Source organism: Chrysemys picta, chromosome 4 (genome assembly GCF_011386835.1).
Source record: "Chrysemys picta bellii isolate R12L10 chromosome 4, ASM1138683v2, whole genome shotgun sequence".
NCBI lineage: Eukaryota > Metazoa > Chordata > Testudines > Emydidae > Chrysemys > Chrysemys picta.
In genome coordinates, this window is record NC_088794.1 from 121,752,017 (window position 1) to 121,824,105 (window position 72,089).

A 72,089-nucleotide genomic window follows, 5' to 3' on the forward strand; every position below is an offset into this window, starting at 1 on the left:
CTGCTTCAGAACATATTAGAATTTAATTTAAGGCTGTTTACTTTGTATATGTTGACGTGCTGCTGACAATTTGTGTTTTAATAGGTATACAGCATTAACTTTTTTGAATCTCAACATCTACAATCATTAAATACTGCCCCCTGATAACTTCCCATAGCTGTGAAAATTTAAATAGATAAAAATAAAAATGCTTAAAAATAAACATTGATATCAGTTGAAAATACAAAAAATAAAAATCAAATCCTGCCAACCTTAAGTATATTCTTTAGTCTTTTGTTTAGTCCAGGTTCAAATATCTCAAGCAAGGCATCTTCCGCATTTCCATGGCAGACTCTACTCTGCAATCTAACAGACTTCACAGTTAGGACATCTTTCCCGAACATTTAGGGCCAGATTCTATTACCTTTGCTTTATGATTAGCCCCTTTGACTCTAATAGGACTATTCTGGGATAAAAGAAATCAGTGTGAATAATGGCATCAGACTCAAGACTTCCATCAAGAGATGGATATAGATGGACTAGGAAACAATATTGGTCACAATACACCAAGAGTCTGATCACTGTCCAATTTTTGTAAGCTTCTTAGACTCCAAGAACAAAGGGGATCATTGTGAAAATCTAGAAATGATATTGATGATATCATCATCATCCCAGCAAACACTGGAGGGTTTTGAAGGAGGATGCTGAGTTAGTTTTGGGGATGCTTCATTGGGAGCAGGTTTTGGCCTATCATCTCTGTAGTTCCCAGGAGGATGCTTCTGCAAATTCAGTACAGAGCTGCATTGACTTTCTGTTGGGGGGAGGGCGAATTTAGTCCATACCCCTTCTTCCCAAACCTTTCACATTAACAACCACTGCTGAAGTTATGATCCATTACACCATAACTCAGGGATCTTTTTGCCCCTCTTCTCAGTGTCCTTTTCTCCAACACGGTCACATGGTATTTGAAGCAGAATTGCTCCTAATTAAATGTTTTCAGGTGGCTCCCTTGTTCTTTCTATTATTCACTCATTTTCTCTAGCTTTGCTAGAGCAGCTGTATTTAAGAATTCACATTTGGGCAACCTCTATCATATGCTATAAATCCTCTGTGAACATGTTCTTAGAAATGCAAAAGGGTCCTTTGAGATTCTATAGTATTAGTCATCAAGCATGAAGTATCCTCAGAGGAACTGCATGAAGAAACTCTGAAGTATGAGAAGTCAAATATGACTTAAGATTAATGGTGTTTATAAACCAGGAATCCGTTCTGCTCTCATACATCCATGTTTGAGATTCTTAGTTTTAAAGATTTTTTTACCCCCCCTACACTCCAGGTTCATTTAGTACTCGCTTCCTCTCTGTCCTTCCATCCAACCTCACCACTATAGCAGCAAGAGTGTTCGCTCTGGACATATGGAACTGCCTTCCTTTGCCACATTGACTTTTTTTAATAATATCTGAAAATATGTATTTTTGCCCTTGTCTAATTTCTCTCCATTTTTGTCTCCCCAGACATTTTAACTCTGTGAGCCCAATTTGTATGAATGACGTCATGCAATAGATAGGTATTGTTATAGGCTTCCCTTTTTCCCACTGGCAAGGTTGCAAGTGAGTATGGTTTGAGAAAAAGGCTGCAAGCATGGGAAATGGAACAAAATGTTCTTTTTGGTGTGGGTCCCTGTGTCACCAGCTCTGGAGAAGGCAGGTACTGCTGTGGGCAGTCTTGAGCTGTGCTAAGTTTTGCTGGACTTTTTTTAGACCATGGCGTTTTGCCTCATTGCTTCGGACACCCCTGATGGTATGGTGCCCAGTAGAAGAAAAATAAATTATTGGGCTGATATTGCAGCTAGAAGCCATGTGTCCAGTGATTTTTTACAATGGGATAGGAAAACAATCCAATGGGGGAGAAAATAAAACATTGTTCACGCACAATTTCTCAGTAGTAGTGGCAACAACATAACATTTCTGTATGAAAGGTGAATAAGGCTACAATTTTGTCATGCATGTTTTTGGTCAATTTCACAGCAGAGGTGCAGGGGAAAAACCCATAGTCACAGAAAGCTCATGCCCGGGGGGAAGGGTTGTTGGAGAGCAAGCCCATCCCACACTCACCCAGCAATACCAGCTTCTGTCCCATGGAGCATGGTCTGGGTCCCTGCTCTGATCATCGCGACTCCATACACTAGCTCTCAGTGCAACTCAGGCTTGGTTGTGTCCATGTCTCTATCTACAATTAGGCAGACATGCCAAACCTGAGTGGCCCTGCGACCACATGAGCCAGGTCACAGTGCTCACAGTAGGGAGCCAGGGTCTCGGGAGCTGCCATTGTGAGGGGCCATGGACTTTAGTAAAATTCACAATTCCCACAGATTCCATGACCTCCCTGCCAGAAGCCTAGCTTTAATGATAAGTAACTATAGGAAATGGAAGTTTGTGCACTGTGTACCCTTGACCATTTCAGGTTTCACAAACATGGATTCATCACCGTTCTGCTAACATAGTTCATCAAGGGGAGTACTCATGCCAGCAAAACAAGCTCATAGGGGCTATGATTATGTCTGAGGCAAATTCACTTAAAAATGCAAAGGAACAGCCATAGATATTTTTTTTCCCCTTCAAATCTCCTAATAATTGAAACAGCAGGCTGGGAGTCAGAATGCCCGGGTTACATGCCCAGCTCTGCCACTAACTTTCTGTGTGACCTTGGACACGTCACTTAGGCTCAGATTTTCAAAAGTGGCTTCTAGTTACAATTGCCTCAATTTTGTATGCCCAATTTTAGATTCCTATGACATGATTTTCAAAGGTGCTGAGCGCACACAGCTTTAACTGGCTCTAGTAACAGTTGAGAGAGCTCAGCCCTTCTGAAAATTGGGTCCTGGGTGCAGGAACAGTCCTAGTGGTTTATCTAGCCAGGGCAGAAAACATTTTTAGTGCCCCAGAAAGTGGCCAAGCCAGAAAAAAAAGCAGCCAATGAGCGCAGAACAAAAAAGCGGAGCAGCACAGCAGTTCAGCCCACCCTGGAAGTTTGTACCCAGGACAACAGCTCTGCTCACTCACCCCTAAAACCAGCTCTCCCCAGGTATCTAAAAATGCATAACCAAAAACTGGATCCCCAAATTAGAGGCCACTTTTAAAAACTTGGGCATCAGTTCTTCCAACTGAAAAGTAAGGCTAGCCATAGTTACCTACTTCACAGTGCTGCTGAGAGCCTCTGTATATTAGCAATAGCAGGGACGCTAACTGCAAAGCACTTGTCTGCAGGTCCCCAATCCTCAGTTCCCTCGGGTGGGTAACTTTCCACAATCCGAAGTATTTAAAACAAATGCATCTTCAGGATACTAATTTACTGAGTCTTCACACAGTTTCTGGTGGCCTTCTAGGCCCAAACCCTTCCCCCTTGGCTAAGGGATTCCATAGCTCTCCCCACCAGTACCACTCATGCTGGCAACAGATTTTCAGGAAACGGAACTCCAAACAAAACCTTCATAACAGTCTTTCCTCCAAGGTATCTCTGCTGGGATGCAGTTTTCCAGCTTTCCTCTACAGTTTGGAGGCCAGGTCACATCACTAGGCAGCAGACAAGCAGACTCTCCCACTGGAGTCTCCCATGGTGCTTCAGGGTCTGCTTCAGAAAACTTCTTACCATTCTCTAGAACTCCTCTGCTTTATCCATAACTCTCTCCCAGGGCTGCTCTCACATCTACCCGAGAGGCCTGATTGGGTCACATTGCTCACCAGCCAAATCACCTTTAACCTGGGGAGGAGGGTTGGCTGTGTCACAAGTGGGGCTGCTGCATGGATCTCCCCCAAAGGGCCAGCCTCCCTATGACATTAACATTAGCACAGCACTTTGAGATCTTTGTCTGTGAGGTGCTGTATAGGGCAAAGCATTATCATTCATAACATATGTTACATGGTATGGAAATATAATACTGTACGTCCCATTCAATTTAGAAACCTATTTAACTGGCTCCTGGGTTGTATTAAAAACATACAAACACCCTCCTCCATTTTACATGAATGAGCTACAAAAAATGGCTTTTCCCCTTCATTGTAGATTTATTAGCTCATGTTTTTGAAACCCATAGTTGTTTATTAATAGCAGAATTCAAATAGTCCCCTTTAGCAGTGCTTAACCTTAGGCTTCTTACAAATATATATGCCAGGCTGCTAGATATGATTGTTACACCCAGCTGCACATATTTGATTGAATGATGCAATATCTCTGTATTAAAGCAGGTCTAGGGGTTGTTTTTCTGTTTCTCCTAGCCACTATATAATGCAATGATGGATGGTGCATCAGCAGTCAGAGTAGTCACATTGCTTTGAAGTGGGGTAGGAGTCAAGAGACTTTTCTCTTTACATTTTTCTAACACAAGAATCATTCCACCTTCCATTGGCAAAAATGTGCTTTCTGATGAACTGTGGATGTGATTCATACATTAAAGGAATGGAGGAGTAGTCATTTGCAGCATTTTTTATTGGCCATATTTACAGTAAGTCAATAATTACTCTGGTAATTTTGTACTAATAACGCTAGCTGTTTATATACAACTTCAAAAACAAATGAAACCCAGCTTCATTAGCAACGGACTCTCAAGAGCAATCTCTTAATGAAGACAAATGTCCTCTCTTTCATACTGAGGGATTGCAGATATGCTCACATATCAAGGTGAGGGGAATGCCAAGACAGACAGACAGATGCAGTCCATAGCACTCAGATATTTTACCTCCCAATGAAGACCAGCCAGCTGCACGCAGGTTAAGTAGATCATTTCCTGATTATCCTGTGCCTGGTTCCGCAGAACTTACTCTCCGTGAGTTGTACTTATTAATGTGAACAGTCCTGCTGAGCTTGATGACATTAGTCATATAAGACAGAACTATTCACTGTGAATAAGGTTATAGATGTAGGTCCTCAGTAGTTCCACAGAATTCCCATCAATACTAATAATGCTTACCACATCTCATCTTCAAAGCAATTTAGAAACATGAAGGCCAAGATCCATGAAGGGACTTATGCTCAATATCACACCACCTTCCAGCATCTAACTTGTAGGTGCCTAGAAAATCATAGGACACTACTGTGCTCGACAAAGCCTGAACTAGGCACATAGGCACCCTATACAATGAATGGGGAGAGACAGGCGCCTTAGATTGCGATTCACAAAGCCAACACACTAGGCAAGGCGGTGCCTAAGCTAGCCAATGGAAGATGCCAGGAGAGGAGTGTGTCCTAAGCCCCATCCCTCTCATGGAGATAGATGCCTGTCTCTGCTTGCAATCCCTGAGCCACGGGAAGATAGTCGTATACAGGGCCCAATCTCATAGGTGTGCTTAGAGCCCATCAAACTTCATAAAACAGCTTGTGGTGGGAGAAAGAGGCAGCGGAGGACCTCCTGTATACTTTTAGCCTAGTGGACAGGGTACTCACCCAGAATATGGGAGATGGCCTGATTCAAATCCCTCCCCCTCCTGAGTGGGAGAAGGGACTTGAATCGGGACTATCCACCTCTCAGGTGAATGCCCCAGCCTCTAGCCTATAGTCTCATTGGCACTCTTTCATTGGCTCAATTAGCCAATTAAAGTAGAACAACTTCAGCTGAGAGGTTGCTAAGCCCTGTTCAAATCCCTGCTCCTCTCTCTGGATGGGGGACGGTCTCCCACATCCTGGTAAGTACCCTAACCAGTGGGCTAAAGGTTATAAGGGAGCTCCTTCCCTGTCTGTTTTGTGTGAACTTGCCTGAGGGGCCTGACCTGGTAGGTGACCTCTGAGCATGCCTACTGGATTGGACCCCCCATATGTGACCAAGGGCTTGTCTACATTTAAAAGGCTGCACCACTGTAGCGTTTCAGTGAAGATACTACCTATAGCAATGGGATTGCTTCTCCCATTGGTGTAGGTACTTCACCTCCCTGAGAGGTGGTAGCTATGTCGATGGGAGAAGTCCTCTTGTCAACATAGTGCTGCCTACACTGGGGTCTAGGTCAGTATAATGGCATCATTCCAGGGTGTGGATTTTCCACACCCCAGAGCAACATAGTTATACCAGCATAACTTGCTAGTGTAGACCAAGCCTTAGTCAGCTGAATACCTATCTTTCCCAGACAGTAAATCACTCTGAGGCCTTGGCTACACTTGCAAGTTACAGTGCTGTAAAGGCTCCCCCAGTGCTGTAACTCACTCCCCATCCACACTGGCAAGGCATTTGCAGCGCTGTATCTCCGTGGTTGCAGCACTGCATGTACTTCTCCGAGAGGAATAGCGAGTATTGCGCTGCCGCTACAGCGCTGTGGCGCCAGTGTGGCCACCCAATGCGCTGTGAATGGCCTCCAGAATTATTCGGCAGTATCCCACAATGCCTGTTCTAGCCACTCTGGTCATCAGTTCAAACTCCACTGCCCTGGCCTCAGGTAACCAACCATGTGACCCACCCTTTACATTCCCCGGGAATTTTAAAAATCCCCTTCCTGTTTGCTCAGTCCAGCATGGTGTGGAGTGCTATCAGCGAATCTTTCCAGGTGACCATGCCTCCACGCGCCAAGCGAGCCCCAGCATGCAGCAATGGCGAGTTGCTGGACCTCATCAGTGTTTGGAGGGAGGAAGCTGTACAGTCCCAGCTGCGCTCCAGCTGTAGGAATTACAATACCTTCGGGAAGGTATCAAAGGACATGATGGAAAGGGGCCATGACCGGGACGCCCTGCAGTGCAGGATTAAAGTGAAGGAGCTGCGGAGTGCCTACCGCAAAGCCCACGACGCAAATGGCCGCTCGGGTGCTCCCCCCGCGACCTGCCGATTCTACAAAGAGCTGGATGCGATACTTGGGGTTAACCCCACCTCCACTCCGAGCACAACCATGGACACTTCAGAGCCGGTGGGGGGGCGGGGGGAGAGGAGGAGGAGGAGGAAAACGGGAGTGATAGTGGTGGGCCGGATGGAGACACCCCAGAATCCCTGGAGTCATGCAGCCAGCAGCTCTTCTCGAGCCAGGAGGAAGGTAGCCAGTCGCAGCGGCCAGTACTTGGTGGAGGACAAACAGAAGAGCAGGTTCCTGGTAAGCGTGTTTTTTTTTTCAGGAAGGAATTTTTTCAGTGCGGGCTCTTTGGGAGAGGAGGGTTAGGCATGCATGCCTAGATGCAGAATAGTGCATTGATGTGGTTTATCACATCGCGGTAATCGGCCTCAGTAATCTCCTCGAATGTCTCATCCAGAACGCGTGCAATGCGCTTGCGCAGGTTTATCGGGAGAGCCACCGTGGTCCTTGTCCCAGCCAGGCTAACGTGTCCGTGCCACTGTGCTGCTAGGGGTGGGGGGACCATTGCTGCACACAGGCAAGCTGCATATGGGCCAGGGCGGAAGCCGCATTGCAGTAGAAGTATCAGAGGGGTAGCCGTGTTAGTCTGAATCTGTAAAAAGCAACAGAGGGTCCTGTGGCACCTTTGAGACTAACAGATATGTTATGCTCCCAATACTTCTGTTAGTCTCAAAGGTGCCACAGGACCCTCTGTTGCTTATTGCAGTAGAAGACCCTCCCTTGCTTCCCAGGTCACCCTCAGCAACGAGATATCGTCCAGGACGAACTCCTGTGGAAAATGTTGGGACAGTGTTCAGTATAGGTGCCCACCGAAGCTGTTGGCTCACCCCAAGGCACAGAAACCCTGAGGACAGTGCAGCCCTGAAACAATCAGTCCCCCTTACTCACCATTTTGAGGCTCCCGTGGGATGTGTGTGCTCTGTTTCGGACGGGAAAATTATGCTATTGTGTAGACCCTGTGTGTTTTCTACTCCTTAAGTGTGGGGGGAATCATTACTCTGTCTGGTATAAACAATGCTGCCTCTGTTAATTGTTGCATTTTGCCTATACAGCTGCATTAACCTTGAGACCTCAACCGTCCCTCTTATCGCCTGCTCGGAGACTGCGAAGACTCAGGAAGAGACCGCGAAAAAGCAAAGAAGGCATGCTGCAAGAAGTGATGCGGCAATCTATTAAAGAGAATGAGAAAGCACAGGACTGGAGGGAGAGAGAAAGCAGGATCCACCAGGAAAACGCAGCGCACCTGCGGCAAAGCACTGATAGGCTCATAAGCATCCTGGAGCGCCAAGCAGATGCTATCCAGGAGCTGGTCGCCATGCAGAAAGAGGAGCAGTACCGCAAACGCCACCCCCCCACACAGTCCTTGTCCCAAAACTCTTTCCGTTGTGCCCCACTGTCACCTCCAACCCACTTTCCCCAACTTCCGTGTTCTTCACGCCACCCACTGCCTCCAACACCGGTATCTTTCACCACCCAGCCCTGAAAACCACAACCCTTACCCTCTGCACTCAACCCCCATCACCATGCAGTATAGCTGTCCTGAAGTGCAGCACTCACTGCACAGCACACCAGACAGGACATATGCGAATCTGTGATTGTACTGTTCCCCACTCCACCCCCTTGTTTCTTTTCAATAAATAATTTTTTTTTCTTTTCAATAAATGGATTCTTTGGTTTTGAAAACATTCTTTATTATTGCATAAAGTAAAAGACTCCTTAGCCCAGGAAATAAACAGGCACTGCAAGTCTACTTGTCTGCTAAGTAGGCACTGATTCCTAAAGATTGGAACTACTGTACTTCACTCCCGTGCAGGGCACCAGATATCACTGCTGGTTTTCAGCCTCAAATTGCTCCCTCAAGGCATCCCTAATCCTTGCAGCCCCGCGCTGGGCCCCTGTAATAACCCTGCTCTCTGGCTGTGCAAATTCAGCCTCCAGGTGTTGAACCTTGGAGGTCCATGCCTGAGTGAAGCTTTCACCCTTCCCTTCACAAATATTAGGGAGGGCACAGCACGCGGATATAACCGCGGGGATGCTGTTTTCGGCCAAGTCCCGCTTCCCATACAGAGATCACCAGCGGCCCTTTAAATGGCCAAAGGCACACTCCACAGTCATTCGGCACCGGCTCAGCCTGTAGTTGAACCGTTCCTTGCTGCTGTCAAGGCTCCCTGTGTAAGGTTTCATGAGCCACGGCATTAATGGGTAAGCGGGATCTCCAAGGATCACAATAGACATTTCAACTTCCCCTACCGTGATCTTCCGTTCTGGGAAAAAAGTCCCGGCCTGCATTTTCCTGAACAGCCAAGTGGTCCGAAAGATGCGTGCGTCATGCACCTTTCTGGGCCAGCCTGTGTTAATGTCAATGAAACGCCCACGGTGATCCACAAGCGCCTGGCGAACCATAGAAAAATACCCCTTCCGATTAACGTACTCGGATCCTAGGTGAGGTGGTGCCAGAATAGGAATGTGCGTCCCATCTATCGCCCCTCCACAGTTAGGGAACCCCATTTGTGCAAAGCCATCCACTATTGCCTGCACGTTACCCAGCGTCATGGTTCTTCTGAGTAGGATGCGATGAATGGCCTTGAAAACTTGCATCAACACGATTCCAAGGGTCGACTTTCCCACTCCAAACTGGTTTGCGACCGACTGGTAGCTGTCTGGAGTTGCCAGCTTCCAGATTGCAATAGCCACCCGCTTCTCCACTGGCAAGGCAGCTCTCAATCTCGTGTCCTTGCGCCGCAGGGTGGGGGCAAGCTCCTCACCCAGTCCCATGAAAGTGACTTTTCTCATCCGAAAGTTCTGCAGCCACTGCTCGTCATCCCAGACTTCCATGACGATGTGATCCCACCACTCGGTGCTTGTTTCCCGAGCCCAAAAGTGGCGTTCCACGGTGCTGAGCATGTCCGTGAATGCCACAAGCAATTTCGTGTCGTACACGTTACGCGGCTCGATAGTATCGTCCAACTCCTCACCCTCAATCTCACTGTCACTTTGGATCTTAAGGAATAGTTCAACAGCCAAACGTGACGTGCTGGCAAGACTCGTCAGCATACGCCTCAGCAGTTCAGACTCCATTTCCCGCAGACAGATTGCGCTGCACAGAAACCATTGAAAGATGGCGCCAAAGGTGGACAGAAACAAAGGGATTTCTGGGATGCAAAACGATGCATCACGGGGCATTGGGACAGGACCCAGAATCCCCCGCACCCATGCCCTCTTCCCACAACCCACGATGCCAGAATGGGAAAAGGTGCTCTGTGGGATAGCTGCCCATAATGCACCGCTCCCAAGAGCGCTGCAATTGCCGCAAATGTGGCTACGACAGTGCGCTGGGCAGCTGTCAGTGTGGACAGACTGCAGCGCTTTCCCCACTCAGCTGCACGAAGTCAGGTTTAACTCACAGCGCTATACATCTGCAAGTGTAGCCAAGGCCTGAGGCTCAGGCAGGAGACAGGCATGGGGACACCTAGAGTGAGCCTGCAGTGTACATGCCCAGAGGAAAAACTTAAAGCAAGTTAGGCAGGGTTAGGCAACAACCAAGCAGGAGTTTTGTGGATTGCAGTGGTGCCTAAAAACAGGACTTAGGAGCCTAAGAATGGGATTTAGGAGCCTAACTACCTTTGTGGATTGTACCCTAACATCCACAATAATACCCCTGTGAAGAAATTATTGTTTTCCCTTTTGCAGAATAGGAGACGGAGACAGAGAAGTTAACTGATTTACTCAAGGCCAGCATCAGGGCCAGGATTAAAACTCTGGGAAACCTGGTTGCCTTTTCTGTTCTAGTCCAAATCTCTATCTGTACAGCCACTTATAATACTTACCACTCTTACCGAGCTGCCTCATAACCCTTGCAGTATGGCTTAAACACCCTCTCTTTAACAAATGGGAACAAATTCACCCCTGCGGTAGCTCCATTGCATTCTATTCAGCCCAGTATCTGTTAGCTGGAGATATTCACCTCCTTCAAAAATGCCAAAACCAACAAATACTACAATTCTGGGGGGAAAGAGAAGCTCAGTCTGTAACAGATACACAAGTGCATCTTGGGTAAATGCATTATGGACAGAGAGCTGTCATCACCTCCCTAGCAATCACGGTCTAGATTTTCCAGCTGCTCATGTGGCACACAGCTGTGAGGTACAGTCATAATCATCATAACACTTAGCACCTAGAGAGCTTTTCATCTTTAAAGGGCTTTATAAATGTTAATTAAATGTAGGCTGGGCAAATCATGTAGCTCTTGAGGGAGATACTGCAGGCTCAGAGCTACACTTCTCCCTCCAAATGCCAATGTGCAAACACTGTGGTTCTCCTGGCACCCACCCGTGGAAGCTTGCACGCTCCCTTCACTTACACTCTGTGGAGAGACCAGGTTGTATAAACAAAGGACTGAGCACTGGGGAGATGAGAGGGATTTAATTGGGTTCTAGCCACTGATTGTGCAACCTTCTGGGCAAGACATTTGACCTCTTTTTCCCCTTACACAACCCCAGCTGGCAAATTGACTTAACACTAATACAGGGGCTTCCATGAAAACCAGGCATTGCACTTGAGTTCAACTTTCTCAGGTAAATAAATTAGGTACCTAGAAACCTGGCCACTTTTCCACTAAATATTAGTCAGAAACAGGTCTGCCTAAACTGCAGACAAAAACACCAAACCAACAACAGAGTCTCAGATCAATGAATCAGGCTCCCAGGTCTCGCGCTACGGGGCTAAAGACAGCAGTGTAAATATTACCAGGCTCTGAATCCCAGAGTGGGGGGAGAGTCTCAGTGTTTGGGCTCTAGCCAAAGCAGGAATGTCTACACTGATATTTTTAGCCCCATAACATAAGCCTTGTGGGCCTGAGTCAGTTGACGCAGACTCTGAGACTCGCTGCTGTGGGTGTTTATTTTGTTTTTGCAGTGTAGACATACTCCCAGAGACATTAATGTCTTCGTGCTTTCTCCCATGCTGCCCCTTATGCTTGGGAGCAGAGGCGAGGTAGCTGTGGCTAGTGGGGCGGGCACAGATGAAGGTTTGGCTGGAGCCCAAACGTTGAGACCCTCCCCCCACTCTGGGTTTCAGAGCCCAGTAATATTTACACTCTATCTTTAGCCCCGTAGTGCGAGACCTGACGGTGGCCACCCAGCAGCGAGGAGACAGCTCTCCCCCTGGCATTGGCACTCTCATTGTGTCCATGCTGTTCAGGGAGGGAGGAAGCAGCAGGCTGCCAGCTGAGCTCCTCCCCTGACACATGGGGTTGCTTTGCCTTCCCTGCTGCTAAGTCCCACGCATTGCCTCTGCCTCCACCCTCTGCCTCACCTTGGCGGATAGTCAAAGGGAAATGTGCATGAAAGACAATGACACAGAGTGTGTCTAGTGGTTACCACAGGACACCTAGGTTCTAATCCTGAACTTGCCTTTGACTTCCAGTGACTATGGGCAAATCTCTCTGTATCTCAGTTTACCCAAAAATAAAATACAGACAATAGGTTTCTACTGCATAAGATGTTGTGTTCCTTAATTAGTAAATATGGGTAAAGCGTTGTTAAATCCTTGGACTAAAGGTGAGAGAGAAGAGCAAATGATTATTGAATGAAAGCAGAATTATGGAAGAGGTGAAGGCTAACCTCCCCATTACATTATAACTTATTAGAAATAAATGTCGACTGTAATTTAAAAAGTGCTAAGAACAGGCATAATAGGCTGTCCCCAGGTAATTTATCCTTCTCAGCTGTAGCTGACAAGGATGAATTTCCTTTATCTTCATGAATCACCTTAATGTAGTCACTCAGGAGATTTGCAGCAGGATTCGTATATTTGTAATGTTGTGCTGCAAAATCTGCAATTCAGCTTTGAAATATCGGCCACTATTTTCCTCATGTTTGTTCCAAAGGCTTTGGTAACTGTTTACACCCCAGATTATATGGATCTGTCTATTTGACACCTTGTTGCCTAATGAGGGATTTGTTTGCCCAAGATTTAGGTGTTAAGTGCCTGAGGTGAGACAGGTTTGCTCAAATTACCTATGGTCAAAAATGCCACTCCCCATCCATTTGCTGGCAATAGGAGCAGCACCTGCTCTCCCCACCATGACAGCAGCTGTGATCTGGGCAGGTCTAACGTTATTGTCTAAAGAGACAGAAGGGCATCTCTCCCATGCCAGGTTATATTAGACCCAACCACAATGAAGCTCTGCAATGTGCAGTACTTTGAGGGGATAGCTAAGCACTATCTTTCAGAGCTTTACAATCATTAACCAGTTAGTCATTAGTTAACCACTACTAATAATTATATTTCCAAAAGCAACGGCAAAACCCATCAATCTTGTTTCTGTTAATGTCAGTGTAAGGAATGCTAGCCAAGTAATAAGGAAATCATTGCCATCAGAGTTGTTTTTATTCTCAAAGTTGCATGAATTTATATTACTCTGCTACTCCTTTGTCCTGATTTTGACAGTAAAATCCCTTGATTATGTCCTTATTGGAATGGATGAGTGTGCAAAGGGGATAAAAGAACTGTCAAAATTGTAAATTTGAACTACAAGTGTTTCATCTTTTCTTTTTTCCTAACAAATGTGAGACAGATACTTTATCTTTGAAATGCAGAAGCAGAAAACGGAGAAGAATGAGAGTCATCAATGTATTTACCCCTTTTATTCTCAGAAAATGGATTGTGTGGGCTACACCCATTTTAACCTTATGGATGATCTTTGCCAAATGCTCTAGAGAGAGGCAAAAATGCCAATTCCTTGCCAATGTGCCTCTTATTTAATAACACCAGTTATTAGTGCTTTCTATATACTGGCTGCTAATTTTATAAGTGATTTTTGACCTGTTTAAAAAAGAATCACTGGATACAAAGTTTACTTCAGATTTCTGCTGTGTTGTCAGTTTCCCTTAGAGCTTAAGCTACACCTGCTCATTTAGAACCTTGAGAATCTTTCCATTGACTTCAATGGCTTCTAAATCAGGCCCTGCTCCTGAACCCATGAAGTCAGTGACAACATCCCACTGACTTCATGGGTTCAGGATTGGGCCCTAAAGTCTTTGTACTTGGTCTAATAGCAAAGGAAACCCACCATTTTAGCTTGAAAAGTGCCGCAGTGATTTTGTTGGAATGGAAGGGGAATGATAAACATTCGCTCCAGGGATCATCACCCCACTGGATGGCTCAAGCATTCAGAAATTTTACCAGAAACAAAATCCAAACAACTGTTTCCATTCCCTGTTGAGAACCTTTGGATAACGGAAAGAGATATAGTTTTCTTGAGCAGCTCTGAGCCAATGATCGGAATGGCCTTGTAGAGCGAGTCAGCAGCACGAATGTACTTCTTTTGTTGGGATTTTTTTGTTTGTTTGTTTCCCTGACCTGTTGCTTGTTGTCCAAAATACACCTTTTCATCAACGCATCACATTTACACTAGCACACCGTTTGCCTCTAAACCATACATCCCTGACTATATTTCAGCTTTAGGATGTGGATACCTTGTTATGGCTCAGTGTCTCCCAAACGCTGTTTCTTAGGGGTACAGAGTTAAGTAAACAATGGATGCTGCCTAACACCCATTGAAATCAGTGGAAGTTTGGTGCCCAAATACCTTTGAGGATCTGGCCCTGATGTGCTCTCTTACCCATTGTACATGGCAAGTTTCTCCAGACAGAGAGGATAGGCTGGTGATATGAGGCAAGATTGCTCCCTCCGTTGTATGGATAAATACTTACATCAATCCAGCACATCTCAACAGCATTAAACTCCCTTGAAAAACAATTAAAAAAGAGAGTAAGAAACAAAAGAAATAATTCTTTATCTTATACTTGGATGGTAAGCTCCTCGGGGCAAGGAATGTCTTTTTGTTCTGTGTTTGTGCAGTGCCTAGCACAATGATCTATGACAGGGAGCCACTACTTCTGTTCTCTCTGTGTGTACCACAAAAACAAGGGGACATTCAATGACAATAAAAGGGTTGGTGGAGTCAAAATGGATAAAAGGAATTTTTCACAAAATATATGATTAAACTGTGGAACTCACTGCCACTTGAAGCTGTTGAGCAGGGCCGGCTCTGGCTTTTTTGCCACCCCACCCTCCCCACCCCCCGCCGGGAGCGCAGCAGGGGAGGGCGCCGAACCCGGCCGCGGCCCCGCTTTCCCTGGCCGGCCAGAGCGCCGCGGGGAGGGCGGCGAGCCCGGCTGGGGCCCCACTCTCCCCGACTGGACAGAGCGCCGGGGGAGGGCGGCCCCGCTCTTCCCGGCCGGCCGGAGCACCGGGGGGAGGCCGGCGAGCCCGGCCACGGCCCTGCTCTCCCTGGCCGGCCGGAGCGCCAGTGGGAGGGCGGCAAGCCCGGCTGCCGCCCCGCTCTCCCCGACCGTCCGGAGCGCTGGGAGGAGGGCGGAGAGCCAGGCCGGGGCCCCGCTCTCCCTGGCCGGCCGGAACGCCAGGGGAGGGTGAGCACCGCCCCCTTCCAGGTGCCGCCCCAAGCACATGTTTGGAGGACTGGTGCCTGGAGCCGGCCCTGCTGTTGAGGCCAAGAAACTTAACAAGATTCAAAAAGGGATTGGATATTGCTATGGTTATCATAATTAAGGACAACAAAATTTGGGGATATTTAATCTTGTACTTCAGGGCTTAAACCAGTCTATAACTATTAATATCAGAATGAGACCTATGTGAGGGCACAGATTATCCCACATTTGTGTATTACAGGGTTCTTATTCTCAGGCATCTGGTGTTGGTCACTGTCAGAGACAGGATATGGGACTACACCTGAGGTCTGATCCAGTAGGGCAATTCCTATGTTCCTACTGTAATACAAATAAATAAAATGGTAGATAATAATAGCAATATTTCTCTGGCCAGAAGTGGGCTGGTCTCAGATACTTGATTTGGTGGAAGCATCTGCCTATTAAATGGTTAGAGAAGGCCCGGGCCAAAGGACCAGTTGTCATTTTAAGCTCTATTTTATGATGATCCACCATGGGATAGAAAATAATACTACGCACCACAGAAAAGTCGGGGTTCCAGCGTGGCAATGTTTTGTAGCTTGTCTGGTACATGGAGAAAAAAAATCAGACTTTAAAATCACACTATTCAGATTTCAGAGTAGTAGTAGTAGTATTCAGATTGTGTTAATTCATGGATAGTGTGGCAAATGCCTATAAAATAGCATCCTGGCCTGTGATCCAGCCACTCAACCCCCATATTTGATCCACTCCTCCAGTTCAGGTTTTGTTTTATGACTGGAAAGCAATCATGTGAGACCCAGCCATAGGCAGAAAGCTATCTGAAGCAAGAGAGTATCACAGGAAGCATAGATGGGGAGAAGAGCCTACACACATAGTGGCAAGGACTGGGCAACACACTGAGAACAGCAATGCTGCAGAATCAGAGCCCTCAGATTCTTGTCCCACAGCGTGTGATCATCTGCCTTTGTTTAAAAAGTGAATGAAAAAGTTTTTAAATTAAAAACAAACATATTTTACAGAGTTCTTTGTGATCTTAAATCAGTAGCAGGGTTCCCCTAGCTACACCACCATGCAGTCTTCGCTGTTTCTAAGCCAAGACGCTGAGCAACAGAAGTAGCAGTGGGAGTAGGACCCTTTCCTGCTGCAGGAGCCTTGTGCCCTCTGAAATGCCTTTCCAGAACTGTGGGGAACAAGAGGACAGTGGACTTGTCAGATGTCTCTTGCCCATGACAGCACGATGGGAGAGCAGGCTGCCTGGCTGCCCCCGGAGGACTTTAGAGTCTAGAAGAGAAGATTGCAGTCAATCAGGCTGTCCCCCCGAAAGGTGAATTAAAGGGTTACCAGGGCCTATTGATTGGGAGGCAGGATGTTGGAATGGGAATTCAAGGTACCCCAGGCTAGCTGAGGGCCAAACTGAATACACTCTGAGTTGCATAGAAACCTATCACTTGGGTTCACAAACAGGGCAAGAGACGTTCCTCAGGACTTCAGAAGATTCAAGTTCATGACTAACTTAAGGCCTTACCTGAGGTTTTGCACAGCCCTAATCACAGTCTGTTGGCAGGCAGTGTGAGGGGAACACTGCTTTAAGTGTCAGTGAGGTTCCCAGCCTGTAGCCAGGGGAACACCGACCCCCTGGAGCCAAATTCATCCTTGGTGTAGCTCTTCTGAAGCCAATTAATTTACTCCAGAGATTTAGACTGACCATCGGGATTTGACAGGAAAAGAAACCTTTGCAGTTCACCCAGGGGTGAAAGTAACTTAAAGGACTTACCGGTACGCCGGAGTCCTGAGCAGGGGTGTGGCCTTAACCGGAAGAGGCGGAGCCTTTCAATATTTAAAGGCCCTGGGGCTCCGGCTGTGGCTGGGAGCCCCAGGGCCTTTAAATCACCCCAGAGCTACCAGCTGCAGAGGCGGCTGGGAGCCCCGGGGCTCAGGAGCGAATTAAAGGGCCCAGGGCTCCGGCCGCCGCAGAGCTTCGGGCCCTTTAAATCACCATGGGAGCCGGGCTGCCGGAACTCCGGTGGCGCTTTAAAGGGCCCGGGGATCCCCACAGCAGCCAGAGCTCCGGGCCCTTTAAATCCCCACCCGAACCCAGCTGCTGGAGCTCCGGCGGGGATTTAAAAGGTCTGGGGCTCCCCACAGCGGCTGGAGCCCTGGGCTTTTTAAATCACCGCCACAGAAGCTGGTCCAGTCCGGCACGGCGTACTGGCTCTTGCCGGTATGCCGTGCCATACCGGCTTACTTTCACCTCTGAGTTCACCCCTGACTAAACATTTTGCTGTATATGTAGTTTCATTATACTGAAAGAAAACTCTCCAGCTTTCCTATGATGCTGGGTCCTTTATTACAGGCCTGATCCTGAGAGGCGCTGAGCACTGGAAACTTCCCTTGCGGCCTGGAGGAGGGTAGGTGCTCAGCATCTCTCTGATTTGGAATATTGCAATATTCACTTATAGAATCCCACAGATTTATTGAGACACTGCAAGCTCCAACTCTCCAACTCAGCACATACATGCAGGACTGAATTTGCTGCTAACCCCCCTCCCCCCCAGTTCAGATCAACAACATAATAACATACAAGACAACAACTGAACACTGAGCTAAAGGTATAGTACTATCCACCAGTGGAGGTGCCAGCTACACGAAACATTACAATACATAAGTTTATGTAAATTTCCATGGTTGTTCTATATTCTGTATTGAAAAGAAGTGTAGTACAGCCCCACTCAGCCCCACAGACAACTTGATGGTATTGCTTACCACTGCCTACTCGGTGTCATGACAGAATGGAACAGGGCAGGCAGAAAAAGGAATAATACACAGAGGATCATGCTGTGCTAACAAACACTGAAGCAGGATGATATACCCTATAGAGGATGAGATACACTGTCCCACCCAGGAAAGATGGGAGTTAGGCTTTTCTGATCTTCTCAGAATGGTCATCTGTGGGTGTGTTAGGCAGCTGTTAAACTAAGAGTTGCCAATGATAAGAAGTCACAGAAATCCTGCAATAGTCCTATGAATATCTCCCCATCCCCCCGTTTCACTTCATACCTTTGTCAACTAAATTCTAATTAGCAGAGGACAGATAACACTAGACAAACTACAAAATATGCAGACACAGCTTCCACAAGCAGATTGCTGTCTTCATATTATTATTAATAATGAAGATATTCCCAATTGTTACCATGGGACCGCATCTGATAAGGCTAACGTGAATTACAGCATGTACCTGATGTTCATTCTGAGTAAACAGAACAGGAGAGATTGCAAAGATTTCAGCCCAAACAATGACATGAACTCAGACTTGCAAAAATTGGTATAATAAAGCTGTATTTGTTTTGTAGATAAATCAAGCATTAAAAAAAATGGTGCCACTCTGAGGAGAGTGAGGATGGGAGGATTTAAAGGCAAGATCCTTTCCACCATTACCCACCCACACCCCACTCCACCCCACCCACTTCCCCTACCACCAGATAGCCACTATGAATTGCAGAAATCTCTGCCTTCCTTCACTGGGGATGTTATTGGTCTCTTTGTAGAAGCAATTGTATTTAGGTCACTAGAAAACCACGGGAGATAGCCTCCGCAGACAGTAAAACATGTGGATATATTTATGGTCATATACAATATATCTATATATAGTACAAAGTCTACTTCCAACATCCCAAAAAATTCAAGACTGCCCTCATGGTGCTGGGGGAAGCTCCTCTACAGCCCTAACAGATGAACATGAAATCTTACACCTGGTCACTAGATTAAAGTGAAGAGAGCCATCCCACCTTGTGTTCCCATTAGTTTTCACGGGCTGAACAGGTTCAGGAAAGATTAATACTTCAGTGGAAACATATCAAGAAAACCCAACCATCTGCAGGAAGTGATGTTTGGTATTCAGTAAGTGGCACTTTTCCCACTGACTCACACTTAATCACACCGGCAGAGGGCATTCCGGGTGCTCTCTGAATTAACATGCGTATTGTATCCAGCTGTTTTGGATAATCCATAGTCAGCACTTGAACACATTTGACTTAAAGTTATCATATACACACATCATTAAATTTTAATGGTAGAACAAATGGAGTATTTTCATTATATCTGCAACTCCATGACATTTATTTGAACCAGCCATGAATTTTGTCTTTTTTAATATACCTAGATCTCTATAAACACAGATATAATTTTCTGATCATTAGAGCAGGATCCTTAACTTCTAAAATGCTAACAATCAAAACATAGACATAACACTCGAGATTAAAAGCCAGTGGATAATTGATTGTTTGATGATACCCTTTTGCTCAGACATTTGGATGAATTAATTGTGGAGTCTAACTGAATCAGGCTCATCAACTTGCCATTATTCAGCTGAAGGCTGTGGTATTTACCAAATGAATAGTGTGAATTAGATTCTTGTAAGTAAATAGCCAAGTTTAAACAAAGTGATAATGAGCAATCTTGTTGATGCTGCAGTGCAGACTGGCTTCTCCCCTAGACAGGAGCAGAGCTGTCTTTGGAATGACCCATTGTTCTGTGTGCTCTGTAGCTAGCCGTAGAGGTCTGCTCTGGCCTAAATTGGACCCAAGCCCTACAGGGTCAAGTCATTTTCCTACCTGGCTCTCCCCCACCCAAACCTAATTCAGTTCTGCCACCACTTCCTGCTCATGGGATCAGCTGTCCTCCTGCTGCCCATGGGGTCAGCATAGCAGTGGCTGCATGCACCAGTGGTTGCATGCCCTGCCATCCACCAATCCTTGCTACACAGCCTGTGCTGCAGACTGTTAGGCACCGTGACTCCTTGACACACTCACTCTGTAGTACATGGCACAATGAGGTTGTGGTGACTGGCAGGAGCAGGGCAGGCTGCTGCCGCTACCATGCAAACCCCATAGACAGGAGGAGGAGATCCAACCTGATCCAAGCCCAAGAGGGTCCATTTTTTTCCCCACCCCAGTGGGACCCAACACTTGTAGTCAGGTCCCATTCGGTTGCAGGGTTCTGGCTAGCAGAAGTCCATAGTCTTCTCACAGCCTTGATTTTGGCTCAACACTGCAGATGGCATAACTACAGAACCAACACCACACGTCAAGCTCAAAATAAAGATAACAATACTTAGAGATGGGTCAAAATTGGACCAGTCATTCTGAATCTCATGCAATTTCCGGGAACGGGCAAGGTAGGGTTCAGATTTGAATCCTTGGATTTGAACCAGTCGCTATAGTTTTGAGTCCAGCTCAAATCCAGAAGCAGACAGAGTCTATCTAATTTTCAGGTTTCAATGCAGATGCACATGAAATTACATGAGTATTGTTGAATCCAAGCCTGAAACCTAGCCCGGATTGGCTTCAAACCCAAACTCTGAACTCAGCCTAACTCTTGTTTAGATTCAGATATTTACATAGACTATAAGTTCTGTGGGGCAGGGACTGCCTTGTTGTTTTGTCTTTGTACAGCACCTACCACAATGGGCTCCTGGTTTGTGACTGGGGCTGTATGTGCTATTGCAATACAAATAATAAATAATATTTTCATCTGAGCACCATCTCCTCAACATATAGAATCATAGACTCATAGGACTGGAACAGATCTTGAGAGGTCATCTAGTCCAATCCCCTGCACGCATGGCAGGACTAATTATTATCTAGTATTATTTAAGTATTATATACTTAATAGTAAACAGCTAAAGAGCCTATGACACAGTGGAGTAGTTCTGATTATATCCAGTAGAAAGCAGTGGATCACATACACACTAGCCAGCCCATTACATTTACTTATCTACTTCAGAGCGCTGTTGTGAGGATAAGTTAATGTTTGTACAGTCTTTTGATGCTGTAAAGCAGTCAATAAGTCCTTTGTCTTATTATATTTTGCTCTGTTTTTCATCCTCAAGCTCTGGTAAAACTGGAATGAAATGGGAGGGAAAATGCTTGGTAACTTATTGTAATCAAATAACTGATATACTGGCCTTTGAAATGTAACAACAAACCAAAAGGTTGATGTAGCTTGGGGCAAATAATTGAAATAATGTTTTATGTTCCATTTCCATGCTGGAAACCACGTTACAATGCATAAAGATCAATACACAGTGTGGTAGATGGACAGTTTCAAAAACTATAGAAGTCAGCTGGCTGACGTCTAGTCCATGAGCTATGAGGAATGTATCAGCCATGGCCCAACTGAGTCATTAGTTCGGAAACTCATCTAACAGGTATTTGTGGAAAACAGTGTGAGGCTTTGTGGCCTGCTTATATAATAACTTTCAACACATGGGAAGGCAGCTTAGCCAACTTCTCACGCTTCAAACCTCCCTGGAAACCAGGATGGCGTTTCCATTCACAAGGCTAAACTGAAGTCTAAATAAGGAGACATTTTCATTTCCGTGCCTGAATTTCATTTGTGAAACAGAGTGCTACTGAGAAAATACAGTAGAGTAAAGCAATTTTTGATGATTCATTGTAGTTAAGTACAGTTGCAAAATATTCCACTACTGCCTACTATAGTAAAGGAAAATGGCTTTTAACACCTCACTTTGAAATGAAGTCCTTTATAGCTTAGGACTTTGCACTTAACAGCTATTTCTAATTATTCAAAATATCTGTAAATACCAGACAGGGACCAATAAGCATGATTTTGGTTTTGGTGGATGAGTCAGATCTGTTCCATTTCATCTGAGACACCAAAGTACAGAGCGGGTGCCTCAGTATGAATTGCAGGATGGTTTGAGATCAAGGGAACCTGTGGAAGTGGATGGCTAAAAGTGGTTGTAGCACAATGTTGTAAAGAGGACACTGGAACAGAAGAATGTGATCAGAAAATGTGTATTAACATGGCCCCCTGGTTTACTTTGTCTGGTTCTGGCTCACTTCTAGTAACCACTCCAGGGTACCTGTAGCACTTATTAGTATGTATATTGTGGTAGCACCTAGAGATTCCAATCAGGATCCAGACCCACACTCTGCTAGGCACTATGTACATGTATGACAACAAGACTCTGCCCTACAAAGTTTACAATCTGACTTGCACAGGATGCTTGGGATGCTGAAGGTATCACAGCCTGCCTGATAAATAGCCTGGGGTGGGTTTTTTTGTTTGATTTGCGGTTGTTTTTTTCCTGGCTGGGCATAATTTTTAATTTCAAAATTATGCCCACGCAGCAAAAATATAGATTAATCTAGCCAATATACTTAGAATACAGTATACTTAGTATTCATTTACACTTACAAAAGGGGTGACGAGGCCATTGGGGGATCTGTACCATGGCAGAGACTTGTTCACAATGGCCTGTGCTTGGGGCACAGCACGATAGTTTGTGACCTTGCCAGCCTACACCACTACTGTAATCTTTAGCCTAGATGAATTCCTTTCCTTTGAACTACTAGAGCCATTTAGAGTGGCCACAAAGCAAAGTGTGTGCAGGGAATTAGGGATCACACCCGTGAGTTTTCCTTAGTTCACCCGGTTGGCAAAGCCTGGGCTTGCTGCCAACTCAAGTGTCTATGAGCAGGGAGCATTTCACATCAGTAACCTCTTCTGGATAGGAGACAGAGTGTCTCATGAGCAATAGAAGGTACCACAACACGCATTCTTTGACCAGATCGAACCAAAACCCAGCTCCCAACACCCCTTAGTCTCTGAATCTGAATGTTATGGTTTATCTTTATTAACTAATAATAATAATAATAATGGTAGTAAATGTATAACAAGCCTTTGTGTGTGTATGTTTCTATAAGATCTAAATTTAAAGAAAAGAAATATATTTCCCAGCATCCAGTGCAGTCAACATTTTACACAACATAAAGCCTTTTAAGTAATGGAGATGAACTTTTTTTGCAAGATTAAAATCATCTGGTGAAATTATCTACTTCTTCAGAGGACCAGAGAGATCAGGTAGCACAAAAATAATAATGCCAATTATAGAAGACTGTGCAATTAATTTGAAGGATGCATAGCAATGGCATGATGAGGCCATGTTACTGTACAATACATCACACCTCCTCCTCCATAGATAAGCTCTCCTATCAAATGACATTAGCAACTGGGAGGTGCAAATGGGAATAAAGTGGTAGGGAGAACAATGTATCCTGATTCCCATACATTATAAAACCTCTTGAGAGATATTATCAGCATTCACTGAGACTGGTGCCAAAACAAATATAAACTGCTTAATGGGCACTGTATATCTGATTACATACAAAAGGCTTCATTAAAATAACATTAAGTTACTAAGTTAAGCACTCAAAGGTTAGGAAATGCCAGAAATAAGGTTGCCCATGCAACCTTTGGATTATGGATACAATCGTTAATTACATGATCACATACTTTTTTTTTTCACAGGACCCCTGCCTCATTCACTGCAGAGGATGGGCAGTTGTCACTGAATGAACAACTATTCAATATTTTATTTTTCCTCACTGTTCAATGGGTAGCCCTACGCCCTATTTAGTGTACACCATACAAATCCTGATCTAAATTTAGAACTATTAAATTCTCAAATTGACTTTTATAGTCCTCTAGTGACTGGCTCGCATATAGGATGACAACCTACAACGTCTGTCAGTTATTCTGATAGCTCAAGTGGCAGAGGTCAGTGCTGTGGATCTAAGGTTCTGCAGCCTAGCTGATCACCCATGTGGGTTTTATCACTATATAATCTGAGTGCTTCATACACGCTGGAGAATTTATCTGCACAACACCTCTGTAAGATGGTATTATTTACATTTTACTGAGGGAGATCTGAGGAACAGGGACTTTAATGTCAAAAGTGTTTGCTACTTCGGGATGTCCAATTTCAGAAATATGAGTCCTGATTTTTCAGAGTTTTTAGTATTTTATAGAACTTTATATGCTCAGACCACAGCTCTTATTGACTTCAGTTGCACTTCTGCAAATCAGATGCCAGCTATTAAATTGGGCACCCAGAAATTGAGTTAGTGACTGCCTGTGAAAAATCTGGTTTAAGTGACTTGCCCAGTAACACACAGGAACTCTGTGGCAGCGAAAGACATAGAATTTAATTCTCTAGAGTGGTATTCAACTGCTTAAACCAACCTTTCCTCTTTCTGCAGTTTCTTGCTTTATTCACTAAAAACCTTCCAACTACTGCAACAATTGAGGCAATAGTTTAATTTCAGTTCCTGGATACCAAATAAGGCAGGGATTCTGGGGGATGGGGTGGGGGGAAGGGTATGTGATCATGTAATTAAAGATTGTATCATAATGCATACATACAATGGGGTCAAATTAAGGTTGCACAGGCAACCTTTATTCTAGCATTTCCTAACTTCTTCATGCTTGACTTTTCAATCTTAATGTTATTTTAACTTTTTTTACTGTAGTTTCCTAGGTTTTTTAAAAAAGCAAAGAAATTCCATCATGTGGCATCAAACTGACACCCATATGGGTGATCAGGTAGGTTGGCGAACCTTTAGATGCACAGCACTGACCTCTGCCACTTGAGCTATCAGAGTAACTGACAGAAGTGGTAGGTTGTCATCTTACGTACGAGCCAATCACTAGAAGATGAGAGGCATACATTTGCCAATGGGTTTCACTCTCTACATTCCCCTGCTGTCAGCAAATATCAATAAGGAATCCTAGGTTTTATTCCAGGTTCAAAGGAGAATGTGTTCCAGTGAGAACACCAGATGGCCAATATCATAGTAGATCTTACCAGAGAAAAAGATGGTCTTTTGCTTAAGACACTGGACTGGAACTCAGGAGAGAGCTGGGTATAGTTCCTGGTTCTGCCAAGACTTCCTGTGTGACTGTAGAGTATAGGAATAGGATAGTATCTTTTTAAATAGTTTGTGCACCCTCTAATGGCACTGTGTTCTATGTCTGAGAAGCCATCAGAACAGTCTAGTATACGTAACTAGACTTTGCATGGTGTGTATATTCAGAAATCAGTTATTTGGACCCCAGTTGTGTGGTTCCTCCATATTATGCTGGTTGTGTAAAGAGCAAAAGACACACCATTGTCCTTGGCAAGTCACTTAATGCCTCTGTGCCCCAGTTCACCACCTATAGGATAATAATAGTTCCTTTCTTCTACCCTTTAACAATCATGTTTACTTACATTGTATGATCTTTGTGAAAGGGACGGTCTCTTACTTTGAGAATGTACAATACCAAACACAATGGGGCTAGAATCTCATATGGAGCATATAGCTGCTACCATTCTACAAATAATAAAAAACAATAGTAATAGATATACAGGCCAAGATCAAAATGTCACTAGAGGGAAAAGTTATCGAGAGAAAGAAAGGAACTTAAACTTTTTTGAATATAAACATAATCTGGTTTGGTTGAGATTTGGGTCAAGGTTCAAACCAGTTTTTATTTTTTTTTCCAAACCAATTTTCCCATCCCTAGTTATTATTACCAGACAGGTAAAATGCAGTCAGTTCCCTGTGGTTTAAAGGTGAACGAGAAACAAACAGGAGATTATTTAGGTCGAAAGAAACAGTAAATTAGCTCTTTCTCCTTTGCCAAAAGTGATAGGGCAAATCACAAGCTCAGCCTTCTCCCAAGGAAAATAATCTGTGGTTCTTTAAAGGAAGGAATTACATATCTGCCTATATAGTGTAATAAATGTCCTTTTTAAAATGAAGTAATTTCTGAGCTCTTCAGCATAAGACTTATGATTAAAGTGACAGCACCGATATTAAAATTTAATGTTCCCAATATTGTCATGTAACCATAAATCAACCTGTGAGAAGCTGTAAGATCCGTTCTTCTGGTGAAAAGAGTTACAGTGCTTTAATGTGAATGGATGTTGGGTTACGATTAAGAAGCAGGTTATTGATAGTGAAATGTATGAATTTGTGTCTCTATAGCAAGCAGATGGGGCTGCAAGAAGTAGTTTATATAATATGAAGTGTACAGCTCTATCTGTCAGTGCCAAGTGGTATTCTGGGGCTTTATTAACACAACAGCATATAGAGATGACAAGCTTGCAGGCAGATATAACGACCTCATGATTGTTTGGAATATTTAGACTTCGTGGCCTCAAGCTCTTTTGTATTTTTTTCTTGTTACTGTACAGAGCTTTCAGGTGCGAAAGCCTGGGAAGAATTTCAAAGGGAAAGCAAAGTCATGTTCTTTTATTAGCAGGGAATAACACTACTGTGGATGTAAAACACCACTGAAGCGCTAAGTGCTTTACAAAGGAAGGTAAGCACTAATGGGGAAAGAGAAAGGCTAAGGGCCACAGGCTCCCACACTTGTGGTGAGCAGAATCATACTATACAGGAAGAACCCATCAAAGCATTGGAAAATTCTGCCATTATTATTATTAATCATGTTTATTACAGTGCCTAAGGACCAACCAAGAGTGGGACCCCACTGTGCTAGGCCCCTGACCTGAAGAGCTGATAATCGACATAGACAAGACAGACACAGGCTGGGGGAAGGGATGTAATGCACAAGCAGAAAAGGCGGCAAATGCCTTGTTAGTTCCACTATGCTTGGGGGTGGGGGTAGCAGATGGGGGGGATTAGCTAAATGGAAATAAAAGGGAAGGGGGAGGAGACTTTAAAGGGACTGAGGGTGAAGGGAACAGGGGGGAAAAAAGGAGGCTGGCCTGGAGTGAGGCTGAGCTGAAGAGACTGAGGGAGGGGGCAGGAGTGGGTTGGAACAAATAGCCAGTCTGCACAGGGCTGAGGAATTCTAGTCGACACTCTAGACAATTTGGACATCATCAGTGTCTGTGGGTCCTTGCTTTAGCTGTTTCTGAAACTGCTTCCAGTTGAAGTCTGGCTCCTCCCTATAGTTTCTTTCACCAGAACCATATGGCAGGAGTGAGGGGGAGAGCCACTGCATGGATCCTAGTGCCCTGAGAAAAAAAGGTCACCCCTTTGCAGTTCTGGGTCCAAGGGTTGTTGAGAGGAGGGCTGGGCCCAGCTGGGGCTTCTTTTCACTGAATGAACTTAGGGGCACACATTTTGACTAATCTCTGTGCTGCCAGTGTGTACCAGACTCACTGTGTCTGTGTACCATCAGTGAGTCTGGTATTCAGGGCTCTGTTCAGACCAGCTTTCATAGGGGTTAGCTCAGTTTCATTGCATTCTTTTTGAATATAACAAAATGGAAGCTATGAAAAAAACTAGCCTTATTCAGCTTTGAAAACTATACAACTTACCTGAACCCATACAAACCAGACATGTGCTAGTGCAGTTTTCTAGCAGCTACAATGGCACCAAATGGTTCATGCTGAGGCCTTGCAGTGCACCAGAAACTGATAGAAGGAGTTTGTGGCATCTATAAATAAATTGTTTTAAAGGACTAGATGATATGTAGATATGCACTGCATGCTTCCCACAGCCTGGCTAACAAGAAAGGCTGCTTTGGTGAAATCTCCTGCCTTGTTTCTACATGAAAGAGGACCAAGTAGCAGGGGGTTGGACTAGATGACCTCTTGAGGTCCCTTCCAACCCTGATATTCTATGATTCTATGAAGTAAGCTGGATACATATCTTGAATGGACCACCGATCTTTATGGAGTTTGCTAATCATTAATTGTAAGCAATGTCACTTTGTGAGGGCAAATCATTCTATGCCACAACTATGCAGTCACTCCCCCGGCCCCAGTTTCTTGCCACTTTTGGCAAATGCCTGGCCACTTCTGGCTAGCTGGCAAATAGTAGATAAACTTCACACTTATAGCCGTAGATCTCAATTCACTTTACAGACATTAGTCAATGAAGCCTCAAAACACTGCTATGAGACAAGGGAATATTATCTCCTCTATTTTACAGATGTGGAAATTGAAGCAAAGAGGTTAAATGGCCCATGCAAGCTCACACAGAAAGTCTGAGGCAGAGTTGGGAACTGAAGTCAGATCTCCTGACTTGTGCTTTAGCCACAAGACCACGCTTCCTCGCCAATCCAGTGAGTTTGTACCTGGAGAAAATGCATGAAGAAACTGTTGTGTGACACATCCTTTGCATACTTGTGCACCACTGACCCACCTGCTGCACATTCTGTATAGCGGTTTCTTGCCATACTTTGGACTAGGAGGGGAAAGGAATCATCAAAGGAGAAAATTCACTACAGGCCCATTCCTATTATAAACAAAAAAGCCAAAACCTCACCTGCAATGTGGAGAGGGAGGGGGAGGGGGAGGGACAGGGAAGAGAGATTGGATTTTTTTTAAAAAGCAACAGAGGGTCCTGTGGCACCTTTAAGACTAACAGAAGTATTGCATCTGAAGAAGTGAGGTTCTTACCCATGAAAGCTTATGCTCCCAATACTTCTGTAGTCTTAAAGGTGCACAGGACCCTCTGTTGCTTTTTACAGATTCAGACTAACATGGCTATCCCTCTGATACTTGGATTTTTTTTAGAACCATACACCTATAAATAAAAAAAGCCCTTCTCATCGTTACTCCTGCCTCCTCTCTGCTTGAATCCCAGCTATGATTTACAGCATATCCAAACGTTCCATCAAAGACTGAATTGGAAAGCAGCAGCTTTGCCATACGGGCTGATTTGTTAGCAAAGGATAAATCAATGTGGCAGACAGAAATACAGTGGAGATTATAACACGCATAGTAAATGTGAAAAGCTTCCCAGACAGGAGGGGCCAGGTTGGGATGGGAAGTGAATGATTGATGTTGCTAAAAAGATAAAGTTTCCTTTGTGGTGATGCTACATTGCCTTTAAATGGGGGGAGGGGGAGAGAAGAGTGATTTATTTCCAAAGCATATGGCATGCAAGGTGGTGCTTTTTGAACCACTTTGCGATTAAGGTTTCATTCAGAGAAGCATTTTTCATGGGCCGTTATGCAGGGAAAGAATAGAATCTGGAAAACTCTCCTAACATATCTATGAATTGTTAATGTGCATGAGAAGTTAAGGGCACCCAAAAAATATATCAATGGAAGAGGAGCATCCAAAACCTTAGACAGCTACTAATAGGGAATCAGATTAAGGAGGGAGTTGTCACAAGAGTATGTGGGGGGCAAACTAATGCTAGATCCTCTTGATGCAGACCTCACAGAAATTGGTGATGTTGCTTTTCCAAATGGGTGTGAGTAAGACAAGCAAATTTGCTGCTTCATGCCCAGCTCAGTGTTAAGGGCTATCAAACCCAGACAAGTCCTGACTATAAGGCTCAGAACTCCTTCTGCCATCCTCTCTGGGAAAGGGCTCCCTGACGATGTAGTAGCATGGCACCACCAAGTTTAGATCATGTCATAAACACAATCTCAATCCAATTGCACTTGTGTTCCAGCTCAGCAGATTCTGATGTGGCGGTGCATTTCCAGCTGGACCATTCCATGCAGCATTACTCACAGTTATCACAAGTCCCAGTTTCCCCAATGATGAGTTGTCCTACTGCAATCTCATGTTTTTCTTGGAGTGCACAGGGAAAGGTAGTGTGGTAGATCTAATATTTACAATACATCTGGAGTTACATCCTGGTTGGCTTACATAGTCATGCTGTGACTACTCCCCAGGAGCATCTTGCCAAAAACAGGACTGTGATGGGGAGGAAGTAGGTGGAGCCATGGCCATGGAGTTATGTGCAGCCAAATTTATATTCATATGGAGATATACCTATCTCATAGAACTGGAAGGGACCCCGAAAGGTCATTGAATCCAGCCCCCTACCTTCACTAGCAGGACCAAGTACTGATTTTTACCCCAGATCCCTAAGTAGCCCCCTCTAGGATTGAACTCACAACCCTGGTTTAGCAGGCCAATGCTCAAACCACTGAGCTATCCCTCCCCCCAGGAGGAGGGAGCAGGCCAGTCGACCGGGCTCTTGCCTCCCCACCGCCCGCCAGGAGCAGGGCAGCCGCCCAGGTTCCCAGCTGGGATCCAGAAGCCTCAATGCAGCTAGGCTCCCAGCATGGAGTGGGAAGCCAGAAGGAGCTGGGGGAGCACAACCCAGCTCAAAGTGGGGAGCCAGGCCCCAGGAGTAGCCTGGCTCAGAGTCGGGAGCCAGGACCGGGGAGTAGCCTGGCTCTGAGCAGGAAGCCTGGGCAGCAAGTTGCAGCGTGGCTGGGAGTGAGGAGGACTAGAACTGTGAACTGTGAAATTGACAAGAGTGACAGACAACAGCTGATGTAAGTAACAGTGTTTACACACACCCTGCAGTGCACTAACTACACTGACATAAGCCCTAACACCTCTCATGGAGGTGGAGTTATCTCGGTGTAGTAGGGTGTGACGGGTTGGATCACAGAAACCCCCTCGGGGCTGCCAACTGATGTGCCAAGACTACTTCTGCCCCTACTTTCCCTGCCAGCTTGGGACTCCATCTCCCTGTCTTGTTGAGCCAGGGTCTGCTCCAATGCCAGTCTGCTCCAACACAGACCCAGGGTCTGAACCACATGCCCCAAAGCTGCAGATTTAACTGAAAGCAACTTACAGAAGTATTCCTGTCTTTAACACTCGGATGCCCAACTCCCAATGGGGTCTAAACCCAAATAAATCCGTTTTACCCTGTATAAAGCTTATACAGGGTAAACTCAAATTGTTCACCCTCTATAACACTGATAGAGAGATATGCACAGCTGTTTGCCCCTCCCCCACCCCAGGTATTAATACAGACTCTGGATTAATTAATAAGTAAAGAGTGATTTTATTAAATACAGAATGTAGGATTTAAGGGGTTCCAAGTAGTAACAGACAGAACAAAGTGAATTATCAAGTAAAATAAAATAAAACATGCAAGTCTGAGTCTAATACAGTAAGAAAACTGAGTACAGATAAAAACCTCACCCTTAAAGGAATTCCAGTAAGCTTCCTTTTACAGACTAGTCTCCTTCTAGTCTGGGTCCAGTAATCACTCTCACCCCCTGTAGTTACTGTCCTTTGTTCCAGTTTCTTTCAGGTATCCTTGAGGGTGGAGAGGCTATCTCACAAAATGGAGAGGTCTCCCACAGGCTTAAATAGACTTTCTCTTGTGGGTGGAGGCCCCCACTCCTCTCTCCCGTGCAAAGTCCAGCTCCAAATGGAGTTTTGGAGTCACATGTCTATGCATGACTCAGTTTTTACAGGCAGCAGCCATTGCTTACCTGCTACCTTGAACATCCTCATGTAGACTTCTTATGTGATTGGAGCCTCCCAAGATCCATTTTCCCTTAAGTTCTTCTTGATTGGGCACTTAATTTGCACATTCCTTTCTCAAGAAGCTGACCAAATGCTTTACTAAGGCTACTTGAAAATCAAGCCAGTACACAGCCAATGTTCTTAACTTCAAATACAAAAATGATACATGCATACAAATAGAATTAATAGATTCAGTAGATCATAACCTTTACAGAGATATGTTACATAGAGTTTGCAATTCTAAGGAAGGGTAGAAGGGAGAACAGCAAAATAGAGACAATGGATTTCAGGAAGGCAGATTTTGGGAAGCTCAGAGAGCTGATAGGTAAGGTCCCATGGGAATCAAGACTGAGGGGAAAAACAACTGAGGAGAGTTGGCAGTTTTTCAAAGGGACACTATTAAGAGCCCAAAAGCAAGCTATTCCGCTGGTTAGGAAAGATAGAAAATGTGGCAAAAGACCACCTTGGCTTAACCACGAGATCTTGCACGATCTAAAAAATAAAAAGGAGTCATATAAAAAATGGAAACTAGGACAGATTACAAAGGATGAATATAGGCAAACAAACAGGAATGCAGGGGCAAGATTAGAAAGGCAAAGGCACAAAATGAGCTCAAACTAGCTACGGGAATAAAAGGAAACAAGAAGACTTTTTATCAATACATTAGAAGCAAGAGGAAGACCAAAGACAGGGTAGGCCCACTGCTTAGTGAAGAGGGAGAAACAGTAACAGGAAACTTGGAAATGGCAGAGATGCTTAATGACTTCTTTGTTTCGGTCTTCACCGAGAAGTCTGAAGGAATGCCTAACATAGAGAATACTAATGGGAAGGGGGTAGGTTTAGCGGATAAAATAAAAAAAGAACAAGTTAAAAATCACTTAGAAAAGTTAGATGCCTGCAAGTCACCCGGGCCTGATGAAATGCATCCGAGAATACTCAAGGAGCTAATAGAGGAGGTATCTGAGCCTCTAGCTATTATCTTTGGAAAGTCATGGGAGACAGGAGAGATTCCAGAAGACTGGAAAAGGGCAAATATAGTGCCCATCTATAAAAAGGGAAATAAAAACAACCCAGGTAACTACAGACCAGTTAGTTTAACTTCTGTGCCAGGGAAGATAATGGAGCAAGTAATTAAGGAAATCATCTGCAAACACTTGGAAGGTGGTAAGGTGATAGGGAACAGCCAGCATGGATTTGTGAAGAACAAATCATGTCAAACCAATCTGATAGCTTTCTTTGATAGGATAACGAGCCTTGTGGATAAGGGTGAATCGGTGGATGTGGTATACCTAGACTTTAGTAAGGCATTTGATACGGTCTCGCACGATATTCTTATCGATAAACTAGGCAAATACAAATTAGATGGGGCTACTATAAGGTGGGTGCATAACTGGCTGGATAACCGTACTCAGAGAGTTGTTATTAATGGTTCCCAATCCTGCTGGAAAGGCGTAACGAGTGGGGTACCGCAGGGGTCTGTTTTGGGACCGGCTCTGTTCAATATCTTCATCAACGACTTAGATATTGGCATAGAAAGTACGCTTATTAAGTTTGCGGATGATACCAAACTGGGAGGGATTGTAAGTACTTTGGAGGACAGGGTCATAATTCAAAATGATCTGGACAAATTGGAGAAATGGTCTGAGTTAAACAGGATGAAGTTTAACAAAGACAAATGCAAAGTGCTCCACTTAGGAAGGAAAAATCAATTTCACACATACAGAATGGGAAAAGACTGTCTAGGAAGGAGTACGGCAGAAAGGGATCTAGGGGTTATAGTGGACCACAAGCTAAATATGAGTCAACAGTGTGATGCTGTTGCAAAAAAAGCAAACATGATTCTGGGATGCATTAACAGGTGTGTTGTGAGCAAGACACGAGAAGTCATTCTTCCGCTCTACTCTGCTCTGGTTAGGCCTCAGATGGAGTATTGTGTCCAGTTCTGGGCACCGCATTTTAAAAAAGATGTGGAGAAATTGGAAAGGGTCCAAAGAAGAGCAACAAGAATGATTAAAGGTCTTGAGAACATGACCTATGAAGGAAGGCTGAAAGAACTGGGTTTGTTTAGTTTGGGAAAGAGAAGACTGAGAGGGGACATGATAGCAGTTTTGCCACAAGTACTCCTGTTCTTTTTGCAATAAAAAGAGTTTTGACAATAACTACAGGCTCTGCAGCTGGACACATTTAAAGTAAAAATAGAAATTCATAATATGGACAAAAAAAGGTGTTAGAAGGTATGAAAGTCCATTGAAGCAAATGTCCAATATAAATTGTGTAATAAAAGTAAAGCAGCTGGATTTTACAGTGCAGCCATCACACTGTAAAGGTCTGATGAGGGCAGTCCTGGAGCTGAACTCAGACTCTCTCACTTCAGGAACCCAGTTCTTAGATGGTTCATGTAAAACCCAGAGAATATTCCTTCCAGGTACCTGGACATGAAGTTGGAATAACTCAGATAAATATAAACCCATGTTGCCCATTTCAGGTTTTACACAAATGGCTCAGTGAATGCTGGGACAAGTCTCAGTTCATTATACAAAGACATTAATGCTGAATGAATAACTTGTAATCAATAAGACATTTACTGATTTTTGCCTCTATGAACAGACTGTAATTTTTCCCAAATGCTTTGCATTTGACATTTTTGGCTAAATTTTTGCTATTATTGGTTTGGTCCCTTGGTCATTTTCAAGCAGCTGGTATCAATATGCACTGTTTGAAATTTAAAAAATGAGCTGTTTTTACTGGATGCATAGATCACATGGTAAATTTCTGTTGCTTGTTTGCATAGCTGTAACTTTTAGAATCAGGTTTCCAGTGCAAATTCTTGTAAATGTGAATTTGACCTTTGTTTTCTCAAACTATGACATCATAAACTTTTAAAACTAGATGCCTCTAAGAAGATTCCTGCCATTAAACCTGGAATATTGATAGAGAATGAATTCAGGGAGGGTTTGAACAGAGTTGCAACATATTTGTTTTAAAAATTCAAATATTCACTGAAAAAAAATTGCAGTTGCAGTATTTGCCCAGCATCGTCTGTCCAGCCAGAATGGATGTGTTCCATAAAGATAATAGTGTTCTACCTCAAGTGCAGGCTCCTCATCCTCCTGGATCTTCTCCATTTCTACCCCGAGCTACTACCTCTCTGTTTTTACTTCCGTCCACACACTTTCTTTCTCCCTAAGCATCTGTCCTCAGTTTATTTTATCTCCTTGGCCCATGTTCTGCTTCACCTTTTCTCTCAAGCCACCACTTGCACTTGGACCAATCTTGGAAAGATTTCAGAAAAGAGCTACAAGAATGATTCAAGGTCTGGAAAACTCTGCCTTGGAGTAAGAGACCTGAAAAGCTCAATCCATTTTAATTTATCTGAAAGAGGGTTAAGAAGTGACTTGATCATTGTAAGTATCTATATGAGGAAAGGATTTCTGATAGTCAAGGACTCTTTAATCAAGCATACAAAAGCCTAATAAGATCTAGTAGCTGCAAGATCAATCAAGCTAGAAAAATTCATGCTAGAAATAGGCACAAAATTTGTTTTAACAGTGAGACTAATTAACCACTGGAACAAAATTACTAAGGAATGTGGTGCTCTCCATCGCTTAAAGCTTTTCAATCAAGGTTGGACGTCTTTCTAAAAGATATGCTGTAGCTCAGCCAAAAGTTGTGATCTTTATGCAAGAATTCACGGGTGAAATCCTATGGTCTGTGAGGTGGTCAGACCAGATTATTGTAATGGTCGCTTCTGGCCTTAAAACCTGTGACTCGATGAGTCCTCCTACTTAAACTCCCCTGTCCTGTTGCACATATCTTCTGAAGATGTGCCTGTTTTATAAAACATTATGTTCTATCCTCTCATGCCTTTGAACTGCAAGGGACACTTACGTTAAATTCAAACGACAGTGTATATCCTTCTGTGTTTTGTTGTTCTCAGGGTCAGGGCTCTGATCCCCAAGGTTCCTAAGCATCAGATCTATGTTAGATTTCCTTGTGCACTTAAAAGCACTAACAGCAAGCAACATAGTGCTTGGAGCCCTTCACAACTCCTGTAGCAGGGATGCTGGAACTTACGTTGTCAGCCTACACAAACCTATCCAACCCGGTACACTGCAGCAGTGCAGAGCAGGCTAAGATGCGGAGCTGCTATCATCCGCTGTTGTAAGATTTCCAGTTTCAGGCACATCTCGCCGTTCTAGGGTTAATAATGAAAAAGGGGCAATAGGAATGCTTCCCTGTGTCTCATCTTTAAGACATCGTTTTTCCTCCCACCAGCAGCAAGATCAGGGTCATCAGGTGCTCAGATAAGCAAAAACTGCACCAACAAAAGCAAGCTGCTGGCAAAGCCAAGGAAAGGAAAAAAATATAATTCACACTGTCACCGTCTTCCTGCAGCTGTTATAAATGAGTAATTTATAAGTGAATAATTTACAGAATGTCGGTGGCAACACGCTTAATGCTGATACAAAGACAGCTTGGATGTGTAATGAGCTTTTTATGGCATATTGTGTTTAGTTTAATGCAGACTCGTAGGTATCACTTCCTCAGCAATCACAGAGGGTTTGTTGGGTTTTTTATCGTACTGCTGAAAAATGTGCATTTAAATAGGATCCCAAATATATTTACATAATTATTTCAAATCTGTCAATGTCTGTTCTATGGACATGATCACCCCGTAATGTATGGAGGCTACATTAGTTATGGAGTTTTTCTAAGCTGTCACAATGCAACCAAGATAGGAAAACCAATCCTGTTGTAAAGAGCTGCCGGCTCCTCCAGGAAAACGATAAAAGCCATTCCTTAGAGAAAGCTCTGCTTTCCATAAAGTACATTTCTGGTACTTCTCTTTCCTTGTTTCTAAGCACATTTGCATGGAAACAGGATCTTTGTTTAAGGGGCCACCTTCTCCTACTGTTTATTCACAGTCTGGTGTTAAAATCCTCTCTTGACAACTAGGGCCCCAATCCTGCAAACACACATATATTTAATTTTAATAATGTGAGTAGGCCCATTGGCTTCAGCGAGGCTACTCACTGTAGTAAAGTTAAGCACATGCATAAGTGTTTGCAGGGTCAGGGCCTCAATGATCATTTCCAGATGAGTATGTGCTGGGTGGGGAGTGGTGGCATCCGTGCCCGTGCAAGGGAAGAAAATGTCCTGGGGCGAGATCTAGCTGAAGGTGAAACTATCAAAGGAGCTCTTTGCCTCAAGCAGTCAGAATGCAGGGCAGTGGAACTCCTGTGGAAATTCAGCAGAAATTAAAGCCATGCCTTCTCGGTAGGAATTTGAGAGAGGGCACAGTGCAATGCCACCACCTGCCATTGCTAAAAGAATTTTCCTCTTGAGGTATTTGATGGGGCAGAGAGGTCTCACAGTAGCAGTGAGGGAGTTAAGGAGGCTGACAGGCTCTCCACTGGCAATGAAAGGGCTAAGGGAAAGTCTGTGGACCCAGTTGATCCCACCCCACTACACATGCAATCAATGTCAGGCATGAAGAGAAGAGCTAAAAGGAGGAGACCTAGCCCAGCTTGGGGGATGAGCAGGAAGGAGGACAGAGCTCTGCCTCTATGGATAGGAGACAAGGCTGGTTGCAATCCTGAATTGGAGCTCGCTTGCCAGCCAGATGATCTGTCCTAGAAGAGACACCCCGACCTCATGCGGCAATTGGTGGGAGCACAGATGGTTTCAGAGACCAGTCCTGAATAGAAGGGGACCCAGAGGCCTTTCTCAAAGTATTTGAGTGGGTTCATGAGCAGCACGAGGGTCATCTGAGCAACTGGCATTCTTATTGGCCTCATACTTGAGCAGAATGGCACAAGCGGCTTATAGTGGGTTAGACCAGTGACAGCATGAGATTATGCAAGAGACAAAATGGCCATATTGGCCTCATTGGATATCTTGGAGGAAAAATTCAACTAACAATTTCAAGAGGAGTGATATCCTCTGGGCTCCCAATGCCTCATGGTGGCCCAGAAATTGCAAAACTGGTGTTGGCGATGGCTCAAACCTGAGACAAAGACAGGGGTTCAAGTAGTGGAAATAATTCTGCTCAAACAATTTATACAGATACTCCCCCAACAAAGAGAAGAGAGTGGGTCTTAGGCCACCAGTCCAAGACAATGGCTGGTACCATCCAGCTAATGGAAAACTATATGGGGGCTAGGACTGCTGCAACAACATCCAGAGAAGGACATCCCCTGGGCAAAAGGATCAGCTCAGGTGAATGAGAAATCTGGCCAGGGTTGACATCCCGAGGAGCCCTGTCCGGGTCTTACCTTGACAGGATTTGGGAGGTCCAGGAAGCCATGGTGTAATGGACAACTTGGGCCAAGGAATTTGAGCAGCCTGGCCAGGTCCTGGCTGCAGAATCCTCCAACTCAACTCAAAAGGGAGAGGCTCTGGGGTCAGGAACAGGGAGAACCCACACAGAAGCGTCTACTCAGCAGCTGTGGGGAGGCTCTGACACCAGCAACCTGGCCAAGGACACTTGTTTTTCATGTGGCCATTCCAGGCACTGGTACCAGGACTGCTCTTTTAAGGAATGCAGTTATGGGCAAGTCTGGACTGATCTAGGCTTGAGCACAATGACAAGGGCCAGCTAAACTGACCATCCTGGTCAAAGTAAATGGGATACAAGTAATGAGCCTCACTGACTCAGAATCTGTGATCCCAAATCCAGGACCACCCTGGGATATCATCTACTTACAGTGTGTGCATGGGGACATAAAGCCATAACCCTGCACCCATATTCAGCTACCATGAGGGTACATATAAGTCCGTTAAAGATCAGCCTATGTCTCTTGCCTACCCAGTCATTATCAGCCAAGACTGGGAATATTTTGGGGACCTCCTGAGGGAATTCTTGGGATCCCCCCAAACTTTGAGGCCCCGCTACTGGAGTCCTCACAGTTGACTTCACGGGTGTAGGAGATGCTGCTGAGCTGGAAGCGGGGAATTCCAAGCAGCTAGATGTGTCATTAGAACCCCAGCCCTGTCCAGAGCTGGTGATCACTTCTTATCTGATCAGAGATTCTGACTAAGTTCTCCAACGTTACTGAGGAGCAAAAAGGTGATGAGACTTTGCACAAGCAGCCAATGTTAATGGGGAAATAATGGACCCCCAACAAACTCAGGTGTTCCTCTATTTTGACATTCAGGATGGGCAGCTATACCACCTGGAGAAAGACCGCCAAACAGGGGACTGTGTTTCCATGTTAAGGCTGTTTTAGTGCCTGAGGAATTCACACTTGATACTTGGTTGATGAAATCTGAATATAGAACTCACAACCAGTTTGTGGTTTGTGCCATGCTTCTTCAAAGTCTGCCCTTTACAAGGCTTTGCTGGCTTCCGTCCAGTGGATCTTTTTTGGGGCTATTGTCTTTGAGAAGACAGGTGGAGGTGGGTCGCAATAGATGAGAATCCCAGTATAAACTGACGGGTAGTATCCTGCCAGTCCCACTCTGTGATGGAAAAGAGGCCTTAGTTGTGAACGTATTCAGATATTACCTTCTCGGCAATAAATTCACCCTGGTGTCGGGATCTGGGTTCTGGGCAGTCAGGCTGCCTGGAGCGGTGGTCACTAACACATAGCAAGAGTCGAAGATGGATGTAGAGTTGGGACTGGGCTGAAGGCACACTGAAACCAGGGTCCAGGGACAGGTCATGGGTCAGAACCAGGATCAGAGTCTGTAGACAAGCCAAATTAGGATCATAGTCAGCTTCTGGAAGGAGGCTGAAATTGAAGCCGGGTTGGAGTCAGTCCAAAAGTCTGGGAGTCAGGAAGGTGCAGGGCTGGAGCAGGTCAGACTAGGGCACAGGCAAGGCTGAAGGGGGCTGGTACAATGCTCAGGCAAGGCTGGGGCAGGAATAGGAACAGACAGGCTGGAAGCCTTAGGAGTCTAACACTGTGAGGCAGCAGGAGGGTTCCTAGCCAAGTGTTGCTGTTGCACAGACTAACTTGTGGCTCTGTCAGTGAGTCAGATACCTGTTCCTGGGGGATCTGACCCAGGCCTTCCCCAGGGATAGGCAGCTGCAGCATGCCGGAGGGATGAGTCACTGCAGGCTCTGCTGAAGAAGTGATCATTGTAGCTGAATGAGCAGCCCTGGTCCAGCTGCAGGTTTGCCTCACACCTGGTTACAGATCATTCCCTGCTACCATGGCTCCATGTCATGAAGGATTCTAAACAATAAATCATGAGGTCGTACCCTTCCCTATAGCCCTTCTTGTTCCAAGTCAAGCATAGGGCTCATCAAAATGCTGATTTTTTTCTGTCAGAATGGAGGGGAGGGATATACCCCAAGGCTCTCCACTGGCCGTGAAAGGGTTATGTGATCCCACCCTACCAGATCTGCAGCCAGTGTCAGTCATGGAGAAGACAGCTAAAAGGAGAATTACCCCAGTTTGGTGCTGACCAAGAAAGAAGGACAACAGCTCTGCTTCTTTTGATGAGAGAAGCCCCTGGTTGCAGCCCTAAGATGCAACTCGCTTGCCAGCCAAATCAGCCCTCCAAGAAGGGATACCTAGACTCTGGCGAGTAATCACCAGAAGCACAGTTTGTGAGACCAGCTCTGAATAGAAGGACAGGGCCCCACAAAAGCTTTGTGGGATGAACATGTTTGGAGTTGTGTTTTGTTCCTGATTACCTTTGAACCTTAATGCCCCAAAAAGGAAAGGATTAAAGCAGACGTGGGCAAACTACAGCCTGCGGACCACATCTGGCCCACAGGACCGTCCTGCCCGGCCCCTGAGCTCCCAGCCGGGGAGCCTAGTCCCTGGCCTCTCCCCTGCCGCCACGCCACCGTGCGGGCTGAGCTCTGGCTCGCCGCTCCCGCTGGGCAGTGTGGGGAGCGCAGCTGGCTCTGGCTGGGTGTCGCGGCTGCGAGCTCCTGCTGCTGGTAAGGGGGTGGGGAGCAGGGGGGTTGGGTAAGGGAGAGGGTGGTTCTGGGGGGCAGTCAGGGAGGAGGGGGCGGTTGGATGGGGTGGAGGTTCTGGGAGGGCGGTCAGGAGATGGGGAACAGGGAGGGTTGGGAGTGGGAGTCCTGCGGGGCCTGTCAGGGGGTGGGGATGTGGATAGAGGTCAGGAGGGCAATCAGGGGACAGGGAGCGGGGGGGGGGGGTTGGATAAGGGATGGGATCCCGGGGGGCAGTTAGGGGCAAGGGGTCCCAGGGGATGAGGAGCAGAGGGCAGTTGGATAGGGGGTGGGAGTCCCTGGGGGGCTGTCAGGGGGCGGGGGTGTGGATAGGGGTCAGGGCAGTCAGGGGACAGGGAGCAGGAAGGTGGGATAGGGGGTGGGGGTCCCAGAAGGGGGCGGTCGGGGATAAGGTGCAGGGGGGCTTGGATGGGTCAGGGGTTCTGAGGGAGGCAGTCGGGGACAGGAAGTGCGAGGGGGCGAATAGGGGGAGAGGACCAGGCTGTTTGGGGAGGCACATCCTTCCCTACCTGGCCCTCCAAACAGTTGCGCAATCCCGATGTGGCCCTTGGGCCAAAATGTTTGCCCACCCCTGGATTAAAGGGTACTTTGGTTGGCGGGCCAAAGTGTAACGCCGACAGACCCCGGTCATCAGCAGGTCAGATCGAACCTGCGACCTCTGGAGCTTAGTGCATGAGCCTTTACCTCATGAGCTAAAAGTCAACTTGCTGTTAGCTAAGGCTATAGAGCAGACTCATTTTTTATTTCTCTCTCTCTCTCTAAGTGGTCTCAGTGCCACTAGATGGGACAGAACACCACACCCAGGAGGTGTGTGGGTTACAAAAGCATCACTACACTGGACTTCTGAGAGACAGTCATACCAGTGGAGACCTGCAGCAGGAAGTCATGTCCTGAGTGGCCACCAGGGGCACCACCCCATCAACACAGTCACAGGGTGCTATAGGCCAGACTGGCATAAGGAGATGTAATTTACCCCTTCCTGTGATAGGAGAAAAGTTTCCAACCACCTTTCCATCCCCACCCAGGACAGAGAGCTGTACTGGAGACACAGGAATTCATGTTTTTCTGAATCCATGGACTAGTTTCTGGCAAACAGTCTCCTCCTCGCTAGCAACCACTGTATGTACTGGGCCCAACCATCCTATCTTTCTGGTCTAGCTCACTCATCACCACGGTATCGGAGAATATTAGACATTTACAAAAAAAAATGTTCAGATACATTATTCATTTTAAGTTTCTCTCCCTACAAAGGTGTAGTTTCTGTTTGTTCTGTGGGAAAGCAGAGTGTTTTGCACTGTGTCCTGAAGGAAGTGAGTTGGCCAGTCATTCTGATGTGTGTCTGGGATCAAACTCCACAGCAATGTGTAAGCTGCCAAGAAAGGACTGTCCCCTATGTATCTGAGTTTTACCCTTACGGCTGACAGTTCTGGTGGAACACAGCCATCATGAGTGGTAACTGTCATGTTAAGAGAGGTGGTTTCCCAGGTAACCAAGGCAAACTAAAGTCAATGAAAAAACCAAAGTGAGCAGGACTGGGCCCACTCTGTTGGCAGAGAGAGATGAAATTTGAAAAGGAAGCAATGGCTTCCCATTAAGGGGTAGTTCTAGTCTGGAATTGCACTCACCATGAGAAATGGTCACCTTTGGGCGTGCAACAAGTGTGCAAATACTTATACGAATAATTAGTTTTGAATGCATGCCTGAATGGAGTCACATGGAACTCGGCAGGTTCATTTCACTGGGGTTTGTACAAGGATCCAGTTCACCTTCCCAGTTTCACTCAAATTCTCAGCTTCAAGAGAACCCCAAACCTCAAAGTAAAATTCAGCCCAAACCATTGAGGTTCACTTGGTTTTGTTCACTGAGTTACACATGGTTTCCATCTAAAATCATAAACCAGGCAGTGCTAGTTCAATTCTTGGTTATCGTTTGCCAAAATATTCATGAAACCTCCCTGAATCCTTTAACAAACACTGACCAGTGTTGCAAGTTTCCCATGAAATCAGAAACCTGGTAAATTTTGTGTGGATTTGGGTTGTGCTGGGAATGCTTTGCACAGCTCTTACTGCGCTCATATGCCCTCCAACTCTAATACAGTTTGCACCATTTCAGATAAGCTTAATATCGACTTTCTTATGAAAATCTGACATTTTTTCCTGCTCCATAATATCTTTGTTCATAACTGTCAAGCATATTTCAATCTGCTGTCATAGCCAGTTTTCATATGGGAACTGATGATCACTGCAAATACAATGTGTAAAAGCAGAAAGAATTTTATAAATAAAGAGTAGCAAAAATATGAACAGTAACAGATTTTGATTGGGTACTAAAACTAAGTAAACATGACATGTAATTTATCAAAGGCATAAATATAGGCAATGCCAACATATCCCCCCACCCCAGAATGATATAGTTTACCAGAGGGATACTTTAGATTCTTCACTTTGTGCCAAGGTAAGTTTAATACCTCTCTAATCTACAACATATGGGTCTTAAGACATTACACATTATTTGCATCACCAATAAAACACCTCATTAATCAAACATGCCACCATAACCTCCAATAGCATAAACCACAAAAATGTGCTTTTTAAATATTTTTAAGTGGAATTATTTGCTTGAAATATTCCCTTTCGGAACAATAGCCATCTGTTAATTTTAACAGTGGTCAAGTCCTCTAATGATATTGTCATAAGTCTAGGGTAAATCAAAGTCTTCTCTGGGGACAAAAAAAGCCCAATACATGTAATTCTTTTCTGGTTTTCTATTGTTTTTTTATTTCTCCTTTCCAGCAGAGAAACTGTATAAGGTCACAACAGGGTCATACTGTACTAACCAACATTTATACTCTGTGTAATGCTGTGTAGTTCAACTAGGGCTAGGTCAGTTTGTAGCAGGGACCATTAGGAATGTAAATCAGGTTTGTACATGCATAGATCATTTTCTCTATAGACTCTCACATAATATAATGAAACAGTTGTGTGATCATAATAAAAATATATGCACTATACGGGACTCCCAATTAGACTTTCAGCTCTCAACAATCCAATTCTTGGAAAGTAGAAAAGCAAACATATACTTTACATATAGCACATAACTATAAAACATTTACTTTAGCCTATAGGGACACATTTATACATAGTGGGTAAAGGCCAGAGACCTGCATTCTGTTATTAGCACTTTATGGGCTAGTGGGTATTTAAATGACCATTTTGCATATGCTAGCATTAACGTGGCTTGCAAATTTTGGTGAATGCATGTGCATACATTTAGAGGGCCTCTTTTTCATCAATAAAAAAAAATCTACTCCGTGTTCCATTCTGATCTCCACTGCTCTAATAGGCTTTGAGTTAGCAAAGTATTTAAGCTTAAAGTTAAACATGTGCTTAAGTCCCATTAAGTCAATGAGAAAGTAAAGGACATTTTGCTAATTAGGGATGGTTTAGTGAATCGAAGACATAATAGCATCAAGTCACTTGTTAGTGAGTGTTGTACTACTCAAGAGAGCATACTTAAGTATGGTTTCAGAGTAGCAGCCGTGTTAGTCTGTATCCGCAAAAAGAACAGGAGTACTTGTGGCACTTTAGAGACTAACAAATTTATTAGAGCATAAGCTTTCGTGGGCTACTGCCCACTGCTCCGAAGAAGTGGGCAGTAGCCCACGAAAGCTTATGCTCTAATAAATTTGTTAGTCTCTAAAGTGCCACAAGTACTCCTGTTCTTTTTACTTAAGTATGGGAAGGGAGAGTTAGCTATGAGAGTGAGCCCAGGAATGACAATCAATAGTTCCAGGTTCTGTTTCTGACTTGCCACATGGACAAGTCAATTAATCTCTCTTATTGTTTCCATCTATAAACAGGGCCAGCTCTAGGTTTTTTGCCATTCCAAGCAAAACAAAACAAAACAAAACAAAAAAACTCTGAGAGCAACAGCCCGGAATGCCGCCCCTGGAATTGTGCCGCCCCAAGCACGTATTTGCTTTGCTGGTGCCTAGAGACGGTCCTGTCTATAAATCAGGTATAATAATACTTATTTCATAGGGGTTTGGTAAGCTTTGACCAATGAACATTTATTAAACACTTTGAGATCCTACAATGAAAGGTGCTATAAAAGTGCAAAGCAGAGTTATTGTTAATAACAAAACCTAGCACACCCGTGCCGCTGACTACTGAAAAGAAAATGCACTTATGATGAAGTATGGGCAAACCGATTTAGATAAAATGAAAATCTACCTGAGTTTACACTCAATACTCAAATCAATCCTTTCTGAAAGTTTAGAAAAATTCAATAATTCATGTTTGTAAATTTAAAGATAACTGAGGTTTATTCAAACTGCCAACACTTATACATGTGCTTAACGTTGAGATGGATTCCAGTGGGACTACTAATAGATATACATTTAAGCATGTGTGTAAGTGTTTTCAAGCTCTGGGCCCAAGAAATTGGAATTTTGACAGTGTCTCTGAACCATGGATTCAAATCCTTCTACGAATGATGGCAAAACTCTCACTGACTTCAGAGCAAAAGTATCAGTCCCCAAACCTTTATTTTTTTCTCCTCCTGCAAAATGTCTTCAAGACTACCTAGATCCTTTAATTTTGTAATATACCAAAAATATATTTTGCAGAACATCAAAACAAATATATCGAGCCATACAGGAGGGGATGTAAGTGACTGAACAAAGTTTGAAGTTTATATCAGATATTTGTGTAACGTAAATTTCCATTAGGTGTCTTACTGTCCACTTCTTGTGAAATAATGAAATACACCCAACGTATACATATTATAAGCTATAGTTTTTATTTCTGGGTTCTGATGACATGAACAAACCATGGAGTAACTGTTATCACTGGAAACCCAAATAAAAAATAGTCTTATTTTATACAGTTGGGTATAGTTCACTCTCTCTGTGTTATAAATATAACTCAGGATATAATGAGTCACTAAATTATATGTGTGTATGCAAACCTGCTCCATGCCCCCAATGGCCCTTCATAAATTTGGAATGTTTCACATTTTTTTCCACTCTCAGGTATCTGGAACGGGGTGTATTTCTTCTAAAATGTTTTATTTAGCTGTATAGATTTTTTTTTCCAGTGCTGTCAATCAAGTTACCATTCGGGTGAGAGTTCACAGCTGGTAGCTACATGTAGAAAGAAGGCAAGCCTGCAGACAATACTTTCCATCAGTGAGAAGTGGATTCGTGCTGCCTGCTTGACAAATACCTCTTAAAAACATAAATGAGACAAAAAGGGAAAGAGTGGAGAATTAAAGGGAACCAATCTATGCCAGCCTGGATTTAAAGGGAAAGTACAAGAGATCAATATTTTAGAGTGAAAACAGTTAAGGCTTGGTTATTGTTTCAAAGGGAGGGAAAAGGCTGTCCTAGCTTTAGTAAACCCACTTGGTGAACTAGCTCACTAAAATAATAGAGCACCTAATAGAAGTTCCAATCTTTCAGATAAGGCTTAATTGTTCTCCAGTCCTCCCTTGCCTGGGATACCAGGACAGGACCTCATTAATTGCCTGCCACATCTGAACCTTGAGGGGCTGGAACCCATGGTAAGAGCACTTTCACCTCATTAGTCAAACATCCTTCATGAGGGGTGAGATAGAAGCAGTCTTATTCAGTTCTTGGCCTCTCTGACTAGACAGCCCAGCATAGGAGACAATTAGTGACATTTTGCAACAAGAACATACTCTTTACCTCTGCATGTGTCTCTGATTGCTTCCTCTGAGGGTTCCACTCCCAGGGCCGGCTCCAGGGTTTTTGCCGCCCCAAGCAGAAAAAAAAAAAAAAAGCCGCGATCGCGATCTGCGGTGGCAATTCGGCGGGAGGTCCTTCGCTCCAAGTTGGAGTGAGGGACCGTCCGCGGAATTGCCGCTGAATAGCTGGACATGCCGCCCCTCTACAGAGTGGCCGCCCCAAGCACCTGCTTGGCAAGCTGGTGCCTGGAGCCGGCCATGTCCACTCCTATCTACAGAAACATTCTGTCTCTACCCCTCCAAGACATCTCCTTGTGGAGGAGACCCACAAGGCTGAAATCTTGGCTCTCTGCTCTTTACTATCTACCTGTTCCTTCTTCGAGGAACCTCAGTCCAACACAGAGCAACACAACTTGCCTCTCATCAGAAACAAAGGCTAAGAACAAACTCTCCTGCTCACCCAGCTCCCTCTCTGTCAAAGCAGCTTCTATATAAAACCCTGCATAACCCAAAACTAAACACCACTACTTTGTTGATGATGGAGAAGAATATATATGTATAGATTTATGTTGCCTAACACATATTGCAAGTTTGATACAGTCCTAACACACACACACACACACACACACACACACACACATACACACACAGGCAAGCCCAAATAAGCCCATGAAAAACTAAACTTCCATGATGAAACAATGCAAGTTTAGTGAACATCTGGCTGCAGCTCTGCTCTGTGCCAACATACAAAAACTTCTCTCCTTGTTTGTTAGCTCTGCCTTTGTTATTTGGTGCCAATTCTGGACCCATTAAGGCAATATATTTTCACCATGATGATTTTACAATCACATATACAATGCATGAATTCATGGTGGCCAAACCCTACTGCATTCTGAAACTGCTAACACTTAGGGAAATAGTCCAGAGGTTTTTTTTTTTTTTTTTTTTTTGCTATAATATTTATTACAGCAATCCCATAGATTCTGTTAGCAAAACCACTGCTGTGTCAGCATGTTCTGGAAAAATAATAAAAGGAGCTATAAATAAAATATATAAATTTAATTAAAGATTAAGTTTTTAAGCAGAAACCCTTCCTCAAAAAAGTGGAATAAATAGAATTTTGTTGGCTTTTATCTTCATGATGCAACCTATTTATTCCCCCCAGTTTATTTTTTTATTAATCCTTTAACATAATTACAAACAGAGTAATTATTCAAAAGATAAATAGCTGGGATTACAAAAAACAGCATTTAAAAAGCTATTCATCAATTAAACAAATCAATTCTTGCTACAAAAACTCCATACAAAGACAACACAGGCAGCAAGATTAAAACAGTGAATCTCTCTTAGTGAGAAAAAAAAAAGATTTTATTAGAAAGCAGGATAATTTGGGATTCCTGGCGCACACAAAGGGGAAAATGCACTGAGGCATATATTATTGTCTCTAATGTTTTAGTACATCTGATTATAGTTTTCATACATTCCACATTTCTCTGGGCAGCCAGGAATGTAGGCTTGCTCTTGTGTCTATCTTCTGACTATAGGGCTATGTCTACACTTGGAGCTGGGCGAGTGATTCCCAGCTCGAAGAGATATAATCATGCTAGTTTTCATTGAACTATCATGCTGAAACCCCGCTCCAAGTGTAAACCTAGCCCTACAGTCTACTGTCTATTCCCAGTTCTGCCACTGACTCCTTGTGTGACCTTTGCAAGTCACTTAATAGCTCTTGGCCTTGGGGTCCTCATCAGCAAAACCATAAAATACCTCACATGAATTTTGTAACGATTAATCAGCATTTCTAAAGCATTTTAAGAGCCTCCGGTATTAATCAGATTTTTGATTACTACACTTTAGCCAGGGAGTTCCCAGGTTTTTAAGGGTTCTGAAATGCTTGCAAAGAGAAATACTTTAGATCTATAAAACCATTTTGCAAGTTAACAATCTGCCCTGCAGAAGCTGAACAGCCCACAAGCTTCACATGCAGAAGCACTTGCCTGTTTCCTCTCAAGCACTTAAACGTTAGCAGAGCACAGAGATAAAAAGTTTTCCATATCTACCATCTAGCCCTAAATATCATTCTACTCTTTTAAAGCTACCAAACAGAAAGGAAAGTTACCACAATTGATTCACATTCTTATTTCTTGCCTAATGAGCTGTTCAGAAACATAAATATGATTGACTGGTAAAATAAAAAAACTGCTAGTTGAAACAAGCACTCTATTATTGTTACATGTTGATTTTCACACTGTGGCTATGAAATTTTCAGTTTTCTATTGCATGAAAGAGAAAAATCAAACTAATTCAAATTTTGCTGCGTCTGTTACGGCTTCTTTCCCTCTCTTCTACATCATTTGATCATGCACCATTGAGCATCTTTTTCTCAGATGGGTGATGTATATCAATCATTAAAATTAGATAACACTCCTCCCCAAACATAACTATAACTTCTTGCCTGCAGAAATTATTGGTATTTGATATCTGCAAAGCTCTAATAAATCCAATAGTGAAACATGGAAAAATGCTGGTTTCCATCATGGAAGTAGCACAGGGATCAATATCACAGAATAGTAGGTTTCTGGGAATTCTACAAGTGGATACGGGAAGCAGGTATCTGCAGATACTGTAATACACTCACATCTGCTATATGATAAATTGTTCTGACAGTGCTAAAGTGTTCATTTTATTGCTCTCCCTCCTATTGCTATAACATAACTCCTGAGAGACCTTGTTCATGTTCCACTTATATCATCCGTTTTTGTAACTAGATAGAAATAGGTTTCCCACCCACCTTCTTTTCCTCCTGAAGTTCTCTTACATTCTTGAAACAAGGAATATAATCTCTCTTCTACAATCTGTAGAGGCATGATAGCCTGTAAGTCACTGACAATAATGTCACCAAATCACATTCACTGGGACACACTGGCTATTAATTACACAGGCCAGAGCACAATACAAGGCAGTTGAGAAAGTGTGGTCGGCGCAAGTCTAGCCACAAAGCAAAGTAATAGCCACTTACATCATTCATAACACAGAAATGTCGTTTAAAAGCTAAAGAAGAGGAAACCGTATTCTGTGGCTGGTCCTGCATACTGAAGCATTCAACATAACACACACACACACACACACACCCCAAGATCAAAAGTCGTTTTAGGTTAGAGCGGAATCAGATACAGTTTTTCTACTCCATGGGAATTTTTAAGATTTCAAACATTTTTCCATTTCCAAATTGGAAAAAAAAGAGTCAAAATCTCTAAAAATGTTCACAAAGTGAAAATCTGAAAAAACAACTCCAACCCGTTTTTATTTTTTACCATTTTTTGTTATAAAGTAACTTACATTTTGAGCCAAAAAGTTGTTTTAGCCCCCCAAAAAACAGACTCTTCCAACACTATCTCATCTTGTAATGCCTACCTCCTGCTTCTGTCTGTTGTACTCAGAGCACTCTACTTTCCATACTACGATTTTACTCACTCAGTGTGTGTTTTCTAGTTTTTGAGGCTTGGTTCTGCGTCTCTTATGCATCTAAAATAGAGCTGCTTGGGAATTTTTCTACTAAACATTTTTTATCAGAAAATGCCAATTAATTGAAACTGGAAAGGGTCAGTTTTGCCAAGTGGGGGAGCTCCAAAATTGTTGAAACATCCAATTTCAAAATTGTTGAAAAGAAAAGGACTTGCATCTGAAGAAGTGAGGTTCTTACCCACAAAAGCTTATGCTCCCAATACCTCTTGTTAGTCTTAAAGGTGCCACAGGACCCGCTGTTGCTTTTTACAGATTCAGACTAACACGGCTACCCCTCTGATACTAGGCTAGAAGTGATGGTCATGGAGTCCATTTAGCTGCATTATAGCAGCACAGAATTTGTAATCGCCAAGGACTAGATTGTTTTATTCTATGAACCACTTAATTTGGAACCAAGTAGTGAAAGGGTGGGAGAGATGGAAGGAGAAATGAGCATTTCTTTTTCAAAGTAATTCATGGAATGACAAAATTAGCAACCAATAGACTGCTATTTTATTGCTGCTTTACACATCAAAAATAAGAAATCAGTTACCAGCCCTTTCCCTCTGACCCATTTTGTACATTTACTGGGCTTAATGGATATTAGTAGGACATAACTGATGACGAGTCACAAAGATCCACTTCTCTCTGTGCTTACAGCAAGGAATCCATTAAATCTCTGCTAGCTAAAACAACATTGTGCTGTCACCCAGACTTGCATAGATCCTTAGTTATGTGGTAAATACAAAACTAAATCATGTTGCCATGGAAACCTTGAATTTATCCAACTTGTGTGATATTTTGAAGTTTCTGATTCTTCTCTGTGATTTTCTCTGTTCTAGCTGGAAGGTACGATGGGCCCCTTTGTCAGAGGTTTACAGGCAGGTATATCAGGCTTTTTGATAAAGTATTGCAGGCAAGTCAAGATTGGTAGCTGGCAAGTTGGATGGGGAGGAGATTGCATATGGGTTTGGCATCCAGGATATCAGGTCAAGGAAATACAATACCATTGGTTCCTGTATGCCTTTTTCTGCTGGGAATAAAGTGTGCTGCTGGGTGTGGAGCACTCCTGAAAATTTGGCCCTAAAATTATAATCTTACAGAGATATTCAGGGAGACAGAGACGTAAATCCCGGGTGCAGTTGGTTGAGAGGAATATACAGGCTCTGATTTTTAATACTATTTTACCATGCATGGTCCATTCAGTACAACGAAAGGCTACAAGAGGAAGTTATTTTTCTCACCTCTGTCTCTAGTGTTGGCACAGAGAGAATACCACTTAATTCACACCATCATTTGACTGTGCTTCAAGGGCCCTTTACCACCCACTTGCCTCCTCTCTGAAAAGCCTCTCGCAGGTTGGCCAATGTGAACCCAATCAATTTGTATGTACAAAGATAAATAAAATGCAGAACCAAACAAAAGGCCTTTCCATCATGCAATTGTGATTTAAATTTTTATTTAGCCAAATATTTCCTTTGGAAAAGCTTCTCACAATCCCTTGTGCAAAGCAACAATCAGCTGTTAAGAGCAGATAAATTAAAGAATGGAACATTATAACACACATTCCACCTGCACATTGGCTTTCAAAGTGAACATCAATCATTTTCCAAGGTAATTAGGTATTGTGTTGGCCTTCAGGGACCCAGTGAATGAAAAGGGTAAGATTTAATGCTCTGTCTACATAACACGCACACAGAGGGAAAAACTCCCTCTCTCTGAACAGGCCTCTTGTGAGCACCACAACTTTCCTTAAACAGGTTAAAAATCAAAGCCGGATGCTGATCTCAATTGCACTGGTCTAAATGTGGAGTAACACTATTGATATCAATGACATTACTCAGGATTCACACTGATGTAAGCAGAAGCAGAATCAGGCCTAAAGTTCCTGCCAAGTTCTAAGGGAACAATGCCTTCTTAGTTAAGCAACAGGTTATGAAGAACAAGGCCCTATTGTCTAAACAGATGGCAGCATGCTGATGACTAATAGCTATGGTGGGCAAATGAAACAGCATGCTAAAAGTTAAATGCATTAGGCCAAATCCTGGTCCCACTGAAGTCACTGGGAGTTTTGCCCCTGATTTCAGTAGAAGCAGGAGCTACCCCAGTGTGCAGTTAGCTCAAATGTTTGAGAGACAGTGAGGCAGAACCAGCAAGTACAAACATTTAAAGCCACACTGGATGTAAACCTAGAAAATACACTGGGGCAGGAACAATTGGACTAACCCCAAGAGTAGATCATAACAGGAATCCAGAAAGAAGCACAGGGTTATTCAAGAGGCAGTGGCAGTTTATTTCAAACCAAGGTTTAAGTTATAGATTCAAGGAGACTCATTATGGCATGGGGACCAAAGCCCATTTTTTCCATGTAGTATTAAGGGAAAATCCATTATGTTTCAAAAGGATTTAATACTGCAGAATCTCTTTGGTATCAAGTATTAGCAGAGCTGCACTCAAGATGGGCACTATGTAACAGCATTACCATAGGCAGACCTGATTGCGCCACCAATTATTAAGGTTGCCCCACACTTTCCATTAGATGACACTACTTTCATTTGCGTATAACTTTGGGTTGCAATTTTCCATGCCAGGTGTCTGCCTCAGGCTGAATGTTTTTTTGAAAATTTCAGCCGAAACTGCTGAGCCATTTCCAAGAATGAGGCTAGGGGGAACATGTTCTTTTGCCCATATTAAACATTTCTGGTGACCTGTTCTTTGAAATGCAGAGGGGGAAAGAGACAGAGCTGCAGGGGCAGTAAACTGGGATAAAGAGCCTTGTGGGGAATACTGGGACTGGAGGGAGAAGGAAAAGAAAATTGGGACTGGAAGCTGTAGGGGAGATTGTGCCTGGCTGGGTAAGAAGACCAGGAGCTGAAGATGGAAACAGTGTGGTGGTGTTGGTGAACTGGGAGCCAGTGGGTGTTGGGTGGGAGGCTGAGATTGGATGAGGTGGTTCACGTGGGAGACTGGAACTTGCTGGGCAAGGAGACTGAGAACCAGGGGGATTGAGTAAAAACATGGTGGAGGGGTGGGAGAGGAGGAGGGTGTGGGAAGAGGACTAGGACAAGGAGCATGGGAGGAGTGGACAGAGTGGACAAGGAACCTGGGGAGGGAGACTGGAACTGGGAGCCACTGGGATTAGGGAATGTGGGCAGGGCGGCATAACTAGAGACCAAGGGGAAGGAAAGAGACAGATTGGACAAGGAGCAGTGAGGGCAGGAACTGGGAATGGCTGGGCAAGGAAGAATGCAAATAAATAAGGGGGCAAAATTAAAATTGCACAGACAGCCTTAATTCTGGCAGTTTTCTAATTTTTGAGTGCTCGACTTAGCAAATTTAACTTTCTTTTAACAGTTTTCTTGTAAGTAACATGTACATCTCTGGCATTTCCTGTGAAAAACAGTCCATCTTGCCCTGGCTGGAGATCTAGTATGATACACCCAGGCTAAATGCAATACTAATGAAGTAATGAGTTCTACATGTTGATCGCACTCCAGAATCTAAATTATTACTAACTAAACCTTTCTTCCATGTTCCAGCTGACACAGGAGACTCACTGACTGGCTCCAGAAGGTGGTGTATCAGCCCTTAGCCAAGAGGATAGGTCAGAAATCAAAGATGGGAAGGATAAAAACAAAGGTTCTAAAAGACGTGCACACGCAAAGGAATTTACCCTTTTCACTTAGAATTTGGGAGGTTAGGGGGATGGGTTTGTTTGTTTTAGGTGCTGTTGCTTTTACATCCTTGGTTTTCTGAGAAATGATGTTTGGAAAATAGAGATTTATTCAGGGACTCTCAACGCTGACAGCCTGTCACTGCTATCATGAGATACATCTTTATTCTGCCAAGCTAGTTTTGACAGACACTTGTAAGGTTTCGCCGCTTTATGTCTCAGCTCCAGGAGATGTTTTCACAAACCAGGGCATTCTATTTATTCAGCTTGTGAGGAAGAGAATATATTTGTTTCTTATCCCAAATCCATCAATACTCTTGAGTCTGTCCTAGGCAGGAATGGTTACATGTGTTTCTCCTGTTTGCTAAATGAACCTGGTCATGTCATTAACAGGGTTTTATTTCCCATAAAACTGACTGGTTGGGAATTTCCTGTCAAAATGATTTTTCAACGGTCTGCAAAATTGAAATTTTCCATTGGGAAAACAAATGAAATATTTCAGTTTGCTGAACTAAACGGAAATGTTTTGTTTTAAGTCAGTTTGACATTCAACTAAATCTGCCAAGAGGCCATGTACTCATGTGAGTTGTAGTTCAGGGGATTTGTGTCCCCAGTCTAGCCTAAAGGTAAATGATAAACTGCGATCTGACTTCTCACTCATCTGGAACATCACAGTAGTCATGTGACTGTGGGTGCATTCTGGGAGACTAGTCTAGCCAGGGACCCAAGTCTATAATAGAAAACAAGAGCACAGATTCATATTCCAAGATGAGAAGGGACCGTTGTGATCATCTAGTCTGACCTCCTGTATAACACAGGCCATAGACCTTCCTGAAAATAATTCCTTGTGCATATCTTCTAGAAAAACATCCAGTCTTGATGGGATGCAAGAGGCATTGAAAGTACAACTCCCACGAGGCACTGCTGCACCTTAGGCAGATGCAGTTTCATATCAAACTGAAATGAAATGCAATGTTTCAACAGTTCTGACTAAAAAGAAATGTTTGGAACTTTTTGTTCCACCAAAAAATTCTTTAGTCCACCCAGTTCCTCTTGCTCAGTTATGGAGTGTCAGGATGGGCCAATGAGAGTCAACAACCTCTTCCCCGACTGTATTACTATTGGGGATGGCACCATCTTCAATGGGAGTCAGAATAATGAAGTGGAGGCACAGTCAATATCCGGAAGAGCTTCACATTTTGGATATTATCATGTAATTTGTTTACACAGGTCTAACAACGTGCATGCATCCTCAGTCCGTACATCTAGTAAGGGGGAAGAGAGAGAGAAAGAGACAGGAGCCTATCAGATGCCATCAGGGACAGCGCAATGAATGTGTTTTGCCCTCAGACAACAGAGAGAATATCAGATGGAATATTACTGCTTGTCTCTCTCGCTTTATTTAGTCTGTGATCTTTTCAAGGCAGGGATGTGTCAGATTTGTGTTGTGTAAGCACAGAGCACTTTCAAAGCATTATCCCCTTGAGATATACTAACCCTATCCATATATCCAGCATCTGTGTCCCAGGCTTCAGCACGAGGGAAAGATCATAACCCGCCCCTTCCTTCCCATGCCACATTCCCCCTCTTCATGGGCCATGAAGAGAACAAGAAGGTCTGCATTTCCCTCAACACATCCATAACTCTTGCAACTCTGCATTGAGACAATGTCTAAAATCAAATCTCATGCTTCAGATCTCCAGCTGGTCATCTGAAGGGGACAGGAATGATATTCTTGAGAGAGGGGGAGTGTTCATAAGCTGAACACAGATAGGTTCCTCAAATCATCACTCCTTTTTTCCCCTAGCCACCCCCGAGAGCCACTTTCACCTGTAGATGGATCCTTCCCCCTCAGCCCATGAAGAAGCAGCAGCAGTGAGGAGACAGCATGTGTGGCAGCAGAAGATGGGGTGGGCACTTCCTGGCATGGAGCCCAGAGCAGTTGCATGCTCAAGAGGAGACCATCTGCAAAAAATAGCTGGGCAGGAAGAGTACAGGTGGCTTCCAGATGGGTAATGGGAACTCTCCAAATAACAATAGAGGTGAGTAGGGAAAAGTTGGGGGAGGGGGAAAGAATCATCATATCCCAGAAGTTGGGATTAGTGGGGAATTGTGCTGTAATGGGGGTACAGGCAACATGACAGTACAGGGGAATGCTAAAGTGGCCAGAGTGAATATACTCATCCTCGCTGCAATTTACTGAGAATAAGTAAACACTTCCTTAGGGACCTTCATTCTTGAAAATAAAACTGCTTTCAATTCTTCCTTGCTATGCACCGCTCCCCAGACAAGAACTGCAACATGAAATCACTGTTCACAAAATAAGCAGACCCAGATGCCTGCATGGGACTGGTAGGATAGCAAGGGGCACTCAGCGCCAAGGTCCTGGTGTTACTATCTAGCGGGTGGTAAATGGCCTGTGTGAAATGACTGGATGGTTGAAGTTCATTTCCTAGCAGAAAGGTGCCCACACACCAATCACACTAACTGGCATCTGTGCTGGCAGTCCTAGGAGAAGGGCCAAGGAGTGAGTGGGACATGAAGACTGAATTATCCTTTCATCCCAAGTGGTGGTCCCTCCAAGGTCAGGACTGAAGGTCATTGGCAGGGAACCTTGCATCCCCATTTCCCTTGTTCTCCAGGGCTGTCAGTCAGGAACATCCCTAATTTGCAAATTCACACAAACACTTATCTATAGATATAGATAAAATATATACCTATATATAAATTACCAAAACAGTTCAACCAAATTTCCAAAGGGTAAAACAATAAAAAGGAGTGTGCTAATAATTACCTATGCACCACGTGGATAACTTGCTGGTAGATCATGCATGGGTATTTACCAAGACTCAGACCATTCTGGGGTCCGCTGGATACTCTTCTAACTCTCCTTCTATGAGCCTGCATGGCTGGAGAGTTATGCAAAGGTGGTAAATTTCTTCATTTAAAAAATCCATTTAGTTTTGGGCAATTTTTGCAGCCCCAAACTTTCACATTTCCAGAATGTTTTACCACCAGGCCTACTTCAGACAGGAGTTTGTGATACCATATATTAGCCAAAAAAGACTGCTAATTTGGCATCACATAATGGAGAAAGGAAGTGGAAAGGCCCTTTCTACACCAGTACTGACAAGACTGAACCTAGAATAGTATGGCTAGTTTTGAGCTTCAGATTACAAGCACCTCAGTACTAGATAGATGAAGATCTACTGAATAGCAGGTGTTATTTTTTCCCATACACAAAGAGCAAAACATGCACGTTCAACCTAGATGATGTAATAGAGGAAAACAAGGACAGAACAGAGAGAAAATCTCCATGAGAGAGCGGGGGGAGGAGGAGGGGGATGAGAGAAATTCACTGTATCTCCACATGTAATATCCTCCATCTTGATTCCCCTCACACCTTTGCCCACACATCAAGCAGACAGGCAAGACATATTTCCTACACTGAGAAGTCCAATACACAGCATTTGGAAGGTGTGTAGTGAATGAAGCAGTGGGTGTCATGGTTAAAGCAGTTGAATGCTATCTTGGAGCAATGGATTATATCCCTGCCTGTGCCAGAGATTTTCTGTTTGATGCTGGGCAAGTCACTTACACCAAACTTTTCACAGGTGGTCATGAATTGCATATTCCTCATTTTCTGTATCCCTGACTTGAGACCCTGGGGTCTGATTTGCAGAAATACTTACAACTGCAACTGAAATCAATGGTAGCTATGCTTTGAACATATTAAGTGCTATATAATGCTATGCACTCCGAAAAATCAGGGTTTGTATCTCTCAAATTCGGCATCCTAAATAAAAGGATACCTTTGATCTTATTCTCTCTGTGCCTTAGTTCCATATATGTAAAATGGGGATAATGATATCCCTTCATCGCACAGGGGTATTGTGAAAATAAATGTATTAATATTTGTGGAAACAATCAGTTTTATAGTAATGAGCACAGTGGTTAAAAAACCAACCTGGGGATGGGAAGAGTAAAGACAATTATTGAAAAACAAACAAACAAACAACACACAGCAACAACATAACAAATGGAAGAAAAGGGAAGTTGATAGTAATGAATATAAATTCAAATAGGAATTATAGAAAATTGATAAGGGAAGAAAAAGGACACAAGGAAAAATCTATGCCCAGCAGAGTTCAGGACAATAAGAAATGTTTAAGTGCATTAGGAACAAAAAGAATCTTAATAATTGGATTGGTCCATTACCAGATGGAAATGGCAGAATTGTCAATAATAATGCAAAAAAAGGTAGAAATGTGCAATAAAGATTTCTGTTCTAAAACTGGAAAAAACAGAAGATGTAGTCATATCATATGATGATGATGATGATGAAGAAGAAACACTTTTCATTCCAATCGTAACTCAGGACAACGTTAAACAGCATTTACTAAAGTTAGACATTTTAAAATCAGCAGGTCCAAATAACTTACATTAAAGAGTTTTCAAAGAGCTGGCTGAGGCACTCTCTGAACCATTCATGCTGATTTTTCAATAACTCTTAGAACGCTCAGAAAGTTCCAGAAGACAGGAAGAAAGCTAATGTTGTGCCAATATTTTAAGAGAGTAAATGGGACAACCCAGGTAATTATAGGCCGGTCAGTCTGACATCAGTCTCAAACAAAATAATGCAACAGTTGATATGGGACTCAGTTAATAAAGAATTAAAGGAGGGCAATATAATTAATATCAATCCAGATGGGATTATGAAAACAGATCCTGTCAAACTATCTTTTCTAGTGGGGGTGTGGATATACTATTACAAATTGCTAGCCATCACAGTTTGACGCTAGTAGCACTTACTGATATCTAGCTATTATATTTTATGTCCTGTCACAATTTGCTACCATTCACCTTTCCCCATTTCCTGGTTCAGGGATAGTAAATTCTCATGGATGGGAGGGTTTCCCTGCAAGAATTTGCTACCCTTACATCAAATTGCCTACTTGCTCCCTCTTGCTCCTGCCTACACCTGTTTGACCCTCTACGCACATTTTGGGCTGGTCTTCACTACGGGGCAATCAACACTGCTGTAATCGATGCAGCAAGGATAAATTTAGTGGGTCTAGTGAAGACCCACTAAATCGATGGCAGAGCACTCTCTGATCTACCCTGGTACTCCAGCTCTCTGAGAAGAGTACGGGAAGGCGACCGGAGAGAATCTCCCATCAACACAGTGCAGTGAAGACACCGGGGTAAATCAGTCTAAGCTACATCGACTCAAGCTACGTTATTCACGTAGCTGGAGTAGCGTAACTTAGGTCAAATTATCCCCGTAGTGAAGACAAGCCCATTGTCCCCCTACACACAATCTGCCCATCCTTCCCCTCTGATTTCCCCCTCTGCTGGCCTATTTTAGCCACTGTTAACAGCAAGAAACAGATTCTGATGGCAACTTAAGGCAGAGTGAGGGCAGCAGCTTCAGTTGATGTTATTGAGCATGCTCGAATCACTCAAACATGCTTAGTAACAGCAAAGTAGCAAACTGATGGGAAACATTTTATGACACTGATTAAAGGATTGAAAAACATGCTTTATAGCAAAAAGACTGAAGGAGCTCATTCTATTTAGTTGAGCAAAGAGAAGTTTAAAGGGTGACTTGACCATAGTCTGTAAGTACCTACTTGGGGAACACAAATGGAATAACAGGCTCTTCAATCTAGCAGACCAAAAGTATAGCATGATCCAATGGCTGAAAGTTGAAGACAAATTCAGATGGAAATAAGGGGCACATTTTTAACAAGGAGGGTAACTAGCCATTGGAACAATTTACCAAGAGTCGTGGTTAATCCTCCATCACTGGCAATTTTTAAATCAAGATTGGATGTTTTTCTAAAAGGTAAGCTCTAGTTCAAATAAGAATTATTTCAGGGAAGTCCTATGGCCTGTGTATATAGGTCAGATTAGCTGATCATAATGGTCCCTTCCTTCTAGCCTTATGACCTATGCAAAGCTCATAAGGAATTCTGTCTTCAGAGCAGGGTTTGAATGGTATGCAGTGACTAAGACATGGGGCCACTCACTGAACAATGAGGCTAAAGCAATATATTGATCATCATCCATCCTGTGTACTAAATGAGACACAAAGGTCCTGTGGAAAATATAGTATGTGATCATGTTATTAAAGTCTATCATAATTCACATGTACAAGGAGGGGGGCTGAATTAAGCGTGCACAGGCAGCCTTAATACTGACATTTTCTAACTGTTGAATGCTTGACTTCGCAGCCTTAATAATGTTCTTTTAACGTGTGTGTGCGCATTCTCTCTCTCTCTCTCTCTCTATATATATATATATATACACACACACACACACACACACACACACAGAGACTTGGTTAAAGGCAAAAGAGGGAAAAGTGATGTCTTTCTACATGTATATGAAGTATTTAAACCTGAAAGAGAGAAAGTAATGATTCATAGTGCTCCAAGCTGTGTTTTGGGCTTGTCCCTGTAGAGCAGAGTTCAGGGTTTGTGCAGCAGCTGGCCAAAAAAGTGTCTCACAATGAGCTTCAGAAGCAAACCAGTCATTTACATCCTCTTTTTCCTCTGCAACTGGATTCCTACAGTGCACAGGGTAGCCAGTCCCAAGCCCATTGATGTCAAAGGACTTTGGGTCAGCCTGATAACTCTACCTTATGTATGGGAATGAAAATAAGTAAAGGAAAATTTAGGCTAAGTTTGAAGACAAACTTCCAGTCAGGGAGATCTCTGAGTGTATAACTGTCTCCCAAGGGAAGTGGTGAGTCCTCCCTGGAGTCCTTTAAAAAGAACTGGCTGAAGCAGTCAGGGATACACTGGCAGGGGGAATAGACTAGATATATAATAGGTCTTTGCCAGCTCTAATTCTTATGATTCCATCATTACCCTTTAATTTAAAAGTAAGTGAGAATCAGCACAAATCAGATAAGTATACATTAGTCAGACGACATGCACAGTAATAGGACGATATATTACAAATCCATTTAGTAAAGTGCCCCTTTAAATGAGCTTGGCGCTCACTTCCATTGAAGTCTGCATGTATACAAGGACCTTCGCAATATGTTAACAACTTCCAGTTCAATTATAGAGCAAGGCTTTTAAATGGAAGTCATCACAAATATCAGTTAAACATGAATTACACCCGTTCATTATTGACATGATGCCCTGGTTACAATATTCCCTCAGAAAGTCATTTTCATTACTAGAATTGCTCTGTCATTCTCTGATTTAACACTCAAGCATGGACATCCCCTAATTCAGTAATGGATAGAGCAACACACCTCTGCCATAGGCAGTGAGCCGGAAGAGGAACAAAGCCTCGGTGTGTTTTGAAGGGCAGTTCTCATCAAATGAACTATTTCAATGACTTCATCACCAAGCTTCCCTGTGAACACCAATTAAATGGGCCTTATTTAGAGAATTTCCCAGGAGAAGGAAAGATGGACTCCTCCCTTCAAACCCGTGGCAAGGGGTACCTGTGCAACCACTCCTTCAAATCACTGGCTTTATTAGTGGCCACTGCCCCCTAGAACCATGAGCAGAGCATTTGGCTGGGAGATCTGTACAGTGGTAGTTCATAGACTGTCTGACCACCCTCCTTGCACTCCATGGCCCTGCCCACAAAGCTCCAGGTCCTGCAAGCTCTCCAGACAGAACAGGGCTGCGTGATTCCTTAGGGAAGCAGAGAAAGTTTTTCAGGAGTAAAACCATGATCCAAACATATTTTTCTTCCTGAAACCCAATTCCTACAACTCATGTAAATATAAACTCATGAATAAACCTAAATGGGAAGGGATCTGAGTCCACATGGGCCCAAATGGCAGGGAGGTGTCCACAAAACAAAGGGACCTAGACGTTGCAATGCTGAGCATCACAGTGCCCAACTTTTGGGTGCCTAGAAAAATCACAGGGACACCATGATGATCCACAAAGCTGAGTTAGGTGCCCAATCTCCTATTCGAGTGGGGAAAGATAGGCGCCTGAGAACGTGAGCCTCAATATCCAGCCTGCTAGCCAGCTAACCAGTGGGAGACATCAATGTGCAATGCCCCACCCTGTCTCAGAGATAGGCATCTAAATCCAGGCTGCAGGGAGGTGCCTATTTCTGTTTAAAAAGAACACGAGTACTTGTGGCACCTTAGAGACTAACAAATTTATTAGAGCATAAGCTTTCGTGGGCTACAACCCACTTCTTCGGATGCATATAGAGTGAAAAGTGACATCATCATAGGGCCTAATCACATCAGCCATACCATCAGGGGCTTGTTCACCTGCACATCTACCAATGTGATATATGCCATCATGTGCCAGCAATGCCCCTCTGCCATGTACATTGGCCAAGCCGGACAGTCTCTACGCAAAAGAATTAATGGACACAAATCTGACATCAGGAATCATAATACTCAAAAACCAGTGGGAGAACACTTTAACCTGTCTGGCCATTCTATGACAGACCTGCAGAAAAACTTCAAAAACAGACTCCAACGAGAGACTGCTGAGCTGGAATTGATATGCAAACTAGACACAATCAACTCAGGATTAAATAAGGACTGGGAATGGCTGAGCCATTACAAACATTGAATCTATCTCCCCTTGTAAGTATTCTCACACTTGCTTCTTATCAAACTGTACTGAGCTATCTTGATTATCACTTCAAAAGTTTTTTTTTTCCTCCTACTTAATTGGCCTCTCAGAGTTGGTAAGACAACTCCAACCTGTTCATGCTCTCTGTATGTGTGTATATATATCTCCTCAATATATGTTTCACTCTATATGCATCCGAAGAAGTGGGTTGTAGCCCACGAAAGCTTATGCTCTAATAAATTTGTTAGTCTCTAAGGTGCCACAAGTACTCCTGTTCTTTTTGAGGATACAGACTAACACGGCTGCTACTCTGAAACCTATCATTATTTCTGTTTAGCAATCCATGAACAGGAACCTTCCTCCTATCTTAGGTCAGGTGTCTCAGTTTCTTGTGGGAATGAGTTAGGTGCCTACTTCACTCCAAACAAAATACAAGGGAGGGGGCAGAAGGAGATGGTGGTGGCAGCCACCTTATAACTTTTAGCCCAGTGGTTAGCACACTCACCTGGGATGTGGGAGATCTACACTTAATACTCCCTCCCTGGCACAGAGGGAGAAAAGATTTGAACAGAGTCTCCCACCTCTTAGGAGACAGATTTCTAACCACTGAGCTATGGGACATTGTGATGCAGGCCCCCCCAGGCTCTCCTGTTGAAGCTATAAGCCAACAAGGGCCTGGTTTAAAGGGAATGTTGTGGATCACAGTGGGGGGCCTAGGCACCTACAAATGGGATTTAGGTGCCTAATCTGAGTCCAAGCACCTAAGAAGCATCATAGATTCCACACTCTCTCTATTAAGTTGTGTCCACTCTATGGAAAAGCTTGTGAAACCCACAACAGCCTCTTTTCCCTCTCCCCCGAATTCTCTACAATTTACTCACTGAAAACGGTGTTGTTCCACATCCTCACAGTCACCCTCCAAACAACAATGGGTTCTGGATTCTGCTCTAATGCTTGGTTCTGAGCCCACTCACGTTGATGTAAATCAAGTGTAATTTTACTGAAGCCAGAGTAGTTACACTGGTGACAAACCCATCAGCATAAATGGGATCAGAATCAAGCTCTAAATCTCTGGAGTTCAGCTAATCCATACAGACACATGAAGTTCAAATTACAAAAAGTGGCCAGGAGTATTTCCCAGTTGGATGAAGGCAACAAATTACCATTTCAGTATTCTAACCAATTCCAACAGAGTTTTGCTCTTGGTAACTTTGTTTCTGATTTCATTTGAATGCACAGGATTCTTTCCATAGTCTGTTTCCCCTTGTAACTGGACATGTAATAGCCTCCTGCTGTTCAGATTCGTGTTCACTTTGGGAGGCAGGAAATGTGCAAACTATAAATCTTTTTTGCCATTGATTCACTGCCAAGTAGCTGCTGTGGCTTTCCCAGCTGAAAAATCAGTAGTCAGGTTTGAGAAGCAGGGGATATTTGGAAATATTTACTTGTCGATGAACATTTACCCAACACAGACAGTGACACCAAATATCCTTCTCAGGAGTCAGCATGTCTTACATCACTTTGTGCAGCCCTTAGACAATGTTGTCACTAATTTCAATGGCACATCTGCTTGAGTAAGGACTGCAGGATTTGGTCTTTTACAGGGCTAGACCATGGAGCCCTGACTCACACTGGTGAGCAGTTACTCACCCAAGGATTCGGAGTCAATAGGACTCCTCAAGTGAGTGCTCACAGAAGTGCTCATCGCAACCTGGACCATATTAAAAAAAAAAAGACGAAAATATTATTACAATGGAGAGAGAGAGCGCAGGAGGATCGGAGTTCTAGCCCCGCTGTCACCATCCAATGTCCCCGTTATGGCAATGACAATTGTGAAGCTCCTAGGTGGTTTCACAGTTATTACATTCCTCTAGAAGTATTTGTCAGCCCAGACTGCACCTGAAAGTTGTAAGCCCAGACCTAAGACAAAAGAAGTGAAATAGCTGGCATAAAAGTAATCTGTCCTGTATGACCCAAAAAGGAAAAAGAAATATCTCCCTCTCTTCTCACGACTTGCCACATACAGGCGAGTAGCATCATACGCGCATTTAACTTATGCAAATTCAATTATATGCGCTCGGCAAAAAAAAGAAAAAACAACAAGATACCTGTAAATAGTGCAGGCGATTCCACCCAATGAGTGTATGCCTCAGAGTGAGCGTGAGATGGGAGAAGTGAATCTGCTGTTCCCTCACTCGGTCTCAGTTCCCGCGTGCCTCTCAGAGTGAGCATCTCGCTGCGGTGAGTGTGATTCTAGTGTTTAAAGATATGTATTTTTCATACAACATGGCCCCTAAACGCAAGCCAACTACTTCATCTGGTGCTCAATCAAAGAAACAGCGATCTGTTCCAATGCTGGATGAAAAACTGGCTGTGTTGGACTTATTGAGAGACGGTATGTCGGGCTCCAACGTGGCGCGTAAATATGGTCACAACAAATCTAGCATCTGTGCCATCAAGATGAGAGTGAGAAATTCGTCAAGCCGTGGCATCAAATGCTCCAATAACTGCTAAGGTGACGAGCCAGGTGCGTGATAAGACTTTAGTGAAGACTGAAAAGGCATTAAACTTATGCCTATCGATGGCAACATGTTGCGAGAAAAGGCTCTTAGCCTCTACGCGCTGTTCAAACCTCCTGCCGAAGAGGGACAGCCTTCTGATGAGAAGGAATTCAAAGCCAGCCAAGGTTGGCTTAACAGTTTTAGGAACCACCTCAAAAACGTGCAGACTACTGGTGAAGCTGCATCTGCCAATGAGGAGGCAGCAAAAGCCTACCTCAAACAATTAAAGAAAATCATAGAAGAAAAAGGGCTATCTTCCGGAACAAGTTTTTAATGCTGACGAGACTGGGTTCTTCTGTAAAAAAATGCCCACTTACATTTCAAAATCAGAAAGACAAGCCCCTAGCTTCAAAGCAGCTAAAGACCTTGTGACTGTGTTGCTTTGTGGCAATGCGGCTGGGCATTTAATAAAGTCAGGCTTGCTTTACAGGGCTGCAAATCCCCGTGCCCTAAAAGGCAAGAACAAAAATCTCCTGCCTGTGTTCTGGTAATCAAATAAAAAGGCTTGGGTGATGGCAGCATTATTTCTGGATTGGTTCCACAAGTGTTTCATTCCGGAGGTCAAGCGGTACCTTGAAGAGAAAGGACTTGACTTTAAAGTGTTGCTGATTGTAGACAATGCTCCTGGCCACCCTGCGGCACTCTGGTTTGCGCATAACGACGTTGAAGTCGTCTTTCTCCCCCCCAATACCACCACCATCCTCCAACCTCTCGACCAAGGTGTGATTCGCTGTTTCAAGGCCACGTACACGAGGCGTACGTTCTCACGGATACGTAGCACTATGGATGCTGATCCCAATCTTAATGTGATGGAGTGTTGGAAGTCCTTCAACATTGCTGATTGCATCACTTATATTAAACAGGCAATGGATGCAATCAAGCCTGAAACAGTCAATGCATGCTGGCGAAACCTAGGAAAAGAATGTGTGAATGATTTTAAGGGTTTCCTGACCATTGACAAAGAAGTGAAATGCATTGTTCAGGTGGCCAAGCAAGTGGGTGGTGATGGCTTCATCAACATCCTTGAGGAAGAAATTGAAGAATTAATTGAGAGCCATAGAGAAACATTGACTAACAAAGAGTTGGAGGAACTGATAAAATCGTCTACAGAAGACGAAGATGATGACGACAAACAGGAAGAGCCAGCAAGTTGGAATCTTCATAAATTTGCTGAAGTGTTCCAAGCAGCGAAACACTTGAATGATTTAATTTCTGAATAAGATCTCTCTATGGAACGAAGCCTCAAAATCACACGTAGTATTACAGACTATTTGAGACCGTATCAAGAAATGTTTGAGCAGCTCAAGAGACAACAGCGACAGTTGCCGATCACCATGTTTTTCAAGGAAAAACAGCCAGCAGCAGATGAGCCTACGCAATCAACTTCTCGAGCTGAACCAGAACCAACCACTTCTTCTACAACTCTGTCTCCGTCACCTCCGTTTCCTGGATCGACATCAAGCCCGGATGACCCCCTTTAATTACCGTCTGTAATTAAAAATACAGTACTGTACAATCATTTTTGCATATGTACTCTATTATATACTGTACATTACTGTATACATTATACATTTATACATATTACTGTACAGGGTTGTATATACAAAACCATGTACAGTATACTGTACTTTATGGGCGATTTAAGGGATTTTCAAGGGTAATTTTGACTATACGTGATTTTCGCCTTACGCGCTGACTTTAGAACCTAACTCCCACGTAAGATGCGACTCCACTGTATAATAAAGCACATCTCTGTATTTGATGCGTGTCTGTATGCGATGTGTTCACTAGAGAGCAGCTCAAGCACTGAGATGGGAAGTGCTTCAGCTCCTCTCACAGACTGGCTAGCATGTGAGAAACTTCAGCTTCATATGGAATTCAGGCTCATTGAGAGACCACCAAATGAGTAAGGATTTCAGAAGGCAAATCAAGTCTTACCCATTGAGGCTTTGTCTGCACTAGCTTTTTTCTTTTTAAACCTAAAATCGTCCACCATTGCAGCTCGACTGTGGGTTGCAACCGTGACCATGAGCACTGTAAGTATCATGTGACATAGGTAGGTTATCAGCAAGGTTAGACAACATGGTCTTTTACCTTTGCTTTCTCCATCAGTGGAATTCCACCAGCATTAGCCATTAAGGGCAAAGGCTAGCCTACACACAGCCAAGGTAATTCAGTTCAAATACTGTCTGCTTGATTTGAGCATGGCAATCTCGTATAGAGATGAGGCTCAAGCTGCTCATGACTCACGACACAGCAACGTCATCTGCCAGAAAGTTCCCCTCATAGTCAGTGGATCCACATACGCAAGACTGTCTGAGCAATGTCATTGGGAATTATTGTGTCTAGCAGCTTTAGCTTTGGTGGCAAAGTGAGTGGGACTCAGACTTGGTTGGCTGCACTCTAGGTTAGATTTATGCTAGCTCAGAGCTAGTTCACAGTGCCAGATAGAGATCACAGTGTGTCTCACTCAAAATAGTCATTGCCCATTCTTAGGAGTCTCCACGTCTGGTAATATCAGAGTAATGACTCCATCAGTTCATGCTGGTAGCTGTAATGTAACTTCATCCCAGCTCTGGCATAGAAAGGTAGGTTTGGAAGGGACCTCGAGAAGTCACTATGTCCAGCCCCCTGCACTGAGGAAGGACCAAGTACACTTAGATCATCCCTGACAGATCTCTGTCCAACCTATTATTAAAAACCTCCTCTGACAGGGATTCCACAATCTCCATTCAAAACCTGTTCCAGAACTTACTACTATAAGCTACTCTTCTAGTTACAAAGTTTTTCCTAATACCTAACCTAAATCTCCCTTGCAGCATATTAAGCCCATTACTTCTTGCCCTACCTTCAGTGAACATTGAGAATAATTGATCACTGTCCTCTTTACAACAGCCCTTAACATATTTGAAGACTGGTATCAGGTCCCCACTCAGTCTTCTTTTTTCAAGATTAAACAAGGTTTTTAAACTTTTCCTCATAGATCAGCTCCTTTTATCATTTTTGTGCTCTTCGCTGGACTCTCTCTAATTCGTGCACATCTTTCCTAAACTGTGGACACCAGAACCGGACACAGTACTCCAGCTGAGGCCTCACCAGTGCTGACTACAATGGGACAATTACTTCCTGTGTCTTATATAAAACCTTCCTGTTAATACACCCCAGAATTATATTAGCCTTTTTTGCAACTGCACCACACTGTTGGCTCAGATTAAATTTGTGATCCACTATAACAGACAGAACTTTTTAAGCAGTACTACTTCATAGCCATTTATTCCCTATTTTGTAGCTGTGCCGTTGATTTTTCCTTCCTAAGTGAAGTATTTTGCACTTGTTTGTATTGAATTTCATCTTGTTCATTTCAGACCAATTCTCCAATTTGTCAAGGTTGTTTTGAACTCTAATCCTGTCCTCTAAAGTGCTAGCGGCCCCTCCCAGCTTGGTGTCATCCCAGATTTTATTAGCATATTCTCCACTGCATTCTTCAAGTCATTAATGAAAATATTGACTAGTACCAGACACAGGACTGACCCCACCAGATACATCCTCCCAGTTTGACAGCAAACCATTGATAACTACTCTTTGAGCATGGTCTTTCAACCATGTGTTGTCTTTCACATGGTTGAAAGGCTGTATGCGAATCTATATATTGGCTGAAGGAATCTATATATTGCAGGGAAATGAAAATGGCTGAGTTGGATGGAGACTACATTTTTAACACTGAGGGTAATTAACCATCAGAAGAGCCTACCTAAGAATGTGATAGATTCTCCATTACTCGATTACTTTAAATCAATATTGGTTGTCTTTCCAAAAGATATGGGCTAGCTGAACCATAAGCATTGGTCTTGGTGCAGCAATTACTGGCTGAAATTTGATGGCCTGTGTTATGCAGGAGGTCAACCTAGATAATAGTCCCTTCTGGCCTTAACATCTATAATATAAATTTATTTTAAATCAAACTTTCTCCTGTCCTTTTTATGATGCTGCATTAAGGTGAGTTCTCAGGATCTGTTCAATAAAATCATACAAAATAAGATCAGAATAGGGGATGATGTGGTCTTATGTTAAGTGCTGGAAATGCCCTCAGTTTTAAAAAAAAATATTCACGCTGTAAAACCGCTCCCTCTCACATCTTAAGCCTCTACATTCACAATTCAATTATCCTAATCTTACACTGTATACATCAAACATTATATGTGGACAAATAAGTTGTTAGGTGAAATTTCCTTGACCAAATCTTCCCCCAGATGTTTATGTATTATTGGCCATGTATTTTATAATGTTTCCCTATATGATATCTCTAACAGGGAAAGGTCAACTTCATGGAGTAAGTTGTATCTTGCCAAATATTTTGGGGGCTTCTTATACTAGACAATGTCTCAAAACTTTGTATCCAGGAATTGGAACTACAACAGGTTTCATAAGCCAGAGGGGAGGCTGTGCTGTTTATCAAGGACAGAAGAACAACCCCACAAAACTAGACTGGAATTTGTGGATAGGACAATAGAGATCTCTATTAGAATTCTGTTCTCTGGCCCTAACTCTGCTCCTTTGCTCAGTTGCCTTGTATTCATTTTTCACACTCCCCATCCTATTGTCTATTTTTCATGCCATCTGAAATTGTATTTCCCCCTCCCTCCCCATCTTTCTTCCTTTTCATCTATTTAATGGAATGTGAGGTCCCAGGTCCAGTCAAACTTTCCAACCCAAAGTGCTCAAGTGGATTCAAAATTAGTTCACCAACCAATAGGTTAAATCCTGCAATCTTTGCACAGTCCCAAAGGAGACAAAGTTTCTGTGTAAGCCAGAAATGCAGAATTTGGGCTAGACTATCTCCGAAAGTAGCTCTGATGACAGCCAGGATGATAACCAATGTGTAATGAAACAGCTTTAACAACATTTTTATATTTACATTTTCTGCTGCACTAGATAGTTTTTTTAATTTAGTTTCAAATTCTCATCACATAAGGCCTGATCAAAAGTAACAAACCTACAAGGAGAGCGATCTCATTTATTTGCAGTGCTTGGTTGCACTTCATTTTTAAAGGTTGCTTTCACCCTATTTTCTATAACCTGGTGCTTTTTATGACAAATAATGAGGGGGGGTTCATTTCAAATCCTGCACAGCAACTTGGTATGCCTCACTACCAGAGAGTGCAAGCGGCAGAGGAATTATGAGTTTCATTTGTCTTTCCCTTTTTATCAGCAGTCTGTTAAGTTGGGGAAATCACTTATTCTAAGTGCTGTTGGCTCAACTGCTTTTGGAGCTGGCATCTGTTTCATTATAGTGTCTGATCATTGTGCCTTGCATGCCATGCCAAGTGGATAAATAGGTGGCTAGGGAGAGCTAGGTAAAAAAGGGCCAAAGTGTGACTAGTTTAAGACTTTATGCACAGTTATGCAAATTGCTGAACATTCATGAAATAGGGGAAGAGCAGAGCGTAATAATGTGCTTACTGGTATAAACCTTTCATCACAGGATCACACAGCACTTTACAAATAATCAGTAAGCCCCAGCTCTTTCCTCTGAAGTAGGTAAATATTAGCCTCTTTTTTTACAGATGAAGGATTTAAGGCACCGTGATTAAGTAATTTGACCAAAGTCTCACAGCAAGGCAGTGATCAGACTGGACAGGAGTCCTACACTCATGGCAATGGGATAGATCCCTGCATTTGTACCGCTGGCCTGTGTACGGGATGGTGCAAAGGCTCACTTCCCCAAAAGGAGCACCAGAGAGATTATGCCACAGGCAGATACAATCTCTCTCAGACAAACAGGATTTGTGCAGCCTGCCCTATCCATTAGCAAGCAGCAGATTGCCCTCCTGGGGTTCCAGTCCCACTCCACGGGCCGATGCAGAGATGCGGGGGTCATGATCCACATTTTTCCATCCCCCAATTTTGCTACAGAACACACTGAGTGAGGGATAAAAATGACTATCCTCTGCATGTCCCAGAACTTGGAGAGCTCAGTAATTCCTGTCATGGGAGGATGCTGAATAACTAGGCAACGGCAGCAGGTTTCTTGAGCACTCCTGCAAGAGTCACTCATAATCTGCCCCACCCTGCCTACTGTACAATGACAAGATAGCTCCTAGTGAGACACAGGGAAACAAGATGTATGAATATAAGAAATAACTTCAGATGAATGGGTATCTTCTAAGGAACAGAAAAATTCCCCACATGAATCACACTATTGGGCTATCAAGTCTGGTATCTTGTCTCCAGTGGAGTCCAGGTCTGTCTGTTTCAGGGAAGGTTTTAAAAAAGCATAATCTAATACACTAGATTCACAAAGGAAAGTAAGTGTGGTAACACTGAGCACTGCCACATCTAACTTTTAAGCACCTAGAAAACCACTGGCATTCTCAAAGCCTGGGTTAAGCGCCTAGGCTCCCTATACAATGTATGGGGAGAGATAGGTGCCTTGGAATGGACTTCATGAAAGCTGGCATTCTAGGCTGCTCGATGCCTAAAGCAGCTAATGGGAAATGCCAAGATGAAGGTTGTTTGTTCAGCCCCCCTCTCTTGGAGACAGCTGCCTCCCTGGATTTGGGATTCTCATCTGCAAACCCACTCCTGGCATTTGGTGCCTATACCATTTTAGGAAGAAGCCAGCAGGTGGGACCGAGAAAGACCTGGATCTTCCTTAAAATATATAGCCTAATAGGTGGGGTGCTCACCTGGGCTGTGGAAGACCCCTGCTTTCCATCCCCCCTCCACCTCAGGTGGGAGAAGGGATTTGAACAGGGATTTGCCATCCAAAGCACTGGGCGATGGGATATTCTGATGTGGGGCTCCCTGAGTCTCTCCTGTTGAAGCTGTTCAACTATGAATAACTAAATAAAATGTGAGGGAGCTTCTTCTTCTCCCCTCCTCCCTCCAGCCATTTAGCATAAACTTGTCTATAGGGGCCCAGTCCAATAGGGGAGATCAGAGCATGCTTACCCAGATCAGAAACCGCAGGTCAGTTGGCAGAGGAATGTCTATCTTCCCCTGGTTCATACATCGCTCAGAGGCAGAAACATTAGGTACTGAACAAGTTTAAATACCTACTGAGTTTGGGGGTAACTGAAGGGGGGGCTCTATGACTCCCATTGAGGCCTGATTCTATGATTTAGGTACCTAAGTGGCAGTTAGATGCTTAAGTTCTTTTGTGAATCTATTGTGCAGAAGTTCTACTTACTATTGTCTGTATGATGACAGCACTTATACACAACACAGGACAAAAAGAACAGTTATTGGAAGAGTAAGCAGGTGTCCCAAGAGGGTAGTTAGAACACTCACCTGACTTGGGCTCTCAGATGTGGGGATTGGAGCATGCAACAAAGGTCCACTCTTGTGATTTCCCCCGTCGCATTGTGCTTTGACCATTTGCTCCGCAATCTGCCTTTTACTGTGGCATTAAGGGTTTGATCAGAGAAATTGAGGACTTAGGAAGTATATGTGAAAAGCAGAGGGGACTGGAATGAAAACCTCAAAATCCAAGCACCAGAGAACTTGGGAAACTCTGATCTGAATGTTATCACTGTGCATCTCTCTCTCTAGCATAAGCTGACTATTCAGATCCAAACACCCCAGAAACTTTGGAAGAGTTTGGATCTGGATCTCAGCTGTGTGCCATGGCCCATTTCGATTTCAAAGATGATTAAGGAGTAGTTTCAGGCAGTCTTTTTAGTTTCATATTTAGATTGCAAATTTCTACACTAAAAATCCACTGGAACCTATTTGAACTCCTTCCTTTATATATCCAGTCTTTTCATCAGTACATATACAATTGCAGCACCTATGGACCCAACCCTCATCTCCCTCTGACTTATTGAAAGAGTG